The sequence below is a fragment of the Protopterus annectens genome, chromosome 7.part0 (assembly GCF_019279795.1).
Source record: "Protopterus annectens isolate FY-2018-M chromosome 7.part0, PAN1.0, whole genome shotgun sequence".
Classification (NCBI taxonomy): Eukaryota; Metazoa; Chordata; order Ceratodontiformes; family Protopteridae; genus Protopterus; species Protopterus annectens.
The window spans coordinates 540127721-540199809 of NC_056739.1; positions in this window are offsets into that span (position 1 = coordinate 540127721).

The window sequence follows — 72089 nt, forward strand, 5'->3', positions numbered from 1 at the left end:
TCCATTGCCCTACCTTGGCAAGCCTGCTGATTGCATTCACTTTGAAATACAACTTTGTGGAAAGAGTAGCCCGGTAAGCTCCATGGCACGTGCTATAACTGCATAATGCTGTAGTGTGATGTAAGCATTCTAATCCCAGACATGGCAACTGCAAAGCTTTGTGTGTGTGTGTGTTTGTACATCTGCCTATGTGGTACCCTGCCATACATCCATCTGTGTAGGGATGAATGCTTTTGAGGCCATTCACAGTCAGCACAACTTTCATTGCCCTACTTTGGCAGCCTGTTGATGTCATTCACTTTGAAATACACCTTTGGGAAAGTGTAGCCCAGTAAGCTCAGTGGTGCATGCTATAACTGCATAATGCTGTAGTGTGATGTACTAGTTAGGTAGAAGTTCTAATCCCAGACATGGCAACTATGAGACTGTGTGTGTGTGTGTGCTTGTCATTAGTATCCTGACTGGAGGTAGCTGTCAGTGTGTAATAACAGGACTCATTGTGGAGTAGATTTTGCATATTCCTTATATGGTGGGCCTATTATATGTCACAATGTCCACATTACAAGAACAACAGATGTGAAACAGCAGAGAGGCTGGTGTAGACAATCCATAGTCCTACATGTGACATCATGTATTGGGGGACAATACAGGCAACCCTTGTATTACCCAGAGGACACTCTCCACCCATGTCTCATACAGAAACACACTTGGCTAGGCAACAACCACTATGATGGTAGTTCCCTGCATATTGCCCACAGATAGTAACCATGGTGTAATTGCAATAGACTACAGAGAGCATGGCACACTGTCCCATCCCTACAATAGGCAAATCATTGCATACAGTGGTCCTTTGCTATGTTCACCACTGGATGCCTGCAACAACTGTAGAGTCAGCAAATGAAACCCACAAAGGAAATACCATGCCTTATACACATGCCCTGTATGGGCAGATGCCACAGACACCAGTGAATACCTGTATCATGCTGTCGATGTAGGTGCAGGGTCAACCTGGTTTCCATTGCCAAATCTTACCACATGAGGTCAGGAATGGCACATCAGATGATAACAATCTGTCTACACAACATGCCCCAGACACCCCAGGTACACTTCCACATGTCACAGAACATGAATGTGGGATGTGTGCATATCCCAGACACCGTCCATGTTATGGAATATAGAACACATACATGGAAAGTATTGCACAGCACTGGCCAATCACAATAGTAACCCAGATGAGTGGATGGTGAATACAATACCCACCTGTGTGGGCCAATCCAGGGACTACACCCCTGAGCCACACTGTAGACCATTGTCATGTGGCCTAATGCCAATGTATACCTTTTACCTAGCCTTGTACAGCCTTCTAGCACAGTCAACCACTACACACCTGTGAAGCAATGCACTCATGCATGAAAGTACTGGCAAAATTGTGTCTGTGTGTGTGGAGTATAATGATCTGGATGCCATTCACACTCAGTACACCTTCTATTGGCCTACTGAAGCATGCCTCATGATATCAGACACCTTGACATACCCTTTGCCCATGTATCAGGCTGATAACCTCTGTGGCACATGTGATATTTATGTATTACTGTAGTGTGGCAAACTAGTTAGTTAGGAATTCTAATTCTGACCCTGCCAACTGTGATAATGTGTGTGAGTCTCTGAGAGAGTGTGGCTGTGTCGTCCTTGACACCTGTTCTTGTGGACAGGCACATGTACTACAGCTACCTTAGCCCTCCTTTGTCACTGTTGCTGATGTCACTCCATCAAATATACCTTTGGACAGCTCCCCAACATGTAAGCTCTTTGGCGCATGCAATAACTGCATTGAAATGTAATAGCAATACGTAGTCAGGTAGGGGTTTGAAACCCTGTACTGGTAAGTGTGGGACACAAACATCCTTAACTTTTACCCCTCCATGTCTTACTTTGTCTCTGACTGTCTCTCTCACTCCCTCTCTGAGGGATGTGGAGAAGTACACCTGCTTTGCTTAGGCAGCAGCTTGTGTTTTGTAAGTGATGCTCATGATCAGCTGATGGCCTGTGCATGAATTGCAGTCCCCCACTAACTGATTGCATGTGGAACAGTTGTGGTAACATTCCCATAGCCAATTGCATGGAAACACACTATAACTAGGAAGATCATGTGGGTGTTGGCCCTTTTCATTCACTGTGAGCAGAAATTTATGTCGGTGTTTGACAAACAGCATCACAGATGGTAGTGGGATATACCTCTAATAACATACACTGTAGAGACAGGCCAACAAACAGGAGAGGGATGTTCCAGACATGACTACAGAATGTAAGTTTTGCTCTTCTGCATTTGAAGTAGTGTTGGTTGAACAGGGTTTGTGTGGATATGGCTGGTCTACATGATTTAATACCTGTCATGACAGTGTCATGTGGTTGAGGAAACTCCCACCTGTAGGGCTATCTGCAGACTGGTCAGTGTTTGGAGTCTTATGTGTGTTGTGTTACTCACAGATTATCTATCTTTAAAACTGCAGAAGCATAGCCTGAGGATTGCAGTCAGTACATGGTGACAGTCATGAGAGTTACTAACTTCATATCCCTCATAGGACATATGTCACAGCAAATCCTGTTACACCAGTAAATGTATGAGGTTATCGCAGCAACATGTCAATATTGGCCCTGTGTTTGTGCCTCCAGCCACAACACTGTCAACCTTTGTACATATGTTATGCAGTAAGAGGTGCATATGTTTAGTATACCATTATTTATTGACATCATACCTGATAACAAGCCAGTGAGATATCAGACTGCTAGACATGTTATGTATAGTAGGAGTTATATTTGAGGACAAAACCTAGACATTCTGTTGTAGTGTGTACAGTAGTGTGGTCTGTGTACTTATGGTGATTGTCGACTGTGTGTGTATATTACGAATATGTACATTGGCCTGTGTACAGACTGTGGTAGATGCCATTGTTCTTGGTCCTGTTCTATCTGATGTTACATGCTGCTCCAGTGTATGGTTAGGGCCAAACACACACAGATGTCCCATACCACAGTCAGGCATTGGACTACACTGTGTAGTGGCCCAGTATATGTAGGGTTGGTATGTGAGTGGCACATATGATGATGGTGTTGATCAGACAGTCTATATACGGTAATATTAAGCATGCTTACCATATGTGGCTGTGGCTGTGTTTGCATTGGTTGTGGGTATGCACTTTCACACAGGTGTTTGTTACTCTGTGCTGTGACATGCCTGTATAGCCTGCTATATTTGCAGGTACATGTGTATTCCCCCATAAGAAATGTAGGCCAGTGTTGTGACAGTCTGCCTGTAGTTTGCACATTGCTTTGTGACATGCTTAGCAGCTCAGTGTATTTACCCATTGTGATGTTATGTCCAGATATTTGTCAGATGTACTGCTGCCAGGCCACAATAACTGTCGTGTATGTCCGACAAAGCAGTGGGATGCTGTACAGATGTATGTCACTAACTAGTGGGTAGTATGTAAGGATGTGACCTCTGCACCACTTGATATTATGTGTCAGTACAGAGAGGAGTGTGTGAATGCACAAACTGTGTGGGCATATGTATTCCAGTATTTACATGATATATCAGTTTACATAGTTGTTAACATCCACATTGTCAGGCTTGGTCCACATGTCTTGCACTAACGGGTTCTGTGTATACCTCCGGAATGACCAGAGTGTGTCAGACTGTCCACATTTATTGACCATATCTCTGCTTTATTCCACAGGACCATTACTGTGATATCTGCGGTACTGTACTATGATGGCCTTAGGATGTCTGTCAGTAACTGATGGCGTACATGTTAATAGCAGATGTGCCCTCCCACACACAACATGTCTGTTAAGACAACTCCTGTTACAGTAGCAACAGTCTACATTTATACCTGCAATACTTACATGACATCCCCTTGCACTAAGAGGTTGAGACTATTGGTGCTGAGGTATGACTCCACTCCATGTTCAATACATATGTTAAACATATACATATATATATATATATATATATATATATATATATATATATATATGCATATATATATATATATATATGTATGCATGTATATATATATATATATATATATATATATATATATGTATGTATATATCCATATATCTATATAGATATATACACATATACAGATCTACATACATATATGGATATATATCTATATGTACATATATATACATATACACACACACACACACACACACACACACACACACACACACACACACACATATATATATATATATATATATATATATATATATATATGTTTACATATATATATATATATATATATATATATATATATATATATATATATGTGTGCACATATAGTTATACACACACACACACACACACATACACATATATATATATATATATATATATATATATATATATATATGGATTCCTATTACAACAACGAAAGTTCACTACTTCGAACTTGTAATAGGAAGCCTCACTTCTGCGAAAGTTCACTTTAACGAAAGTGAACTTTTGCATAAGTGCACTTCACCAAAAACACCACAGCACAGTGGAGGACATAAAAAACAAGCTATGTCCTCCACTATGGTGCAATAGTCTCGGACCTTAGGGGTAAGGGCACGGGTTAAGGTAAGTGGATAGTTAGTAAAGCTATCCCCTTTCCCTAACCCATGCCCTAACCCTAGGTTTCATGACTATTGCACCATAGTGGAGGACATTGCTATGTCCTTCACTGCGCTGCAGTCATCACAGACCTTAGGGTTAGGGCACGGGTCATGCTAAGGGGATAGCCCTATGAGCTATCCCATTACTATGACCTGTGCCCTAACCCTAAGGTCTGTGAGTACTGCACAGAAGTTCAGTACAACACCCGTTTGTTGTACTCAACTTCACGTAAGTACACTTTCACTGCAGTGAGCATTCCATTCACTATTTCGAATTAATGAAAATTTGATCTAGTGTATGGAAACCATATATATATATATATATATATATATATATATATATATATATATAAATATATATATATATATATGGAGAGAGAGAGAGAGAGATTGAGAGCCATAGATATATATATATATATACATATATAATATACATACACACAGACATATATATATATATATATATATATATATATATATATATATATATATATATATATATACAGAGATCTATATATGGCCATATATATAATGCAATATACAGATGGATATAAATACATGTATATGAATATATGTGTGTATGTACATGTACACATATATCTACATATGTATATATATATATATATATATATATATATATATATATCTATATATCTATATATATATATATATATATATATATATATATATATATATATCCATATCCTTATGTATAAACATTACTGTTGTGTATAACTTTCCAGATGTATCACACCGTATTTATCAGATATGTGTATATTTAGATATAACAACATATGCGAGTCAACAGTAATATCACTAACAAGCACTACACAATTGTAGAAGTCACAGCAATTGCTCAATACTATTTAGTTATGTGTACTGACAGATATATTGGAAAAACAACAGCTGCCTTCACAGCTGTCATGGCTTAGTGGTTAACTGCTGTGACTATTGTGTACATGGTCCTGGGTTTAAGACCTGCAAGGGCTGTTTATTTTGTTGCTGGGCAGAACCAGGGCTGTTGGATACAGAGTGGTTAAAGCAGTTTTGAGCAGCTTTAAGCAGGTTTGCGTGGGTTTGGGCAAAGCTAAGCAGTGCTAATGTAAGATTAAACGTACAGGTGCTTACACTGTATAGGCTTTGCTTACCAGTGCGAAAATCTGCTTAGTTATAATTTTGCAGCAATGCTGACACCTGCTAAGCATGGCTCAACCCTGGTAACCAGTGCTCACATTCCAGTCTGATAACAAAGTAGGATAATGACATATTTAATGTGTATGTAATGCCATGTACATAACATGCATCTATGTGCTGTCATTACAGTAGCAAGGGGTATGAGTCTGCTGTCTGGGACACTTGAATATATATGGCTTGTACAACACTCGTATCCATTTGAATGCGTTACATATATGGGTAGTATCCCAGGTTATATGCAGTCACACTGGCATGTAGTGTATCATTACGTTACTACTGTTAACAGTGCTTTCCCAAGTAAGAGTAGATTGCAAATTGTAGTACTGGAAACAAACACCCCTGCATGCAAAGATGGACTCTGAGTCCTCACTGTCATTTTCCTGGTGTGTGGTGAGCTGTGTATATTTCCTACTGGATAATGAACTGACATGTGGAAAATAACTGTAGACTACTGTGTGTATAGCACATGTCAGTGAGGGCTGCCGTCATGTAGTAATGTCATACCTATTGGTGTCAGATGTCTGTCAACACATTCATCCTAATGCATAGCTAGTTGGCTAGCTGATGTCTGCCTGTCCTCTCTACAGATGTGCAGATGTCAGGTATCCATCTTGGATACTTACAAGCAATCTATGCTTCACTGACACATGTCTGCCCAGCTGTGTTTTGAATGCCACAGATAGGAATTCACACCCTGTATGCACCACATTCCATGAATACCTCAACTAACTACCACAGTCAATGGAACATGCTTGGGTACAGGTCTCCAAGACAGACACTGACCATGTTATGTAATACATGTTGCATACATGTCAACTGGAGCATCCCACTGGCTCTCTGCAAGAGGCACCCAGGTGATTGGCTGATGCATGTCACTGTCACTCTAAGGATCACTCCAGTGGTATCTGTTGATATATGGCCTGCTGGCACGTGGCAGGTGGCATGATACCACTATACTCACATCCCCTACACTTCCCATCTCTCCATGGACAATAGTCTGGTACACACCTATGAACACCTGCACCAATGCACCCCAGTACTGACAAATGTGTACTTGTGCATTACCGAGAATATCAGTGTCTGTGTGTTTGTAGACCTGTAGTTGGGAATACCCTGAGGACCTTCATACCCACCGCACCCACCATTGCCATAGTTAGATATGGCTGCTGCTGTACCAGACATTACGTCTACCTTGTTATGCTCTTCTCCCTAAGGGCTACCTGGGCCTTGCAGTACCAGTACAACACTGTTGTACAAATGGGTTGATAGTCATGGGATACCCAATGAGTTCTGGCAAGTGTGTGTATGTGTGCATGTGTGGATATATATTGGGTACAGCATTCTGAGGCCACATTCTCTTATTACAATAAACATTGCCACACAGTATTAGGGATAGTGATGTTGCTGACCATAGGAGAGGCATGACAATGCATCACCCTACTATGCCTGTGGCATGTGCATTAGATGCATATCCCTGTAGTAGCACTCTTGGGATGGACATGGGGTTGTATTTCAATCCTGGTCAATGTGTGCTGGTGGGTTTCTCAGAGTGTTATCATGGGTTTCAGTGTGTACAATATCCACAGTGGGGTGTGGCTGTTAGGTATACTGTCATTACACCATGGTACCCCCAGTACATGTCCCATGTCCCACTGTATGGGAACCACTATCACCGTCAACCATACAGGTAACTGATAACACTATCCAGCCCAGTTATGCATGTGCTATGTGCAGCCTACCTGTAATACAATGGACACACTAACAAGGTAGTTATCACTGATAGGCCCAGGTCTCTCAGATGTGTGTCTGACTGTTATGTGTTTGTCAGTTTGTATATGATGGTATGTCACACTATGTATTGTCCATAAACAACCAGTACATCCCCCATTATCATACTGTATATGTCTGGGGATGTTCTTCATGTAACATGTAACCTGGAGCACACCTTGTCCTAAAAGCTGTGTGGTGTGTGCAATTAAAGCCATACACATCAGTAGCACCACACACATCAGTATTAGGGGGTCTAGTCCCAGTGTTTCCAAGTAAGACTGTGCGTGTATGTGGAGGAATCTACTGCAGTTTGCAGAATATACATGTCCCAGGAGGTCATCTGTCCGAGAACTGCCTGGCATATGCTAACATTCCACAGGTACCATCCTGTGGGCATACATTCCATCACAACTAGTGTTAGATGTGTAAATAGCCTCTTCCCCACTGTATAGGTGTGCAGTGATAATGGGGTTAGTATATATAGCTGAGTGTGGCTGTTGGGACACAGCCAACATCATTGCAGTTACTGTTGAATGTATCCCCCCGCTTAGCTGGCCATAATACTATACAGTTCATGTTAACAGGTTAGGTAGTTGTCTATCACACTATCTGCAGTTCTACAGCACCTCTCACCCTCCTAAGGGTAGAAGTGTGCCACCCACACCAGCACACATATGTTTACTGAGTTGAGAATTGCACTACATTGGGGAAGGAGACATATACACTGCCAGTACCATTGTCAATTACATTAAACTTGCGGACTGCTTATTCCCCAATGTGTTGTTGTGCATATTCTGGCTTGGTGGAATTACATAGCCTACAATGAGTATTCTCTGTGTAGTGCATCAACACCAAAGCCTCTGTGTGTGTTATACACACATGTGGTGTGTACCACCCAGTACACTTACCATTGTCCCCTGTAGAAGGGCTGCTAAGAGCAGCCACCATGCACTCACCTGTATACACCCCCCCTGTCCTATCAGCTATGTGGCACAGGCAGCAACTGTTATACAGACCTGTGATATGTGTTCACCTGTACCCAGGAGAATACAGACCTGTGATATGTGTTCACCTGTACCCAGGATATGGCGCAGCCAAGGTGTTACCGCAGTGCCATACCCCTTGTAGGATATGACAGCAAACCATCCTCCTGCTGACACATGGACACCTACGACACAAACGGATAACATTATGGAGACCACAATCACTCAGTGTTAATAACAGCTATAATGCATCATGGCTGGACAGCTACACTACCTGACATGTAAGCATTAAACTTTACTGCTGACAACATGTTACACAGCAGTACATTGGTACATCGTATTACAGTCAACGTGTGCATCAGAACCATATTAGCCTGTCCCTGCATTGATGTTATGGATGACAGGGATGTGACACAGTTATCATCATATGCACAGGGTGTGTTGTTGGCTTTCCAGAGACCTAGGCTGAACCATACATTTCACACCATATCTGTGAGTTAGGGGTTTTAATTATTGATATGGCCATGGTGATGTGGTGTGTGTAGGTATGGGGTTGCCCTAGCTGTGTTTGTATTTTATGTGAGTATGCATGCACACAGTTCTGCCATGTGGCTTCCCTATACAGCTGTTTGTTGGACAGCTGCAGACCATACCTGGCAGGGTGTGCAGTTCACTGCCTCCAGCCATGGACAGAAGAACTGTGCTTGCCAGGGGTTTCACAGGCACGTCCAGGTACAAGCCACGATATGGTACTCTCCCCAACGATGACATATGTCCGCTGGAACCAGGTCCCTCCAGGGACTGGCCAGGGCCATGTGCACATGACCTGCTGTGGTGTGATGTGGAGAGCACCCCCTGCAGTGCTGGGGCTGGTACTGCCACTACGGGAGCAGTTTGGTGCCATTGCATGTCCACATCGACCTCCAGCTGTTAGTGTTGCTGGCCTACGTCCACGTGGTCATTGCACCACTCCCACCACATGCTCGAGCACGGGAAACCCACGGTCAAGGAGTCCCACCATCAGTAACAGCTGAAAGAGTAGCCCTGTGCAGCCTCAGACCCTGTCTGGTGTACCGTTCCATATGTGCCTGCACCTCCATGACAGCCTAAAACATGCGTTTTGTTGTACCAGATGTGGCACTTCTGCCAGGGGCACGATGACCAGCAGCCCTCTAATGAGTACCCCTGTACATCTGCCTATGTGGTACCCTGCCGTACATCCAGCTATGGCTGCTGTGTCCAGACACACATGCTATAGATACCACACTGTCGTGTTCAGTGCCACCAACTGCCACCTATCCCTCTGCTATGGCCACTGGTGATGGGGTATGTATAGGCACTGTGACTTTGTGTGGGGATGGGTTGGATAACAATGGGATGTCAAACAATGGCGCAGCTTTGGCCTCTGACAACCCCGCCTGTGCCTCAACACACCTATCATCATTGTCAGTATCTGTATGGACACCAACATCAGATTGCCTACAGGAGGGACCCTGACCCACCTCGTCACCTGTGAAGGGAAACAGGAAATGCACTTTAAGACCTGTACATCATTGCTTAACAGAACACACACACACACACACACACACACACACACACACACACACACACACACACACACCCTAACATTCCACCATAATACTTACCTGTCCCTGAGTTTACAGACTGTCCCTAGTTTATTCTCATAAGTTCCCCATCCTGCATCAGTCTTACACAAAACATGACCTGTTACTCCATTACCTATTTGACTTGATTGGAGTCGTTTTTTTAAAGACTCACTGCTGTCATCCAGTGTTCACCCTGGGTTTGTCCAGACATCTTGAGCATGGCCCCCATATGTTAGGGGCTACTACAGTCACTCAATAATGTCATGCACTGGAGTGTCATACGTAACTATCGTTCAGTAGATGCAAGATATTTTGCTCTATTAACTTTTTATGTGGACTACAGTAATATTTGGCAACACTCTCTGGTGTTGTCTAGTAATTCCCCAATGCATCTGTAGTGCTGCATACGTGGGTATTATTTCACCTTTCCACTGATTGCAATTATAACAGTATCTCTGGTGTCTAGTTTCCTCTCCCAATGCATGTTCCGTGCTACAGACCTTATTATACTATCAGCTGTCCTGAGATTACATGCCAGACAAGTATTCCTGGTGTCTCATGTGTCTGACCATGCCCATGTACTGCACGATTTCAAAGGGAAGTTGAGAGGTATAAACAACCCCACAATCACACATGTGCATACATGGACACACACACAAACACACACCCACACACACATACATCCTACATACATCAACCCCCCTCCACTCCAACAGATTGCACTTACAGACAATATAACCCCCCCCCCCACACACACACACACACACACATACACTTACAGGTGAAGTTGCACAAACATATTACACACAGACCTCCCATTACCCATCTGTCAACATGCATGACATATGGCACTCAACGGCATGCAGTGCAGCTATAGTCAATCCCTGCTAGCAGCATTATACATCTCTGTGATGCATGGATTGTGTTATTAGGTGATGCCCTTTCCCCTGGAACACACTGCACCCATGTACACAGTATTGCTGTGCACTTCTTTGGCATCCTGGTATGTACTGTGCGCCATACCTCACAGGTGTACACACCATTGCTGAATGTGTATTACTGAGTCAGTTATGTCTGCTCTGCTGCTCACAGCCCCTATGTACTTGTCCGACACATACCTGGGATGATATGTGGACAGGTGTCATTTGTGAATGTCTGAGGTCTGATTTACAGATCTCATCATCAGCTGTGCATGTATGGCCAATACAATACAATTACACTGACAACCTTCAAACCTTAACATGGCTATGGGGAGTGTACGCACCCTTATTGATATGATGCCCTCTTCCTTGATATGCCATGGGACCACATTACTGCATATGTTAACATTACATGAACCTGATATGTGACATATGACCTGTGCAATCAAATGCAGTGTCAAACAAAAGTGCTAGTTGTGTGGATACTGATTGAGATGCATACACTCTGTAGGTGCATATGTGCGCATGCTCTTATCATGATGGTTTGTTGCACCTACTGTTATGTGTACTACAGCAGTCACTGTTCCTGGCAGGGGTATACTACCATGTGCCATCTGCATTTGCCAGTATTTGGTCAGTCTGCCCTACAAATGTCCCCCAACTCTGCATGATTGCAAAGTCAACTCATGTGCACATCCCTTGGAGGTCACACACTGCCATCACTATTGCTGTGGAGTCAGGGTTATGTCTACCACAGTTCCTGACCCTGACTGTGTGCAGATACAGCCATTCGTAGCTTCCTTTAGATCTGCTTCAGTGCACTGTTGTGTCATGATGACACCCCCCCCCACTCTCAGCCTTTTTGCAGATGCTTGACAACTATGGCCTACACATGTGTGTCATTTTGCAGTGTCCCAAACACTGAACACCATGTGTACCAGCCTAGTCCCAGCTAATGAATGGCAAACATACAGTTGTACACTGGCACCGGCAAGGTACAGATAGGGATGGTGGGCCTGACGTGGGGTGAGGTGTTGGTTGTGCAGCACATGTATTTTATTTGATACTGTCTGTAGGTTTCCAACGTGGTCTTGGTACACCAGTACACATTGCAAAGCATGCCTTTTGGGGACCTTTTATGTTATACATACACTACATGTAGAGACACCTGGCTGATGTTTCCTGTCATACATCCGTCCCATCTGATTACCCTAACCCATGGGCCAAATTTGAAGGAAATTTTTTTTAAATTTTTTAAAATTTTTTTTTGAAAAGGAAAAGGGTTTGGGGGGCCCTTTTTTTCCCTTCCAGAAAAAAACACCTTTTAAATGGTTTAAAACCCACTTTGGTTTGATTTGCATTTTTTTTGGGAAAAAAGGGGTTTTTTAAAACCCCAGCCAAACCAATAAAAAAAAAATTTTGGGCATGCATTATGGGTAGTTTGTTAAATGTGTGCATGGAATATACCATGGCCATAACATGACCAGTGTATTGGCAAACCTGAAAAACACCATCCACCAGCTACAGGCTGCTCCCCTGGAGGTATACCAGAGGGACCTACATAATTTTTGGGGGATGTGATGTCAGTAGCCACACGTGGCATTTACGGGGGGTGCAGCATTACAGTACATCAACAGTAAAACCCAAAATACTACAGATTATGCACATCTGTTTTTTACAAATACAGGAACAGACTATATTTTCACCCACATATGAAACAACAGTGGTTTTGAGGGCCCTGTGGCCCCTGCACGCCCCTCCATTGTGGGTAGCACCCACCTCCACTATGCTCCCAGGTGTTGTGTTTCGGGGGCAGGTGCCCAGAGGCGGGTGAGCTCCTCAACATGTGTCAGGGGGATGGATGCTCCCCTGTTGCAAGCGGGCCCCCCTAACTGCAGCAGCATGCGGGCCCATGGAGGGATCTGCCGATGTGGACCTGCTCATAACGGGTTTTGCAGGCCGACTTTTTTTGGACAAGATCATTCCACAGGGGGGTTTATTGCAGATCATGGGTTACCAAAAAACATGTGGTAGTGCTCACCGGGTTAGATGATGACATCATTCCTCCACTGTATAAATGTCAAGCTTTCCCCCAAAAATGCCTGAAAGACATAAAGATGGAAACAGGTCTGGGACTAAAGCAAGGTTATCATAGTTGTTAATAAAATCTCTGTCCCCCCCAATATCTGCAACAACAATCTGATCACAAACTCAGGTTTTCTAAAAAGACCTACCATTGGGACATATATATTTGTACAACACTTTCTGCTATGTGTTTGAAATCATTTTCCATGTTGGGACTTTATTTTGGCCTGTTGGACAATGTCACCGCATGCCATTGTAAGGCCACTATGGTTCCATATGTGTGTCTGTTTATATGTGACTGCTGTACATCTTTTGTTTTGTGTTAATGGGGATATCTATGCATGCTGTTAGACATAATCCAGGAATGTGTGGCCCATTATACCCTTTTGTTCTATAAAAAAAAATAGCATGTTTGGGGCAGTTGCCAGCAGAACCACCTCCCCCCCTCATCTGGCCATGTTACCAGGCCACATCACATGTGGACCCGACCTTCATCTACTGGTCCTGCACTACTTCAGGGGGAACCACCTCGGGGATGATGTTCATGGACATACAGACAGGATCCTGTCACCCAAAGTCAGGTCCAGGTCTGGTATAGGAAGCCCCGAGACTTTGGATGTGCTCACCTTGAGGCCCTCATTACCCCTCACGGGGCCCCCTGCTCCTTGCTCACCCCCAGCCCAGGACCTTCATGTGAAGCTGATTTTGTGACTACCATGGGTACCTTGGTCCATTGTTTCCATAGGGGGCTCAGGGGTTTACATCAAAAACCAACCCCATCCAGGGTGTTTCCCATGTGTCAAAATTTGTTTTGCCTTCTCTATCTTAAAACCCCTACCTCCAAATTTTTACCCTCACTCTGATTCCTCCTGTTCATTCCCAACCCCAGGGCTGAAAATTTGGTGACACATTAACCGGGTTTGTTTCCAATGGGGCTCAGGGGTTTAAAAAACACATCTTGTCAACATGTGTCTATACCATGTATGTGTCTTCTTAAAACCCTTTAAAATATATTATTTAAATTAAATATTCACAAACAAGGGCAATGTGTTAAATGGGGTTAATGAAAAACCCATTTTTTCAGACACTTACTGTTTTATATATATTTTATTTTGATGTTCTTTTGCACATGTCATGCACACTATATTAACAGTGGGGGAATTTTTTTATAAAAATGTGTGTGTGTGTTTGTATATTTGTACACAACACACACACACACACACACACACACACACAAAAAAAAATTATATATATATATAAAATTGTTATATATATTATATTTTATATATATATATATATATATATATATATATATGGTGTCTGTATATCTGTAAAATACATTTAATATATATATATATATATATATATATATATATATATATATATATAAAACACACACACACACACACACTATATATGTATATATATATATATATATATATATATATATTAAAAACACAAAAAACCCCACACACACACACACATATATATATATTATATATAATATATATATTTTTATTTTTACATCTTTTTTTTCCTTTTAATCAAAAACAATTTTTCCATTTCTTCCTGTTCTGCATCTTGCTCTGTAAAAATGTGCCCCTTCTAAAAATCCATAAATTTCTTCCTCTTTTGTTCCCCAGCTTTTTTACACCCCAATATTGTTAATGTCAAAACAAATCTTGCCTCTCTTTTTAAATTAACCTTGATCTAAAAAGTTATTCCTAATCCTGTTTTCCCCCCCAATTTTTCATTTTTTTTGCTTTTTTTAATGCCACTGTTCCCCAAAAAATAGGGTTTCATATTTGTAACCTTTTTCCCATTACTTATTCTGTCAAAACCCTGATTTTTTACTATTCCCCCTTTCTTTTTTTTTTTTTTCTTTTTTTTGTTTTTTTTAAATTTCCCCTTTCCCCTTTTCCCCTTTTTTTCCCAAAAAAATTTTTTTTGTTCATTCCCTTTTGTACTTCTCCCCCTTTTTTCCCAAAAAATTTTAAAAAAAAGTCGACTCCTTCTGACACTTCAAGTCCCTAATTCAAAAAAAAGGGCTCCTGACCTTTGTAAACCCCCCCCTTAAAAACCCCTTTATTTGGTCAAATTACATAAATTTTTTTAAACATTTCTGCATTGACTTTAAAAACCCCTTTCGTTTTTTTTATATTTTAAATCCCCCCAACCTTCTTCCTTCCGATTCTAACAAATCGGAAAAATCCCTGATCCTTTCCTGGTGCCCTCTGGACCAACACCTTTTTCTTAACCTGTTTTCTTTTATAACTTCATGTTACTATCTTTAATCCCTTTTACTCACTCTGCCCTCACCCTTTTTTTAAAATTCCAAAAATTTTTTCCTTCCCCATCCCCCATTTAAGTTTCTTAAAAAATTGTTTTTTTCCTTTCCAAAAAATCCATGTTAAGGGTTTATTGGGCCCCCTTTTTTTATTTTATATATTTTTTTAAAATATTATATTATATTAATATAATTTTTTTCCCCCCTTATTATAATAAATATTTTATTCTAAAATTTTTTTTAGTATTTTATTATTTTTTATTTTTTTTAATGTTTATTGCCCCCCCGCTCGGTACATTTTTTTCCCCCCAGTATCCCTTTTTACAATACAATGCCTTTTTTAGCCCATCCTTTTTTATGGTTTTTTTTTAAAAATTTTTAAATTTTTTTAAATTTATTAATTTTTTTAAAAAATTTTTTAATATAATTTAATTAAAAAATATAATTTAAATTTTATATTATTTAAATTAAAATTTTAAATAAATTTTTTATTTATTTTAAATTAAAAAAAATTTAAAAAATAATAATTTCTATCATTTCTGTGTGTATATATATATATATATGTGTTTGTGTTTGTTTATTTGCTGTAATTTGTTTTATTTCTTCTCTCTCTCTGTCTCTCTCTCTCTCTCTCTATCTCTATTTCTATCTCTCTCTCGGTCTCTCTCCACTAAATGGATTGAGCTGCTTTGAATAGCTTGCAGCATGGATTTTGTAGGTGATGCACATGATCAGGTGATGGCCTCTGCACCGATCAGTGTCCACCACTTGCTACCTGAATGCAGCCTGCTGTGTAGTACTTCCAATTACCACTGTCATGGCAACCCACTACTATAAATTCCTACATCATGTGGGCGTGGTCCCTTTACCTTTCCTGAATGGAGGACATCTTCCTGTGTGTGGGCAGCAGTGTTACAGACAGCAGGTAGCAATACCTCTTAAAATAGGACTTCAGATTCAGGCCAGCTACAGATTTCCAGACCTACAGACAGTGTGAGTAGTGTTGTTATATGCATTGTATACCACCAGTGTTACATGGTTTGTGTGTACATACCAGTTTAGCATGGAATGCAGTCTGTCTGCATAGCTCTCAACTGTGGGCCTATCCATATGATGGCCAAAGGATTGCCTGTTATGTTTTGTCTGTCCACCACACAGGTCTTGTGTCAGATATATCACTGGCATTCTGTCTGAGTGCTATCAGTACATGGCTACATCCATTTGTGTTTTTGACCTTATATTCCTGACTAAGGGTATGTTGCAAACTATCCTGTAACATCAGCAACTTTTTCAGTGTATAACAACACTATTGCAAATATGGCCCTGTGTTCCAGCCTCTGTCTCCACCTATATACCAGGCTTTGTCCATATGACATGCATTAAGAGGTTATGTAGTGGCCTATCATTATGTCATGCTGCCATTCCTGACATAATTCCAGTGATGTTGTGGTCCTCACACATATTGTGGGGTAAGGTCCATATATATATGTGGACTACAGCTGGACAAAACATGTGTGCCCTTCTGCAGTCCAGAGGTCAATGTATGTAACACTGTTATATGCCCCTGTAAGTCAGTCTATGGGGGAGGGGTATGCACCATATATAACCTAGGCTGTTACAACATGTGAGGGATATCAGAAGTAAGACGCCTTAAGGTATATGGCTGTACATTCTCATGCATTTCACCTTGGGAACATTGGTGGCCTAGTCTTTACTGTCATACAGACTGTTCTGTCTGTCAGTGTAATAGTGATGTTTTAAGTTAAGCATTGTTACGTAACAGATACATCCTCATTGTGGCAACTTAATTCTTTTCCCCATAGGGGTTGAGTACATAGTGTAATTGGAGGCTGCTGAACTATACATCTACATTACTTACTGTTGATTGATTGTTATCCTCTGGCCCATTCTGTCTTTACTGTTGTACTAGTTGAAAGCCTTGGCCTGGATAGCAACATATGTTATGTTTTCGGATTACTGTATTAAATGATCAGCTTGAGAGTTGCATTAATCACTCCATATGTATTTCAAACACCTAACAGCTATATGACATGGCATATACAACTGTAATAGTGCACAAATAAACACTTCTTATGTATGCAAACCTTTTGTGTGGTGTCATATCCTTTGGCTTCTCTTTGGGTATATGTTTCATGCAATAATTGTCTTTTGTATAAGTGAATCATACACTGTCCATTTTAAAAGGTGGCAACTGTAGGAATACTGGCTGTTCAATATGATGTGCACCCTCTAAATATGTATCTTCCTATACATATCTATATGTAGTTATATATGTATATGTGTATGTATATGTATATACACATATATATATATAATATATATACACACACACACACACACACACACACATATATATATATATATATATATATATATATATATATATGTGTGTATCTGCATATATGTGTGTGTGCATATGTATCATTGGAATGTTTATTGCTTCCACATTGTACATTCCCTATGGTAGCCAGACTGTACTGCATGATATGTTATTGATACTATCCTGACATCGTACAGGTGGGATGGATTACTGTTAATTTCTTGTGGCTATGTTGTGCAGGGTCCTGGGTATGGGACTTGGAAGTGTTGGTATCGTGTTGCAAGGCAGATCTGTTTGGCTGTGGGGGAGGGGATGATATCAATAATTATAAGAGGTACTTAGCTTGGGCCCTTTCACCCCCATTAACGGTGCCTTTGGTCATATATGTATTTGCTGTGTTCTCTTTTATATCTATAGATATATATCTGTATATACATATATTTATATATATATATATATATATATATATATATATATATATATATATATATATATCTGTTTACATATATATATATATATATATATATATATATATATATATATATATATATATCAGGGATCCATACAGATCCTGAATGTACTTTCCACCAAAGCAGAAATCACCGAGCATACTTAACCAAAAGTGCTGTTCACCGAAGCAGCACTTTCGGATAAGTATGCTCTTTGTGCCAGTCGTACTACGGTGCGGATAAGGGAAAATTCCCTTTTCTCCACTGTAGTGCAACCTCAGAGTGAGAATATTAAAATAGGGGGGTGTGTGGGGTGCAGGGGGGCTTACTCCCCTGCATAGAAGTTGGTTTAATGTTTTTTTTTTTTATTTTTTAAACATACTTTACCATAAGCACTTTTTCGGTGAATGCGCTTTCGGTAAATTATGTTCATTGATAATGGATTCGGACTTTTGATCTTTCAATCAAAAGTCCTAGATCTATATATATATATATATATATATATATATATATATATATATATATATATATATATAGACATATATATGTATACGGGTCTACTACTAATTACCGACACGACGATTCCCCGACGGAAAACTCCCCGACGCCAGATGACCGACATCACACAAACCCGACAATGCAAAACACCGAACACCATTACACCGAACACCATTACACCGACACACGGAACGTAAACAACACGCGACACTACATAGCATACGCACTAGCCATGACCCAAACCGTAAGCCTAAGATCCGACACTATCGGACACTGCACCTAGCTGCACCCTAACCTAACTCACTTAACCCACCTAGCCCAAGCTCCGACACTAACGCACACATCACCTACCTGCACCCTAACCCTAACTCACTTAACCCACTAGCCCAAGCTCCGACACTAACGCACACATACCTGCACCCTAACCCTAACTCACTTAACCCACCCCTAGCCCAAGCTCCGACACTAACGCACTTCACCTACCTGCACCTAACCTAACTCACTTAACCCACCCCTAGCCCAAGCTCCGACACTAACACATCACCTACCTGCACCCTAACCCTAACTCACTTAACCCGTCCCTAAACTACAGTCCCTCACTAGCACACACTTACCTTACCCGAACCATACCTCCGACATGAACACACACTCACCTTTCCCACAGCCTAACCTGACATCCCACAATCTCGAGCACTTACCTGACCGCTCCTAACTCCGTCACCATCGCACACTTACTGCGTCGCGATCGCACATTCCCTTGTCGGTCTTTCCGCTGTCAAATCACCATGTCGGTACACTTACCTGTCGGTCATCTGGCGTCGGTGAGTTTTCCGTCGGGGAATCGTCGTTTCGGGCATTAGTAGTAGACCCATGTATACATATATATCTATAGATGTATACATATTTTATATATATATATATATATATATATATATATATATATATATATATATATATATATAAATATATATATATATATATATATATATATATATATATATATATATATATATATATATATATACATATATATACAAACACACACACACACACACACACACACACACACACACACACACACACACACACACACACACACACACACACACACACACACACACACACACAAACACACATACATCTTCATGTATAAATACATTTCCAGTACTGTTGAAGATTGTGCTGGATATGTTTGTGAAAACATCAGGGTTATATATATCTGACATGGATTACTGGTAAATCACTTTGGATATAGTTTGCAGGGTCCTGGGGTCGAAACTTGCAAAGGCTGATTATTTTGTTGCTGGGCAGAACAAGAGCCGTTGGATACAGAGTGATTAAGGCACTTTTAAGCAGTTGTAAGCGGGTTTGTGCGGGTTTGCACAATGGTAAGAAATGCTAACTTCTAGTTAAATATGTTTACAGTCAGCCTCTAGATTGCTTACCTGTGTAGGCATTGCTACCCCCACGCAAACAGGTTTAAACCTGCTTACTGCTGCTTAAAAGTGCTTACTCCCGCTTACCCCTGCACTAATTTCTTTGAAAGAAAAGAAAAAGAGTTGATAGGAAAGTGGTGAAAAAGGAGCACAAAGAGGGAATAACAGTAGGGAAAATAGCTAGGGATGTGCAGGACGGGTGTAGGGAAGATCCATAGTTGCCAATTTCTTCTACAGCAACAGCTGTGCATATACACTGATTTGGAGGTAGATTTGGACACTCATACCCCTGAGAGAGGGGTGAGGACAACAATAATATGTTGCGAAGCCAATTATACCAGATTACCTGTGTCCAGTGGACATGTGTGTGAAATGGACAGCTATATATGGGGCGAGATTTTTTTTTTGGGGGGAACAGATTGCCCTTTTTTTGGGGGGGGGGACAGATTGCCCTTTTTTTTTTTTTTTTTTTTTTTTTTTTTTTAAAGGTGAGAGTGCGATGTTGGGGAGGGATAGTAAGTATATCTAGGGAGGTAGGTTGGGTAGGATAACAAACAAGACAGCATACAGGGGTGGTATATGACACATGTGTGGGGTAAACACCTTGGATGGGGAGGGGTGTTTGGAAGTTGGAAGACTATGAGCCCTCTAGTGGAAACAGTGGGACTGAGGTCCCCACCCATGGGCAGTCACCACTGCACCTTCACAGCCCCAAAGGTGGCTGTGCTAGGGGCTGGGTAGGAGGGGCAGGCTGACCCTCTAGATGCACCACGCAGCCCTTAAGATGGCATAGCAGATCTCCAAACTCCCTGCAGAGCTCGCTGTGCAGCAGACCCTGGACCTGGTGATGGGTGACAATATCCTTTCTGTGCCGACTCCCAGGGAGGTGGGCGAGCCCCATTCCCTGTGGCAGTTCCACCCGAAGGTGGTGCAGGACCAGCAGATGAGGAGGCCCCGGGGTAGGCCCCAGACATGCTGGTGCCCGGTGCCATGGCTAGATGAGGTGGGAGAGGTGGGTCTGCTGGGACCTGCCTTCCCAAACGTGCTATGGTGTTTCAATTTTAAAACATTTGTGGGTTAGTAATAGTTAACACATTCCAGGATTAAGTATAACAGTATGCATAGATATTCCCATTAACCCAGAACACCAGATATGTAACAGTTGCATAGCAAACAGAACACATGCATATATGGAACCACAGCGGGCATTACAACAGCATGCAGGTACATTGATGGCAGCATGCCACCAATGTGGGAGTATTTCAACATGGCACATGCATAGAAACAAATTTCAATATTTATCAAACAATAGGACATATGTCCTAACAGTAGATTTAATTGTACACATACCGATTGAGTTGTGTATTTTGTTTATTGTTGCAGATATGGTGTGTTGGGGGGGGGGATGTCAATTAACAACTTGTATATCCCTGTAGTTCTCATTACTTTCTTAGTCAGTGCTGTGATCTGTACCTTACAGGTATTATTACACTACCCTATGGCCTTAGTTTGGACAGTGGTATGGTTGTAGACAACTATATACATGAACTGTGTTTTACCTGCAGTGTACACCTCTTACCTGGTATACCTGTGGAGGTTAGTTTGTCAACGCTACCTGTTTCTACACATATTCCCAGATTCCAGGTTGATGTTATGCACATACCTCCCCATCTCTTATTGCATACACTCTGGGCATGTCTTGACAACATGGAGGTGAAACTGGGACATATTTTGACTATTGCACTCATAAACCTTTGGCGAGTTGCTACAATGACAGGTTTGTTTTCATATACATTTTCCAAATATTTACAGGCCTGACAGTCAGTTATACGACATTAAATGCTGCCTAAATGTCAGACATCATCATGCTGATATGCCAGGGGGACAGGTTGACATGCAGCAGATATGGGCCAATTATCTGGACATTCTGGACAGATCTGTACAGTTCAGTGGTACGATTCTGCATACAGCTTACTACCACTCCCAGGATTCGAACCATGGCTGTGTCTGCTAAAACTAAAACAGTGTACATCACAGTTGAGTGTGCTATATAGATATTGATGTGTATTTGTTATTTATTTATTCATTTATTTAATTTATTTATTGCATTTGTTGACCAGGAAAGTCCACTGGGCCTATGAAGAGCCCATTTTCAGTGGAAGCCCAGGGAGAAAAGCTCCACAATATTACAAAGCACCACAATATTACATACAAGAGACAATAAAATACAAATGCAGCAATGTTAATACATAGAAAATGTGCTTACAAAGCAAGTGTAAAAAGCATATGTGTAACAGAGATAATGCACATTAACTATAAGCACGTTAACTACAAACAAAGGTCTTAGTCTGTTAGAGAGAAAAGGTAGTACATTGGATGAACGTAATGTGGGAGGTCAATATCATGTGGAAGAAAGTGATAGTAGAAGAGGTAAAGTGTGATGATGTGATAGTAGATATGAGAAAGTAAATAGAAGTCAGTTGTGAGCAGGAAAGAAGGATGCAGAAGTATGTGGGTTATGAGCAAGAGTATAGGTATATAGTAGTGTGGGGCTAGAAGAAAAGGAGTATAGATATGAAGTTTGCTTAAGGTTGGAGTGGTAAATATGATGGTAGTGTTGTCTGCATATTGTACTATAGAAGCAGAGGGACAGGAGACTGCTATCTGATTTGTATATATAGAGAATAGTAGAGGCCCAAGTATTGATGCTTGTGGAACTCCTATAGTTACAGGTAGAAGGGGGGATAGTTGGTCCTGCCAAAGCACTGCTTGTTGATGGGCAGATAGATAGTTATTGAACCATGATATGGTGATGGAGTTTATGTTAAGGGAAGATAAGAGTGTTGAGTAGTATGCTGTGGTTGACCGTATCAAAGGCTTTAGATAAGTCTAAGAATACAGAAGATACAAAAAGGCCTTTGTTACTGTGAGAATTGACTATATTGGTATAAGAGGGTAGGGCTGTTGTGGTACTATGGGAAGACCGAAAACCGTGTTGGGATGTTGATATAAGGCTATTTTTAGGAGGTATTGCATTAGCTGTGAATGTACTACTCTTTCTAAAATTTTTGATAAAGGTGATAAGATTGGCCAGTAGTTGGTTAATTCAAGGGAGTTGCTGCCTTTGTGGAGAAGAATAATATAGCAATAACCCATGCCTGGGTATGGGTAATGCTGGATTTATCCATGGTTGGTGTGGTTTGGTCACGAGGGCTTTGCCCTCGTGACCAAACAAAGCCAACCGTGGGTAAATCCAGCATTACCCACACCCAGAAGTGGGTTATTGCTATTATACAATGACATTATTTAAGAAAAAAAATAATAAATTTTCTTAAATAATGGCATTGTATAATGCCTCCTTGCTGCCCTTCTGCAGCTGTCTGGTATTCTGCGGCAGTTCTGATGTACTGTGCATGCGTATGCCTACGCAGTACATCAGAGCTGTGGGCAAAAGCAACGGAGAAAGCAAGATCTCCGTTGCTTTTTACAAACTGTCTCGCTATGTTAAATGAGTTTAACATAGCGAGACAGTGTGAAGCAATGGAGATCTTGTGTTCTCAGTTGCTGTAAAAAAACAGAGTTATAGTAATGGTAACCGGACCTTTTTCCATTACTATAACTCTGATTTACAACGTGCACACTGACCAATCAGCGTGCACATTTTTGAATATTAATGGGGGGGGTCACTGTATAATATGAGATATTTTCCACAGGTTAGGTATTTTACATTCAGATATGGCTCTGTTTATGAGGATAGACACAGAGTAGGATATGGTTTCATTGTTAGTTGAAGGAAGTCAGCTGGAAGTTTGTCAGCAGATGGTGTGGTAGGTTTTAATTTTTTGAGGAGTTTAGTAATAAGTTGAGTGGGTGCTATAGATAAGGAGAAGCTAGAGGGATACTGTTTTGTAGTAGTGGTAGTGGGAGCTGGAGAAAGGATGGTGCTGGTGGAGCTATTTAGGGTGCCAGAAAGGGCTTGTACTGTTTCAGTAAAGAATTTGTTGAATTGTGTGGGGGTGTCCTCATTGTTGGTTGGTAATATAGGTGTGGGAGTGCCGGTTTTACTTGGGTGCAGTCATTTATTTATTGAGGCCCAGAATTTCTGAGGGTTATTAGTGTGTCTTTCTTGTAAGGTTTTGTAGTATTTGGCTTTATCAAGTTTAATGAGTTGTTTGGTCTTATTACGGAGTGCAGAGTAGTTTTGTTTTGTGGTAGTGGTTCTAAGTTTATGATATTGAGCCCAGGCTCTGTCTCTATCTTTCATTATGGCTTTAGTCTCTTTTGTTAACCAGGGGGCATAGTTTTTTTTAAGTCTGATAGTTTGGGCTGGTGCATGATGGCTCCGGACATTGAGAAAGGTGGAGTTAATGTAATCAACTGCTTCATCAAGGGGTAGTTGTTTTAGGGGAGACCAATTACAGTTTTTTAGTTCATTGTTTAGGTCCTTAGCTTTGAAGTTCTTTTTGTTATGAACTATTTTAAGGGTGGATTGGTTGCAATGGTGGGATTTATTCCTAATAAGATATGTTGGTTGGTGGTCGCTCAACCTGTCTGGTAGGCAGCCTGATTGGCGTGTGAAGGAGGGGTCAGACAGAAGTATCCAGTCTAAGATGGAATGACAATTAGATTTTTTTGTCTATTCTAGTGGGGGTGTCTATGATTTGTGTAAACCCATGAAGATTAATATGGATAGAGGGGATGTAGTTGATACAGTTGGACCAGTCAATTGTTAAAATCTCCTACGATTATGGTTTCATGTGGGTGGGAGATAGCCATCCAGGATAAAAGGTTCTCCATATTGGCAATGTTGTTTCCTGGTGGGATGTAGACACCTGCTATAACTATATGTTTGTTAGAATTTATTTTTAATTTAGCAATAATCAGTTCAGTATCATTAACTTCTTGGGGGTAGTTGTTAACTTCTTCCAATATAAGATGATTTTGATACATTATGGCTACACCTCCTCCTTTTTTTCCTGTCCTATCCTTCCATATGATGTTATAGCCAGGGGGTGTAATTTCATTATCGTGATGTTCTGGTTTAAGCCAGGTTTATGTTAGTATGGCTAAATCAGGTTTATAAAAGTCAAAAAGGGCATGGAGGTCTTGAATTTTGCTAAGTATACTTCTGACATTGATGTTTACGAATAGAAGAGAGGGGTTAGTCCTATTGTTGAAAAGATTTGGTTGGTTAAGGTTTGGATGGGGAGAACAGGTGGGTCTTAGGTTAGGATGTATATCACCGCAGCAAGTGAGTTTTTGGGTTAGAATTAGGTAGAGCTTAAGTAGTTTTTGTAGTATTTTATTTTGTTTTAGGGATGAGTAGGGAGTAACTTTGTTAATTGTTTTATTATTTATGCAGGAATATCGAAGGGTTGGGGCAAGATCGTGTGGAGATAGTGGGAAATGTTGACGTTTTAGTGAATTGGCCATAGTGTTGGTTTGCCACTGAGTTGGGCTGGTGAGACTAAGTTGTGTGTGGTAGGATGTGAGTATGGAAAATAAAAGAAGGACAAGAATAGTTACTATGTAGAGTGCTACTTTTAGATGTAGGAAGGACATTGTGCTTTTTTGTTATTCCTAGTTTATGTTACTTTTACTGATAGGAGGGGAGGGATGTGTTAGACCTAAGACAAAGGTGCAGTTAGAAGGAGCTTGAGATAAGGGTGTGTCGTAGTATATTTGAGTGGGAAATTATCGGTGTGACCTGATTGGTGGGATGGGTGTGTTGGCTTGGGTGGGAGGGGTTTAGCAGGTATAAGTTTAGCAGCAGTGGGGGTGGATAGGAATGGGGGTAAGGTAGGGGAGTGGAGTGAGCCCGCATGGCGAATGGAGCGGGAAGAGCCGGGCTGAGGAGATAGCGAGCAAGGTAAGGAAAAAAACAATCAGTCAATGTGAAGAATGTGAGACAGTGATAGGCATAAGGTAAGGGTAAAGAACTAAATTTACTTAGAGAAAAGTGTAGAAAAAAGTTCTGAAAATGACTTAGAGTAAGGTATGTTGTGAGCCACTGAAGGGTTGACTATGGGATACTATACGTGATGGATAACAGCTAGATAGAATTTTGATTTCGTAATTATGGCAAAAAACTGGGTTAAACTAGGGTGAACAAGGAAGATTTCAGAGAGAAATATATCTTTTGTAATGTATCTAGTCTAGTAGAGCTAAGTGAGGAATACAAGGAAGAAAGGATAGTTAAGTGGGTTTGGTAGATGAAATGTGAAAAGAGGGATAGCATTGTCACCTAGTGGCCAAACCTTACAATGGCACTATGGTGGAACCGGAGAGTAGCATAAAAAAAGAAAGAACAGAAATGACGTGGCAGAGTTGAAGATGTTAAGATTTGCACTGGGTGTGACGAGGATGGACAGGATTAGGAATAAGTATATTAGAGGGTCTGCTCAGGTTGGACAGTTTGGAGACAAAGCCAGAGAGGCAAGATTACATTGGTTTGGACATGAAAAGAGGAAGGCCTAAGATAAGGTTTATGGATGTGGTGAGAGAGGACATGCAGGCAGTTGGTGTGACAGAGCAAGATGCAGAGGACAGGAAGAAATGTAAACAGTTGATCTGCTGTGGCAACCCCTAACGGGAGCAGCCGAAAGAAGAATAAGAAGAAGAAGAAATGGGAGGACAATGTGGAGATGGGGATTCTAGCTGGAACAGGCTGCTTGAGAACACATGGCTGAGCTCTGTACTGGGGCAATACTGCTACAAACAATTACAGTTCAGATACATACACTCAACAGTTCTGAAGGGAGGTTGAGGAGTTTAAGGTTAGATTGTTCACTTTGGTGAATTTTCTTAAAAAGAGGATGTTGCAGGGATCCTTGTAGCTATTTCCAGGGCAGGATATTCAACACAGTGGTGGGAGGCCCAAGTAGCAGGGATCACAGCAGTATTTGGCTGTAAAGAAGAATATGATAAAGAAAATGGTTACTATTTAGTTAGAGGTTTGGAGGGAGATAAGGTACACTGCAGGTAGGTCAGCTATTTAAATGTGTTGCAGTTCCCTTGAATTGCATGTGTGTAGGTGGTGCATGGGTTAGGAGGAAGGTGAGTGAAAGGGGAAGACACTGGAGGTGAAACAAATCAATGTAGCCCTTAAAATATTACATAAATAACCATTAAAATGCAATTGGCAGACAAAATAAAACATACATTGCAGTTGTAACGCCACATCTGGTATCAGACTGCAAGCCCAGAGTGGCAAAATAGTAGAAAGCTGTTTGAATTACATTAGTTTGCAGAGTAAAATACAGTAAAATATTGCTAAGAATACGGTATAACCACAAGGATATTTAGAATCTAGCTCAACAAACGGGAACTGTGAGTGCAAGCTTCCAAGCTCCACTACAGAGGGATTTAATACAAAAAATCAGTAATGGCACTATAGTGTTGAGACTTGTTGGCAATCAGAAGCTACCCAAGAAAAAAACGGAAGCTGTGACTGCTGCAAACTTCAACAATGCCACTGATCTAGGGATTTATTCCAAATCATGTAGCGGTATTCTAGCGTTTAGCTATATTGGCAACACAAAACTACGTTGACAAACGGAAGCTATGCCTAGAAGCTTTCAAACGCTACTTAAGTGGGATATAGTACAGAAAATCAGATAGTGGTATCAAATTATGCTGGGAGTTATTGTACGACGCAAAATGGTTAACAAATACTGTAGAAGTTGAAAATGCTATATCTAGCTTAATTCTAGCCAAACAAACAAGAGCTGGGACTGCTTTATCGCAAATGCTAGTAAAGAGGGATATACTTCAAAAAAACAATAACGTTGCGACCTTTTGACAGTAACCAACCCTTTTCAAACAAACAAATGGAAGCTGCGACTGCAAGCTTCCTTACAGCAATACAGTGCAATAGTGTAAGCTGCTCTTTAACAAAACATACATACACAACCAAGGAGTGGATAATATGCAATTCTGCTTTAGAAATGATGAATATTAAACTTACAATACATACATACACAACCACGAAGTAGATAATATGCAATTGTGTCTTAGAAATGATGAATATTAAACTTAATCAGATTGTATAATATACAATTCTGATTTAAGGATGATAATAAACACTTACTCAGCTCGTTTAACACAGCACTGGACCAGTACGGGTGTTCGCCAATGTGCAGGGCCAGCAGCCTACAGGAGGGCAGGTCAGGAGAGCTTGAGGAGGATTTTAAAAATGGTGCCGCAGAAGCCAGTGTCACTATATGGATTAAGGGGTGGAAATGGGTTTGAAGTATGGGAGGAGTAAGAAACAGGTAGGAAAGTGGGTGGAAAGGTAGTGGAAGGGAAAGGGGAAGGGGTCAAAAAGGAGAGGGAGTTGGTAGAATTATCGGGCTGAGGAGATAGAGGGCAAGGTAAGGAAAAAAACAGTCAACATGAAGAAAGTGAGACAGTGATAGGCATAAGATAAGGGTAAAGAAGTAAATTTAGTTAGAGAAAAGTGTAGAAAAAAGTTCTGAAAATGACTTAGAGTAAGGTATGCTGTGAGCCACTGAAGGGTTGACTATGGGATACTATACGTGATGGATAACAGCTAGATAGAATTTTGATTTTGTAATTATAGCAAAAAACTGGGTTAAACTAGAGTGAACAAGGAAGATTTCAGAGAGAAATATATATTTTGTCATGTATCTAGTCTAGTAGGGCTAAGTAAGGAATACACGGGAGAAAGGGTAGTTAAGTGGGTTTGGTAGCTGAAATGTGAAAAGAGGGATAGCACTGCCACCTGGTGGCCAAATCTTACAATGGCACTATGGTGGAACCAGAGAGTAGCATAAAAAAAGTGAGAACAGAAATGGGAGGACAACGTGGAGATGGGGATTCTAGCTGGAACAGGCTGCTTGAGAACACATGGCTGAGCTCTGTACTGGGGCAATACTGCTACAAACAATTACAGTTCAGATACATACACTCAACAGTTCTGAAGGGAGGTTGAGGAGTTTAAGGTTAGATTGTTCACTTTGGTGAATTTTCTTAAAAAGAGGATGTTGCAGGGATCCTTGCAGTTATTTCCAGGACAGGGTATTCAACACAGTGGTGGGAGGCCCAAGTAGCAGGGATCGCAGCAGTATTTGAATTTCTTATAGAATGGAGTCCTTTCAGCTAATGGAATCTAGAGTGCTCATTGAATACATTATTTGAAAAATGGTCCTTTCTCCGACTCACAACACTTACAACCATACTTTTCAGCCTCTTAGGACAGGACATCTAATGACTGTTTTGTCACCGGTTTGTAGAACATCACCAACTGTACAATAAACGGACCAAACATGAGACAAAAATGTAGATTGTACAAAAGAACACGTACAAGTTAAAACACTATGAGAAGACAATACTCTCATAACACTTTGGTGAGTTGCTAGAGTGACAGGTTTGTTTTATAGATATATTTCTGACTGCTATGATGTCTGACAATCAGTTGTATGTCATTACTTTCTGCCTAAACTTCTGGGATCATCCCACTGATTTGCCAGGGGGACAGGGTGACAGGCAGGGGACTTACACCAATTATCTGGACTTTCTGACAATATCTGTACAGTTGTGGGGTATGATTCTGCCTACAGTGTACTACCACTCCAAGGATTCTAACCAAGGCTGTGTGTGCTAAAAATACACTTCACATCTCAGTTAAATGTGCTATTTGGATTTTGTTGTCTATCTTTTCACTGTTTTCTAAGTCTCTCTCAGTTGTACAATATGACCTTGTGATTACAACAGTCGTATACAGACATTCCTACACATTTTATTTATGTAGCACAGTGTGGGTAACAGTGCTTAATACAACAGTACTATTAAGAGAATGCAACACTACATTACCATATGATACCAGAGTAAACACAAGCAGTCCAGGAGTTCGACCTTTATTGCCAGGCTGTTACCCTTTATTTACTTACAACCTATATGAGATTCGTTCTGCCATATTGTCTGGTTTATTCAGTACATGCCATACACAATACAGGTTTTATACTGGCAATTACCTTTCTACTACTTTTAGATTTATTTCTTATGACAGTACATGCAAGATTATTACTTACCTGCCTCTTGACACAGCCTCTGCAGCCTACAGGCATGGGCTTCCTGATTCACAGCCCATTCTGCTGCCACTGTCAAAGACATAAGAGTAATATTTAGCCATACCTATCCATAATATACATGAGCTGGCAATTATTAAACAGGTAGTAGAATGATATTTACACACAGCTGGAACATCACCCATCTGCCTAGCTTCTTGGATCCACTGATCCAAGACCTCCCTCTTCCTCCATTTCAGGTCAGCATAGTGATTCCTGACCTGCTCACCAGTTTGAGGGATGCCAGTGGCACTGGTGAGGTTATGGGCGAGATGGTCCTAGGCTTCTGCTTTATATTGGGAACCCTGGTACTGGCCCTGCAGCAGTCTCTTGTCATGGTCTTTAACAAGGAGTCCTGCCATGACTTTGGACTCCTGGATGCCCCAGCGCTGCACCTAGAAGTGTGATCCTTCACTCACACTGGCCATAGTGCCTACAGAAGGAAGCTGCAACAAGTTATGAGATGTATTTCTGCCTGTGGGGTGTAAATAGGACCGATTTCCCACACTTTGCCATGATTGGACAGTTTTGAAAATGCTAAGCTATGGGCAGCCCTGCTTACCTAAGGCTGGCATTGCTTAAAAGTGTATACCAATGGGCAAATTGATTTAGCTGGCCTACACATTGCTTACACCTAATAAGCAGGGGTATGCAATGCTTAGCGCTGCTTAATTTTAAATTTGCACTCTATTTGCTGTTTGGCATTGATTTATCATTCATTACGTGTTATATATTTGTTTAGTATCCATGATTCATGTGCATGTACACTGTATGGAGTCCTTGTGTTTATTGGGAGATTTCAACACTTTATTACAATGACACCTCACATCTGGACTTAATGCAGTACTCTAGCTAACATATTTATGTTATGTATTAGGTTATACAAGATAAAACTGTATATAGATTCCTTTCACATGTAAATTGGGATTTTGCTATAGTTAGGATCTGTTTGGGAATACCTCACTCTTATGTACTGCTGTGATGGCTTACTGGTTAACTACTGTGAATATAGTGTACAGAGTCCTGAGTTCAAGACCTGCAAGGTCTGTTTATTTTGTTGCTGGGCAGAACAGCGGCTGTTGGATACAGAGTGATTAAGGCACTTTTAAGCAGTTGTTAGTGGCTTTGCGTGGTGATAAGCAATGTTAACTTCCGGTTAAATATGCTCACAGGGAGTTAGCTTCAATATTGCTTAACCTGTGTGTGCATTAATTACCCCCATGCAAATGGACTTAAACCCACTTACTACTGCATAAAACTGCTTACTCCCACTTACCCCCACACTAATTTAGACAGAAATGAAACATGGGTCTTGGAAAAGTGGTGGATTTGGACACTCTATGGATTTATCATTCATTACACCTTACTTTTGTATCCCTGATTCATGTGTACATATACTGTATGGGGCACTTGTGCTTATCTGTGGATTTTACCACATTATTACAATGACACCTCACATCTGCATTTAATGCAGTACTCCAGTTCACAAATATATATTTAGTATGTTATACAGCAAAATAATTGTTCATAAAGTGATTTCACATGGAAAATGGAATTTACTACAGTGAGAATTGAACCAGAAATGACTGCTCGCAAAGCAAACACTCTGACCACTACACTATTGCAGTGCTGCTTCAATTGCATCTATATTGCTATTTATCTTCTTGTGCCATTTAAGCTAAAGTATGAATAGCTAAGCAATGGTCAAACCAGCACACCTATGGTTAAATGTAATCTGTTTGATAAAACAAAAATTCTCTACTGCTATTTTCTCTTGGAAGAGACATGTTTCACTTATTGCTGTGGATTCCTGTGTGAATCTGCACATTTGGCAGACATCCTAGCAACCCCCCATACCTCTCAACTTCTTCAAGCACACTATCAGTTCAAAGTTTGACAAATTGTGGTACAACTACGGGCATATGTTCATTATTGCTCTTATAAATTTGGGACAGTTACTAGGCTAACATGATTTGTAGTCAGACACTGAAATGTATGCATTATTTACCAGCTTCAATCCTGAGATCATCCCAGTGATTTGTCAGGACAACTGGAGTGCTGTATGCACGACATATGGACATTCTGCAATGATTTGTACAGTTGGGAGGTATGCAGCCTCCTATAACCATCCTCGCTCATTATAATTGCTGGGCAGTGCTTCCTGAGTGCAGGGGCATGTGTATTGTGAGAGCTCTGCTCTCAGACACACCCCCTGCTCTCGTCCATGCTCCATTTCTATTTAGGAGCAGAGGCAGCTTGCCTTCATTACTATGCATGGTGCATTGTCGTGTTGCTCTTAAATGGATGTTTCCATGCAGGAATAAGCTATTCCTGCACGGAACCTTACTATATCATGGGGAATGACTTTTAATAAAGAGAAAGGACAGATGGTATGATCCAGACTCTGACAGAATTGTTGTAATGTAATTAAGTACAAAATGTTAGGGGAAAGAGAGGAAGTTTATAGTATAAAGCTTGGGTCATTCATATGGAACAGGAAAGGTACACTAAATGAGGTACAATATAGTGGACTGCAACCGAGCGCATAATCATATGATAAAAAAATGAAGGGTGGAATTCCTTTTTTAATGAATGGCACCCTGGGAATGCCATGAAACCTGAAGGAGAAAATATGAAAAATATTCCAGTGAGTAGATTTAAAGTACATTTGTGCTGCAAAGTGAAACTGCAGGCCTAAACATCCTAGCCCTTCGTTTAATGAAGAGTATTCGATATAAAAGGAAGATCATAGATGAGAGCAGAGACTCAGATGGATTAAAATATGATTGTCAAATGGCTGTATGATAGTTAAATCTGGATCTCTAGAATGGAATGACTACCCTCCCAAAAAATCCTGAAACATATTGATAATAGCGGTGATGCACAAGATTGGGAATGGTCCACTGTCCATGGCCTCCTATAAACCAATTTCAATTTTAAATCATGATTACAAATGTTTCATGTCAATTATGCAGTTGAGGTTACTATGTCTAATGTAAGAAATAATGCATATGGACCAGACAGGGTTTTGTAAAAGTGGACGACAGCAGATAACCAAATAAAGATATTGATAATAGGGGATGCTCAATGGAAAAGTAAACTGACTATGTTGCTGTTGGATTCAGAAAAAGCCTTTGAGATGGTGAGTTAGAACTATTTATTCTAAACCATGAGAAGACTGGGATTTCCTGAACACTGGGTAATATTGTTAGAAAAGATACATGAAGGAGGGAAAGTAAGAGTGAAGGTGAAAGATAAGATGTCAGAAGAGTTCCATTTACAGACAGCAACAACACACAGGCTGTCCTTTCATGCCATTATTTGCAGTTTAGAGCCACTAGCGTTTTACAGCAGGGGGTTTCAAAAGAATATCAAGGAGGGACGCATAAAGGGAAATTTGACTGAGTGCAGATGTATTACTAATGTTAAATGACCCAGAGACTACAAAGGTGGCTGGATATAAGGTGAATCATGCCAAAATGCAAGTGATAGCAATCGTGAGTGTAAAGAGTCCAGAATAGGTCCCCCAGAAATATGAAAAGATGAGGTCAACTACATGGGTATATGGGTATATGGCTGAGAGACAGTAGAGGAAACATTGGAAACATAAAGAACTTCCAAAACCAATAACAATCATGGCAACCGTAGTTGAAAGCTGCAAACACTTTATTACATTAACATGAAGCGCTTTTCGTTCAAAGCTTGTACTTGAACTTCATCAGATATTGTAAAAGCCAAACTGATAAGATTTAAATAGTGTTACAACTGGATCAGCTGACACCCATATTTAAAGTGACATGCATCCTTTTACATTTAAAATCTTACACCTTAAACTTTCATTAATAAATAATCCTACAAATTAGATTATACTCAAACATTCTGCAATACCAATATTAAAAATGTATAAGTGAGGTCTGTTAAAACAATCAAATAGTAGCAATAAAACCAATGAACAGTGGCAATCAAACTAATTAAATATTTTCAACAGCTTGCATCTATATTAACTTAAAATGAGTTTCTATCCATGTGCAAATGTATGTCTACTTAAATAAACAATTAAATAGACAATTATGAAGATAGTACTTATTTAATATGTGCAAAGTACCTATTATTATGTGTCTAAATAACCAGATGGATTATTGTTATCTGCAGAGGCTTCTGATCTTTAAAATGGATAGAATATATGAACACATATATAGTATTGGCAAACTTAAACAAGATAATGCACTAGCTAAGCACATTTTGGATTACCCTAACCACAAATTCAAATTTTGGATTTTAGATCAGGTGGTAACAAATATGAGAGGGGGACCATTAGAAATAGAACTTGAAAGGGTAGAACTAATATGGCAAATCCAATTATATGCATATAATGCACCAGGATTGAATGACATGTGTTATTTAAAAAGACAAGTCAATGGTTGAGAAATTTTTGGGGGATGGAGAGAAGTCAAGAGTTGCATGGGACATGGTGGCATTAACAAGAGAAAAAGGAGGGCTGAAAGTTCCTGAAATTGGAGATTGCTCTGGAGGCTGGCCAAATAGCTAAGATACTTAAACTAACAGGTGCTTATTGCTAGCTAGATTGGAAGATATCAGAAGTGATGAATTAAGTAAAAGGGGGTGAAGATCTTTGAATGTATTATTACAACATCCTATCATAGGGATGCAGGTGCCAGTACTGAAAGGAATGACTGGTGAAGATGTAAAACTATTTAAGGAAAATACACAGGAAGGCAGCATATTAAATACTGGAAGAAGAATCAAAGCAAACTGGATGCACAATAGAGTGCAGATGGAAGAGAAAAGGGACTCCAGTTAAGGACTCAGGATATAGTGGATACCTAGCTGAAAAATTGGGATAGTATGAGCTACTGTTAGGGAGAATAGGAATATTAGAGGTTGAAAGTGAGGTGGGAAAGAATGAAGAGAAGATGGGGAGTGGTCAGGTGCCAAGCTCCTGAGAGAGGGCAACCAAAAATTGAAAGGCAGGGTGGAAAAAGTCTTGTGTGTAAGGGGAATAGTGATCCTAAAAGGCAAAAAAGCTGTGACACTAAAATTAAAGGGAAGATGAGGAAAGAGATACAGTCCTAAATCCAAGATATAGTGTTGGGAGAAAAGATTCCAAGGTATGCCACCAAGGCAATGAAATTTAAAATATTTGCTTGGTAATGTCTGCAGTGGTACTTTTACACACCTGCAAGGCTTAGTAGGATGTTTTGCAAAGGCAGAACACAATGCTGGAGTGGTACTATGGGAAGTAAGGAGACATGGTTGCGTACTTTCTGGAAGTGCCCAAAGCTAAAACAGTTTAAAGGATTAGAAGCCTTTGTCAGATATATAGTGGGGAGAGAATCTCACATAAAAGGTGCTCCTCCTAACAATAGTTAAGCAAATACCTGAAAATAAGACATCTGCTAACAATAATGTTAGAGGATAGGAGGACCAATCATCAAGAGATGGAAACAACTTTACCCTCTTATGGTGAAAGAGCTAGAAAGTTTAATGATATGGGCAGGTTGAAAAGAAGAGTAAATGGGGAGACGGAAAACGATGCAGAAATGGTCAGAGTGGTGGGACTGGGTGGAAGGCCATTAAATAATGGACCACATAATAGTAACTTGGTAAAGAAACAGGCAGACTGAGAACTGACCCCAGTTAGGATAACTAAAAGTAAGACAGACATAAGGAGCAAGTAGATTGGATAAAGAATAAAGCAGCAGGATAGAATTATAGGAGGCATCAAGCTGGACTAAAAGGAAGCAATATAATGAACAAATAGAGAGACCTACATTACTTTCTGAGGAGAATGTGGGGAATAACAAGTGTTAGCAAAATAATATGGAATGCTTGGTAAAGGGCAGAGGAAACAAAGGAAATTAGTATATTAGACTTACACATATTATGAAACTATTAGTCATTAGTAATGAAATATTTGAGGAAATGGTTGAATTAGATAGTGTCTGAATGGTGTTATTCACACCAATTCATATTTAAAAGATATGAATAAGGACTTGTAAATGTGTTTTATGTAACCAGTGACAGTCTATCATGTACAAGAATTAGTTTACTTTAAGAATTTAACATTCAGAAGACTGACCATCACTGGATTATGTAAGGGGAGCATCACAGCTCGGGCAGGGCAAGATGGCCAACTGCTCCTGGAGCAAAGTGTTGTGGGGAGCTCAATCATCTGATCCAGATCTCTCTTTAATGCAGTACCAGATTTTAGAAGTCAGTATTGCATTTGAGGTTAAAATTGAACATTGTAGCAAGCAGTTTGCTCAGTTTAAAATAAATTATTTTCTTTCTTTCTTTTTTAATAAGAAGGGTTGGGGGCAGGGCACAGAAATGAGACCTGAATGGCTGGGGCAGGTGGGGGGCGTGTCATGCCCACCTGATTGGTGCACCAGTAGAAGGAACAGAGCAGTGAAGTGTTTTTCTTTTTTGTTGGTCTTCAATGGAAGAGGTGGGGGGGGGGGTCCAATTGTAATCATCTAATCTCTACAATGTAGTGATCAGCTTAAAACAAAGTGCTTTTTTGTTCTTCACTTGAGCTAAAGGGGTGGGGCACTGATTCACCCAGCTATGCCTCTGATGTAAGGCACATGCATGAGCACTGCCTTACATATAAGAATATGTGCTAATAAAAAAATGTTGTATAGCAAAGTAATCAAACAATATATCATGTGGTTTGAGTAAGTGCAACATTCCTGAAGTGAGAGATACCACAAGATAAAGCAAAGTGGCATTTCCCCCTTAAAAATATGGCACATGTCCTGTAGAAAATGTGATAAATTTTATTTTGTCTCTTTCAAATCAGTTTTTTTTTTTTTTTGGTATTACAAGATTACTTATGGGCATCACACTTAGGCAGCTTTATTGGGGTCTCTGATAAAATTCCAAGATCCATAACTGTGATCATCTACACTACCAGCGCAAAACTAGGAAATATATAGTACTTCTGGGGTAGCAGTACCTCATTATTCCATCTGACTCTGGGGTACAATGTTACTACATGAAATAAAGTATAGGGGTGCAGATGGGCAAAGCTCACAGAAAAATGCCAAATGGTATTTCTGTGAGTTGACACTTTTTGTGCAACAGCAGTTTATTTTCTGAATTGAGGAGTTGCAATTATGGGTCTTTTGATAGAGAACCTTATTGGGGTATTCTGAAATTCTAAAGTTCTTAATTCAGACCTTCAGAACAGCAAGAGGGGAGCATGTGTCATGTTTAAGACTGCAGACAGTTCTGCAGTGTGTTCTTATTCAGAGGTACAGTAATCTCATAAGTCTTCCCATTTTAACTTCTGTGATGTTAAGTTTGATCCTTGGAACTGAGAATTTAAGTGTAACAAGTGTGAAATACAAAGCAAGTTGAAAAGTGATGTAATATTCCCTTTCCTCAGAAATGTAATTACATTGAAGTGTATTTTGTTTGTATAAATATATAGAGATGATTTTGTTTCTTTAAATTGCCAATAAACTTTGATAGAAATGTGTTGGAAAAGTTCATCAGCGATTACTGTCGAAATTATAGCACATCTAACCCAAGTGATTTCAAATGTAAACAAATGTGTTAAAAGCAAAACTTTTGAGTAGTTTTATAAGTGGATGCTCTACTTAGCTTACACCCCCCAGAAATACCATGGAGAAACAGGAAAAAAAATGTTAATTATATTACAGTTGGCTTTAATATAATTCATTCACTTTTACCATAGACACAAATTACCAAAAATGGCTGCATGAGATAAATGCATGCCGTGACTGAATGAAAGGCACCTGTAGGGAGACAGGTGTATGGATTTATAGTCTGTATAAGCACTGAGTGGATGGGGGGTACAGTGACTGCTTTCCCCCTCATAGCACACTTAGTGTGCAACCGTGATATTTGCAATTAATTTCTCCTTCCAGAGAATATCACTTTAAGTTTTTGTTTCATTTTCACATTCCAGATTCAAACCTTTGACAGGGCACCATATTTGATTTATTATACTGGTAAGTAGCAGAGGAATGTGGAGTTAGGGGGTTAATCCTGCCAAACAAAATGCTTTAGAAGTACATCAGTGAATTTTGACATTTGCTCTATTTCTTTTGCAGTTCATTTTATTAAGTTGAGACTCTCAATGAATCTTGTACTTCTGATTGAAACAAGTAATTTTATTCTGCAGCAAATTGAAGAGGCCAGAAACACTGCACTTTGTCCAGACCAGGAGTCTACATTGGAAAGGGAAAACAATTATCTAACTCTGTGACAAAGGATGGAACCATGATGGTGTGATTAGAGGTCCCAGAAGCAGAGCAACAAGACAGGAGGTGGAGCAATGAAGTGGTGGGTCCCGCCCCCTGGAGACATAGTTGTGCCCAGTTATGAGTACATTGGATGGTGCAATTTTTCAAGATGATACTAGAGAGATCACCAGTCATGCAAGGAAAGGGGCAAGGCTGCTTGGAGGTAATCACACCATGCTGGTGAGGGGACATACTCTGTGGCCAATCCATTGGACATCCTTTACCTGGCACTTCACTGAGGACCATAAAAGCAGCAGGAATCTTGAATTATCTCTGATGGCTGTCAAGTGGATGGCAATACACAGTCAACCCTTGCTCCAGTGATGGTAGATGACTGGACCAAGTGGAGAGAAGATTGGTCAACTGTGGGGGGAAACAGGGCCATAAGAAGTGAAAACCTTATGGTCAGTGGGAAGGTCACAAGTGGTGCCAAGTCATTTAGGATGTTAATGCTCCAATGCAGTCAGAAAAAGCAATAGGCACTTTTTTTCTTTAGATGTCTTAAAAGGTGAAGAGCAATGAATGCTAGACTGCTCTTTCATATTGGTCTTGTGGGCAGCTATAAAATGCAACTAGAGCAATCCAGGAGACAAGAGTAGAAGTGTTTGCCTACAGACAGGTAAGTATAGTCATGGAAACTACCAGGTGACAGTTAAACTGCTGTCCCTGTTAGGCCTTGGAGGGGCATCACAGAGTATATGGAATGCTGTGGTCTGTGTTTATCTAACACTGAATTAGGTAAAGTATTTAATGTAGGTTGATTCTCTGAGACATCTCAGGAGTAAGTACTCAACTCAGGGAGACCAGATGAATCGGTGTTCTAATGCTCACATTGGTAAAGTCTTATGAATCTACAATCCCTTATTTGGAGTTCTTCATATGTTGCTTGAATTCCCAAAGTTGCAGACATTTTATTTTTTTATACTCTGTTCCTATCCCTGTGAACATCAGGCCTCCACTATAGATATGGCCATTTGGTCTGAATTACTAGCTCAAACGATGGTTGCAGAATTCAGTCATCTGGAATGCCATTAGGGAGTCATTTTCTGACCCTAACCACTCCCCAATAATTGATATGAAAGATCCAAGATGCAGTGACCCTTTATGCTTTCTTCTGAGTATGCATGTTACTACAAGTTCCATAAAGGTCAAGCCTCTCAGGTGTCCCACTTGGTCATGGACATTTTGATTTTTAAATTGCAAACTGGCATGCTGTTCTGGCGTCTTAATATGCATACTGCAACTCTCAAATTACCAATCCAATCCTGCCCTCAGCCCAACAACAAACTATGACTGTCAATTTAGAAATTCGGCATTCTGTCAGGCCACACATCAGGAATGCTCCCTCCACCCCCACTTCCTCCAGTTTGTGTTCAGCTTCTCCTTTTTTTAGTTGACTTTGGCAGGTGCTTTTGTTTTTGAAAGAGAGAAGCTGCATCGTGGTCTACCTGAACAACTAATCAAACTGAAATGGTGTCCTGGCATCAAAATGACTGAGGCTGAACAGAATGCACAGTGACTGAACTGCAGCAACTAGATGACTAGCCAAGCATAGTGGAGATGATAGGATGAGAAGTGCATGAATTGACCTAATCCAGTTATGTTTCTGCAGCAGTTAAGACACATAACAAAAAAGACATTTATCAGAAGGTGATTTGGATTGTTTATTATGCTATTAATGTTAATGAAAGTAACCAGGACAAACTTCTGTATGAATTCTGAAAGAACTGCTGCAGTTGGTGAGATTACATATACTTTATTGTAACCTATACTTATAGAAGATGGCAGAAGGACTATTTAACAAAACTAGAGGGCATTTGACATTCATTGGTGATGCCATTGGAGTCTCTGACAAATGGCAATGTTGTATGGACACAGTTATTTTAGAAAGATGAAATGGTTTAGCATGCAGCACTGTCACTGCAGGTCACGTATATATCTCTTGAATTATCCACAGAAATTTAAAGACTTTCTTAGGTCTGGGTACAAAAGGCAACAGGCAGAAATTACCTGAGAAATTATGTGATTTAAGTTGTATGTTTTATCATTAGTAAAAAAAACATCTTTTTTTGTTAGCTGACAAACTCTTTAGAATGAGTAAGTTTTACAGTGCAATGCAAAAACCTAATCAGTTATGGCATCATATTTTTTTTGGGGGGGGGGGGGTTATACTGTTCTTTGACAACTATTTGTGTTAGGTGATCAAATGAGTCAAGACTAACCATAAATGACTGAAACTTCCCAAATGCAAACTGCATTCAAAAGTTAAAAAAAAATAAAAATCACAGGGATTAAGTGTTTTTGTGGGCAGTAAACTCCAGTGCACACCCCATGTGGAGAAGTGGAGAGGTACACTCCTGCTACTTACATATACCAACTCTGAGGTCTCATTAACATGAGGGCAGGCAAAATACCCAGCATAATGTCAAATCATCTTCATTGGGAAAAGATGACCAGATGCACATTACTGATCACAAAAATATCACTAGTGTTTCAAAAACAAGGCTGGCTTCCTTTTTCTGCATGTTATACATTTAGAAACATGTATTAAAATACAGATAAACAACCATTCTAAATGTAAATGTTGAGATACACTGTTCCATTGTTTGGAAACATTTAAATGTACAGGTTAGCTCAAGTAATTGCTCTGGAACAGCTTAACCTGCATTTGCAGTACACGTTTTTTTCATTTTGGTTGGCATATTGGGTCAGTAAAAGTACTGTATGGAACTTATTTTCCCCCTCTTCACCATTCTTTGGCCATGATTGTACTGTTATGCGCAATCTGCTACAGATGTGGTTTGAATCTCATGACTGCCAACCAATGTAATAAAAATCTTTACTTGGCAATTGAAGTTAGACAATATTAGTACAACTTAAACACTTAATAGATAAATGCCCAGCCACACTATCTTGTAAGTGAATAAATAAAAATACTTAGAAAACAAAAATTACAAATGAACCCAAAAAATCCAGGACTCTGACAGCAAATAACTATTTTAATGTAGAGTAGGACAGAAAAAAAAAGTTTCAGCTTACAGACCCTTCAACAGCTTCAAATACAATCAACAACATACCTTTATTGACAAAACCATCATGTGTTTTAGACCCATTTAACCAACAAGGACAAGTAAAAAAAAAAGATAAATACAAGTAATTATATATATATATATATATATATATATATATATATATATATATATATATATATATATATATATATATATATATATATATATATATATATATATATATATACATAAATTTGTATCCATGTGTGTATATATAGATAGATATAGAAAAAAAAAGGGAAAAATGGTTGTACAGGAATGATTACCCTTGCTATTGGCATACAAATTACTTAAGTAACACTGTTGTCATGACTTCTAATACAAGAGCCATATTTAAGATTACTTTCCATTAATAAAATACAAGAGTGTTCAAGCTGGTAGTACTTCACATATAGGATCATAGGAGATTACTAGGCTAATGGCCCTGGGGACCTTCCAAGCCTAGCCAAGAGTTTATCTCCAAAATGAAACCTCAGTCAGCATCTGTCGCCCTTGTCAGTGAGGGACATAGGTGTAACCCCTGGGGCAAATTTGTGGTTTACCATCAATTCATGAAGGTTGCGCTTGGGTCAGCGAGGTGCTCTTTTTGACATGTATGTGAAGTCTATTCCAGAGACGGGGCAGCTTCTGGGAGGCAAACCTGTCTCTCCAGCAGGTTTTGTTGGTGTTGCATATTAGATTCAGGCCTTTGAGTGGATATACATACACAAGCGCAGATTTCAATAATTCTGCAGTAAAAAAAATAGTGGCGATCATTTTAGTAGTGCTGTAAAAATCAGATGCAATCAAATTTTAAAAAATTGATAAAGGGCCTCCTTCAACTAGTCCAAAATAAGAATCATCATTCAATTCAGTCCCAAAATGAATGCATTGCGGATTTTTTTGAAAATGAACTTTTTTCAATATGATGGTTGAAACCTGCCCTTATCTATATGATCATAGGTTCATAGGTAGGTACTAGGCTATCGGCCCGAGGGCATTTATAAGTCTAGCCAGAGTGTGTCGGCTTTCACCACCCCATTGATTAATTAACTGATCCTCTGTCAAGCAGAGCCAATGAAGTGATCCCAGGGGTGTATTTTCTGTTACATATCCACTCGTCAAGGTTTCTCTTGAAGAGTGTTAGTGAGGGGCTCTGCCTGATGTAATTTGGAATTTTGTTCCAAAGCATGGGGAGTCTCTGTGACAGGAATCTGTCCCCCCAGCGTGTTCTATTTATTGTTGTGGCAAGGTTTGGCTCACTAGAGAGCATGGCTCGCAGTGACTTGGATTTCTTTAGGTGGAGCATGTCCATCAATTCTGAGTTGGACATGACTTTGTAAGTCAGGCAGAGATCACCTCTGAATAAGCGATATGCCACTGAGATCAGCCAGAGTTTTTCAGTCAGGCTGCATAGGACATATGTTTGAGGCCAGTAATCCTCTTTGTGAGGTACTTTTGTTGTCTTTCCAGCTGTTGGAAGTGTCTTGTGAGGTACATCCCAAATGGGGCATTGTACTCTATGATGGGTCTAATGAGTGACAAGTAGAGGGGCACTATAACCTCTTTATTTCTAGATGCAAACCCTTTAGTAATTAGATGGGCCACATAGAAGGATTTCCTAACTACTTTGGCAATCTGTCATATGCGAGCTTACTATCTACCTGGGTCCCCAGATCTCTTATTACCTCTTCTGTATTAAGGGGGCTGCCACCTATGTGGTAATTCGTGGGTGTTTTGTTTTTCCCAAATGGGATGACTATGCATTTTTTGGCATTTAGCTTGAGGCCATGACTTTGACACCAGGTGTCCTTCTCAGTAAGGCCCTTTTGGAGGATGTCCGTGTCAGCTGGAGAGTCAATTATGGCTCCCAGTTTGCAGTCATTGGCGAACTTGGTTAGCCATAGTCCTCCTGTGTTTGCCTGTACTTCTGAGAAGTATATGCCAAACAGTAGGGGTCCCAGGACCGAGCCTTGTGGGACACCACTTGTGACTGGTTTAGAGTTGGACCTGGAGCCCGCTATTCTTAGTTTGTGAGTTCTGTCTGTAAGCCAGTTGGCAACCCATCTCATGACTTAGGGGTTTATGTTCAGGCTGGTGAGTTTTTTTGTAATACCCGAGTGGGGAATGGTGTCGAAAGCCTTGGCGAGGTCAAGGTAGGCTGTGTGAACCACGTTTCCCTCATCTATGGCCTTGGTGACTGTCTCGAAGAAGTCAACCAGGTTTAGTAGGCATGATCTGCCCTTAACAAAGCCAAACTGAGTCGGGTCAAGGGTTTGGAGGTTCCCAATGTCTTTGATAATGAGTTCCATGATGATGAGCTCCATAGCCTTGCAGACCAGGCTAGACAAGCTTATGGGGCAATAGTTACCAGGGTCAGTTGTGACCCCTCCTTTGTGAAGAGGAATAACCATTGCTGTGCACTATTCTATGGGCATGTAGCCTGTGGAGAGGCTGAGGTTGAACAGCGTGTTTAGATAGGGGGTTAATTTGTTCTGTAGTTCGTGCGAGATGCAGTCTGGGATACCATCTGGCCCCATTGACGCTGTGTTTTTGGCTTTTGAAAGGGCTGTTTTCACTTGTGTGTCTGTGATTTTTTGGGACACTACACTTTCCCAGTATTGTTGTGGGCCCTTTTGGAGGTGAGAGGGGGGTGGAGTTTGCACTGAATCTATCTGCCAGGATGTTGGCAATATCAGTAGGTTTAGTATATTTTGTGCTATTTTGCACTAGTTCAGTGCATATCTGTGAGTTGCCACTTAGATTCTTAACATAGCTAAAGAAGGCTTTGTGGTTATCTTTTGAATCCTTGGCTATTTTTCTTTCGAAGTTAGCCTTGGATGATTTCATGAGGGGTTTAGTTTCTTACTGATACTGATCAGGGATGTCTTTCCTTCTTGGGATTTGCTTTAATTCTGAACTAGTTTCCTCCTTCTATTGTATAACCTGTTCATTGCAGGGGGTCCACCAAACTGGTTTCCTTCCCTTAGAGGAGTGAGTCTTTGTTTTGCTGGGGATGGCACATTAAATGCATCCTTGTAGGTGCTCATAGAGTGCATTTGTAAAGGTTTCTGAATCTTGGGCAGCGTTATCCTTTAGCGTGGGGGTTGTGAAACTTACCACCTCTGTCTTAAGTAAGGTGAAGTTTGCTTTAGAAAAGTTTTTTACTGTGGTTTCCTTAGTTGGTGGTGGTGGTGGGGTGTGGACATCCAGAGTGATTAGTTTATGGTCTGATCTAACCAGTGACGGGTTGACCTTCGGTGTGGAACACCTGTCACCATGTTGGTGATAACCAGGTCCAATATGTTTTCACCTCTGGTAGGGGAGTTTCCCAGCTGATCCAGGGCGTTTGAGTTGATGAATTCCAGGAAGCGCTGGGCCTGGGAATTTGTGCTTGAGTAGTTTTCCCAGTGAATGGTAGGGTAATTGAAATTGCCCAATATCAGGGTGTTCGGTAGGACCTTCATGTTTTCCAGTGTCTCCAGAAAGGTGGAGTGGTGGTCCTGGGTCATGGATGGTGATCTGTAGCAGGCCACAATTTGCATTGCAGATTTGCCTGACGTTAGTTGCACATGGATGATTTCAGCGGTATCATGCTGCGCCACTAACCTGGAGGTGTAGGTATCCTTGATGAATATGGATACACCCCCTCCTTTTGTGTTTCGGTCCGTGTTCTGTGGCCGAAACGTGTGGTATGAGTTGTAGCCCAGTAGTGTTGGGGTGCTCTCTGGAGCCTTGAACCAGGTTTCAGTTACTGCACAGATGTCGACATTCTCCATACTTAGGAGTGCTTTGAGCATGTGCATTTTGAGATTTAAACTCCTGGCGTTGAGTAGCATAACCATCAGTTTTTTTGTTAATTGTGCTGTTTACAGAGGTGGGATTGACTTTTGAGCCTTGCCTAAAAAAGGCACTATGGGGGCAGCAAGAGCCTTGATCAGTATTCGAAAGCCTAGGGGTGACAGGTGCAAGTCGTCTCTTGCGAAGCAGCGTGGCTTGTCGAGCATGTCGTACCAAGCTGACAGACACTGGATTCCCTTTGAATGACACCAGAAGCTTAGCCAATTGTTGAAATTGATCATTTTTTCTTTATACTGATGTATCATTCTTGGTGACGGCAGGATGCTACTCAGGGTCAGGGTCATACCAGCCTGGGCTACATGATCAGAGAGCTCCATGTCTCTTTTCATGTAGTCCAGGGAGGCACATCTCAGGTCATTCACACCAGCATGAACAATGACAGAGTCATATTTGTACTTGTCTGGAGTGACCTGAGTGCTTGTGTTATATGGCGGATTCTGGCTCCCGACAGGTAGCTAACAGTAACCTTCTGCTTGTCCAGCCTAGTGAGTGGGACGTCAGTGTGCCTGACTATAGAGTCACCTATTACTAGTGCTTTAGGTATGTTATTTCGCCTTAAAGGCTGTGATTGTGCGGCACACTGATTTTGTGTTTTATGTGTTGTCTGGTTTGTGACGGGAAGCGCAGGTTGTTTGGGTGTCTGCTTTGGAGGTCTCTAATACTTTTGCAGGTTTTTATTTAGAACCTCTGAGTATGATTTTGTGTATTTATGTGTATTTTTTGCCAGTGCTGTTTTAGTAGGTCTGTGTGTGGCTGGAGGTGTGGTGCATGTGTTAACCTTCTCCTCTTGACTGTCTGTTCCAGTCTTGGGTGGAGACAGCTTAGCTTCCAGTTTGGCTGTATAATTGCATCTCTCACATATGTTAGTGTTCTTGTTTCATTGTATGCCTAAACGGGTACCTGTCAAATCTTCGAACGCTCAAAATTTCAAACGTTACATAGTCGAGACCAAATGTTTGAAATTTTGAGTGCTCGAAGATAGACATTCAACGGCACCATATGGTGCAGATAGGGAGAATTTCTCTTTTCTGCACTGAAGTGCGGTCTCGGAGTTGGTATATTTAAGTAGGGGGGGTGTGGGGGGTGCAGGGGGGCTTGCCCCCCTGCCTACACTGATAAAGTGTTTTTTTCTGTGTTTTCTTTTTTTTTTATGTTCAAACATCCAAATGTTGAACATTTGGTCTCGACCATGTAATGTTCGACATTTTGGATGTTCGAACATTTAACATAGACCCGCCTAAACAGGGAACTGGTTCTTTTTTTCTGCATTTGACACCACCAGAATGTTAAATCACTCTAAAAAGCCAGGTGGTTTTCTCCACATGTTGTGCTTTGCATTTTCATAATACCAGACTAATTACCCCAAGTATTACAACTAATAAAATGGCGAATGTTATATACATAATAGGTTCATAGATTAGTACTAAGCTAACTGCCCTTGCGAGCCATTTTAAGCCTAGCCAAGTATCCCTTGTGAGACTCAAACCCTGCATCTTGTGCTTGCAAGGCAAACACCTTAACCATTATGCCACCCTTCCCACCCATACTCATTAATGGGTATTAATGTTTGTAAAACTCATTGTCTAACATTTATATTACAGTGGCAGCACTGGCATCAGGCCTGGAGCCCCCCCTCATCCTGTTAACATTTTTTGATACTGATCGGACATTACATCTGTAGGTAAGCTTACATTCTTATACAACAATATAACCAAGAAACTGTTTAAATATGATGGGCCAATATTTCACTTTTTGAATCAAAAGAATTAATATAAAAATAATAAGCCCGTCATCTTGATCTTGAGATGTTTTTGGCCCATGCATATTCCAAATCTAACCTAGAAATAAATTTTCCATAGCCATTCTTCTCTATCAGGTGATGAAAGTTGTGACCTCTGCTTAAGAAATTACTTACAAGATCTGCAGATGACTGCTCATAGGCATCCTCATTTTTAGAAATCCTTTTCAATCTATGTTGTTAGTACTGGAAAAAGTTCAAGATGCAGAATGGGGAACACTTCAAAGGAAAACTCTAGTAGAAGATAAATTACCTGACTGACTCTAGCTCAAAGAATACTATAGCAGTAAGGGAGCTAAGTAGTTACCAGGTAACTGAAGGAGTAGAATGCAGGACAGCAATTTATACAGTTATTAGCAAAGTATGGAGCAGAACTAATTTGATACACTGATTTCAGCTCAAACTATATTAGCATTTTTTTTTCTAACAGGAACCAGAGGTGATTCATCCTGCATGCTGTGCAAGGCTTGCAGAATCCTGGGGTCAGTTCTCATGCCTCGAACAACAACCTAGTAAGTAGCAGAAACAAACTGCAAAATTGACTGTAACTCCTTCCACCTCTTGCAAGTACATGCAAGCGGTTAGTTCTTTCTTCAGTCAAACATCTCTAATTACTGTATTTAGCAGAATGAGGTTATGGGCTATACACTCCTACCTTTCTTCCAAATGGAAATGCAACTGCTCTCTCCCCACATAGCCTTATGCCGCTCTCTCCCCATAAGCTTTTCTTTACCACTGAGCCTAAACTTAACCTGACATAATAGTAAAAGTAAACACTTGTACAACCCTCATTAACATCTACCACCTCTGTTCTCTTTCACTTCTCTTCTCTTTTCCCCTCTTTCCCAGTTGCCTTTTTCTCCCTACACTTCAAATACCTTCTAACCTGGGAACATACTCCTGTTCTTTAGCAGGGAACTTCTAACCTTCTAACTTCTTTAGCTTAAAATATAATCTGCAACAACTTATTCCTGTTCTTTAGCTTAAAATAAAATCTGCACCCACAATTTCTTCTCAATAAATTCCCTTTTCCTACTCTATATCATACCTTCATAAATACTTGACACCTTGAAACCATATAATTTATGTTGTTTTCTGACTCGTAATCATTTTTGAATTGTGTTTTTCTTTACTTTGACTGTAACTGTGAACACACTGTGTAACACAAACTCATTTAATTGTATTCTTACCTCATTTAATTTTGATTTCTATGTGAATAACTGTGTATAATAACTATGTAATGCGGAGCTTTACTTCCCAGGCCTCCACTGAAAATGGGCTCCCTGAGCCCAGTGGACCTCCCTGGTCATCAAACTGAAATAAATAAATACATATATATATATATATATATATATATATATATATATATATATATATATATATATATATATATATATGGATTCACTTCATAACACTGAAAACTCAAAACACTGAAAATGAGAAAACTTCATAATATAAAAGACCAAAACACTGAAACTTCAAAACACTGAAAACACATATCATACATATACTGAGTTTAAACAACATAAATCATAGCACTTTCCACCAAGTGTAAGCAGGGGTGCAAGTCCCCTGCACCCCCCATGTGGGGAACTTCACCCACCACACTCCCTGCTACTTAAATATATCAACTCCAAGATTGCACTTAGTGTAGTGAAGTGCAATCTTGGAGTTGATATATATATATAAGTAGCAGGGGCGTGGGGGGCACAGCCCCCCACATGGTGGGTGCAGGGGGGCTTGCCCCCCTGCTTACACTTGGTGGAAAGTGCTATGATGTATGTTGTTTAAACTCAGTATATGTATAATATGTGTTTTCAGTGTTTTGAGTTTTCAAGATTTTGAAGTTTCAGTGTTTTGGTTTCAGTGTTTTGAGTTTTCAAGATTTTGAAGTTTCAGTGTTTTGGTTTCAGTGTTTTGAAGTTTCAGTGTTTTGGTTTCAGTGTTTTGGTTTCAGTGTTTTGAGTTTTCAAGATTTTGAAGTTTCAGTGTTTTGGTTTCAGTGTTTTGAAGTTTCAGTGTTTTGGTTTCAGTGTTTTGGTTTCAGTGTTTTGAGTTTCAGTGTTTTGGTTTCAGTGTTTTGAAGTTTCAGTGTTTTGGTTTCAGTGTTTTGAAGTTTCAGTGTTTTGGTTTCAGTGTTTTGGTTTCAGTGTTTTGAAGTTTCAGTGTTTTGGTTTCAGTGTTTTGAGTTTTCAAGATTTTGAAGTTTCAGTGTTTTGGTTTCAGTGTTTTGAAGTTTCAGTGTTTTGGTTTCAGTGTTTTGGTTTCAGTGTTTTGAGTTTTAGTGTTTTGGTTTCAGTGTTTTGGTTTCAGTGTTTTGGTTTCAGTGTTTTGATCTTTCAGTGTTTTGGTTTCAGTGTTTTGAGTTTCAGTGTTTTGGTTTCAGTGTTTTGAGTTTCAGTGTTTTGGTTTCAGTGTTATGAAGTGAATCCGTATATATATATATATATATATATATATATATATATATATATATATATATATGTGTGTTTCTCTATATTACATGAAACAAAGGATTCTCCTCACTGTTCACACATCTTATAAATGCAGTTTTGCAGTGCAAGTCGTGTTGTAGATTTCACAAACCTTCAAGCTTACAAATGTGGTTCAGGCTGAACTAAAAGTACAGATATATTTTATGTAAGTTTCTCTCCCGTGGCATTATTATTGCTCTCCTTGAGATCTTAAGGAAAGCTTTCAGAAAGTATTACTTAGAGATGGAGTTGAGTGTACACCTGTAACTGACTCAGCTCCTTCAAATTAGGTAACTAAGTCCAATATTGTATTCCAGTCATCACCAATCAGAAAAAAAATGTGTAGCAACACAATAAAAGCATTAGCAAAAGAAAGGCAGGTTGTATTGTTACAATGATTATGAATGAGACATTTGTGTAATTTGGCAGTTGCAGTGTTGCAATCTTTTTATAAAGGTGCTTGCCTTATGAGTAGTGATAATAACTGCGCCTTTGCATTCTGGTCAGAGTATTTTTTTGGTTTGTAAGTTAACTGGATGCTTATTGCACTCTGATGTTATCAGTTGGTGTCATGTGATTTTATTTTCTGTGTAACAAGGAAAAGGTTTAGTTCCAGCAAGTTTTATATAGAGTGTAAAAATACAGTCAGGATAGGTTATAAATAGATTTCTTCATTATTTTGAGTTGTTACAGTACTGATTTTAAGATTGCCTATCTAAGAACCTGAACCTTTTAACTTTTAAGGGTGGCCTTTTAACATTTATGCTACTGCAAATTTAGGTAATACATTATTACAATAGAAATGTTAATGTTCTGCTTTCTTCTGTACCTTTTACTACCTTGTCCATGAACATGTATAAGCTTTGCTAACATGCAGCCCTGATTTTAGCCACATTTTCCTGATATTTTGTCCTTTCCCTTTTGGTGATTGAGAGGTATGATGTTTATTGCACTGATGTGACTTAAATGGAATACATGCACCTTCTGGCCGGTCCAGACACTATATGTTCACCTCTTTGTCCAGTAGGTGTTGGCATTGTGGTAGAGCAGATTGACTGCCTACTCCAGGATGGGTAAAATGTAGCTGGTTATCCCAAACCTCCCTTGTTAACTCATCCACTACACAGGTCCCTAGTTGAATCTGGGTCATTTGGGACATTGTTCTGGGCCATGGTATCAACCAAGTATTTTACATAATTCTTTCCAATATATGTCTGACTTTAGGGAACATTTTACATATGTAGAGCAACCAAAAAGGGTTTGGCAGGTCAGAAGTGAAGGGAAGAATTTGTTAATGAAAAAAATCAAACCAACCTTTTAACCAGTTTTATGCTTCATAACCATATTGAGTCTGTGACTTGCCATGATGAGAAAATGTGCAGAGAAATTCCTTAGTATAACATTTATGCTATCTCCTCATGTGCGCACATACTCCTATTACTATAGGTCAGTGGTTTGTTCATCTATGTTATTTATATACTCAGTTTGCTTTTCTTGCAAAAGTGCAGTTTCTCTGTTGTGCCGATCAAAATATTCTCTTGTACAACAGCTCTATGGAGTGTTACCGATTACCTTTTCATGATGATTTATGAAATGATTTTAACTACTCAACAAGCTGTTACAAAAAGGAGCATATTTTAATGGCTAAAATGTTTTTTTTTTTTTTTAAACAAGAAACATCTTCATTAAACCATCACGTACTACATAGGCAATCATATATTCATATAAACGAAAACAAAACACACTGACACAATCCTAGTAACAAGCATTTTACATCACAAACCATACTGGCACACTCCCAGTTGCAAACATACAGCACTTATAATCTACCCAATCTTTCTCAAACATTACATAGCTCATTTAAGTCCTGCTGACTTTTAGGCCTCATTCCTCCCTTGTATATATTGTTTCCAAAATTCCCATTTTTTCCTATGTAGTTTGCTCCTACCCTTTTCTAAAGAGCTCAGTTCCAGTTGTTTTATCTCTGTTACTATAGATAATTAATGGCTAAAATGTTGTGCTACATAAAGTTGGAGAACTTGGCTGGAATCCACAAAGCAATTGCGGATTGTATGAGCCAAGACAAATCATTTCATTTGCAAGTACTCCCTGGTTGCACCTGAAAGAGTCTGCTTAGCAATCATTACATTTCTCTGCAAGTTTTATGTAATGAGTACAAAATACAGTTGGGATAGGTTATAAACAATTTTCTTTCATTATTTTGAGCTGTTAGACTACTGTAAGATTTCCTGTTTAAAACTTTAACCTGTTAAGTTAAGTTAATGCATTCAGTTAAAATAACTATTCATTAGTAGCTCTGCACAAAGGGTTAAAGTCTGATGTATAAAACAGAGCCATATCTTTTGCTAAAATGCCCTGCCTATTAATCTGTTGCCATGATTTGCTTTTCCAGACAACTGCCTGGAAGACAAAGAATTTGTTCTTAGCTTAATTGAGGAAGGAAAAAAAGCCAAAGGTAGATGAAAATACTTTTTCAAACTACCACCTACTGAAAAATGTGCATTTTTTCTCAACAGAACTAGTAGTTTACATTTTGCTTGTAGGTTATAAGGTGATATACCCTTTTGTCTGGCTCAGTGAACATGGGCAGAGTTGTCCATCTGTGCCACCAGTAGCATGAGCTCTGGAAGTGTTCTAAGGACATGGAAGGGTTAAGCTGGATAGGATAGGACAGTATATGATTACATGCCTGTACACCACATTGCTTGCACAACTTTTGGAGACCAGAAGTTTTCAAATACAGCCATAGCCAGATCAAGCAGAAGGATCCTTTAGGTAGCTGCTTAGGGCCCTGTGCTATCTGGGCAACCCCATCCACAGTGCAGGGCATTATCAGTATTATGTTTTTTTAGGAGTGCTGTGTGAATTACTGATGCTTAGCCATCTTACCTGATAACTTCTATTTAGTGCACAATTGGGTGCTCTTCACATTTTCAGTGTAGAAACAAGTGTTTTGCTTACTACAGAACAGGATAGAGCTGTCTGAGATGAAGAAAAATATAGATAATGAATACAAATGCGGAATTAAACTAGTATTCCTATTTTTGTGTCATGGATAACATTGCCCTGTATAAGTATTACTGAAGTATCATGAGCAGTGGTACTTCAACATGCAAGTCTTGATATTTATTACCATTATGGCTTATGGAAGCCGCTGTGGTGCAGCAGTAGTATTGTCGCCTCACAGCAAAAGGTTCTCCTGTTCGATTCTCAGCTGGAGTGCCTTCTGTGTGGAGTCTGCATGTCCTCCCTGCGGTTGAGTGGTGTTCAAAAGCCATGCGTAGGGTGTGCCTTCGTTGAAGGTTGGACATTGAGCTGGCACCTCAGCACCATAAAAATCTACTACCAATCATTAGCGGACCGAAGTTCTGCTGTGGCAACCCCTAACCAGGAAAAGCCAAAAGAAGAACAACAGCAACCATTATGGCCTATGGATTGTACAACCTGGCATACATGTGTTATGCTAGAGTACATATCAGCAGCAGCACAAGTAAAATTGACAGACCCAAAAAGAAGTTCACAAGCCTTTTTATATCTCTCCTCCCTTCCCCACCAACAAAATTATTTCTATAGACTTACTCTGAGCTACAACTTCATTATAAATATAGCAACCATATATGTTCCTAACATCTTTTTAGAACCTATGCTGAAAACCTTCTGTTGTATAGTGTAAACCTTTGGCATTTATAATGTCTTTTTGGTGTACATAAACCTAGTTATTTTGTTTACTGTAACCAGATTCCATTGTCCTTTGTGCACAGAGGGGCCTGGATTACCCAAGATCTGTAAGGTTTATTTGCCAGATCCAGGAAGGCTGAAAGTGTTTGATGGCATATACATACCTGCTGTGTCCACCAGTGCAGTAAGCAATCTTGTACTGATGGGACCAGCAGGAAAAAGGTACATGGTATCCCATATCCTATTGGTAAATTAACACATTCCCTCCAACAGACCTCTGGAATTTTGTATACTAACATCCAATGGGCGGAGTCTATGGTTTTTGATAAAATTAAAATACGTCCTCACATTTCAAACAAATGTTTATATCTCTGGAACCTTAGGGGTTACAAAATAAGCGTAAATGGTAAAGTTTTCAGCACAAAATGTTTTATAATGGTAGTATTTAATGTTCCAGCAACCACTCATGTTACACATACTGTCAACTGCATTTTGTTCATCCATAAGAGATCAAGCATTTCTGTCTGTGCTACTTGGTTATCAAGATATTTAAAAAAACATGAAATGTATGACAGCATAAATAATTACATAAACAATCTCTTTACCTGCACTAGACAGAGGTCATGCATCAATCCAGTTGTGTTTGCCATTGTATAAGATTTAAGATTAAATATTTTACTACTTTGCATGCTCATAGGTAAGTACTAGGCTAGCTGCCCTTGCAGCCCATTTTAATCCTAGACAATTTCATTTTGTGCTTGAAATAACCTATCCCATTTGGTTATATTTATTTATTTATTTATTTTATTTTATTTTGCATTTGTTGACCGGGCTAGTCTAACTGGAATAAAATCCATTTTCAGTAGAGGCCCGGGGAGAAAAGCTCCAACACATATAATTTTATACAGTAAAAAATAATCACAAGTTCAAAGAAGTATAACAGTAGTAAAATAGCTCTAAGCAGTTACAGCCATACACAGACACAATATATGACTGTAATAATTGTCTCAAATTCAAAGAATTATAATGGTAGTTAAAAAGGGTCTAAACAGATTACAGACATACAGATTAGGTACAGTTGTCATTGCAAGCATACCTAGCTCATGCTGAGGTGATATGCAATGCAATACATATAAAAACAAATTAGTAGTTTTCAATTGGAAGCAGGATAAAAAAGTATATACAGTTGATAAATTATACAAATGTATCATATGATACAGTGAAATAAAGATATATAGGAAGCAGCAAGAGGATGTAAGTAGGTGGAATATACTCTTGTTAGGAGCAGAGAAGACAGTTAGTCAGGGTTTGTACAAGGACAAAGCCAGTGAGTACTGAGAAATTGTTTTATTTTTAGTTTAAAGAGTCTTATGGAGGTCAGAGACAGGAGTTCAGAGGGAAGCCTGTTCCAGTGTTTGCCTACAGAGTTAGCAAACAGAGAATCTCCAGCTGAGTTGTTGGATTTGTTGATAGTAATAAGTGGCTTATTAGAGAAGCGTAGGTTCTTAAGATTGTTGTAGGGGGTAATGAGGGTAGTCAGTATAGGTGTATAGGTGGGGTAGTACAAGCTCTTATGGATAATAGTGAGTTGTTGAGATAGTATCTGGTTATGAAACTCTAGCCATCCTAGTTGTTTTAGGTTGTTGCAGTGATGTGTTCTAAAAGGAGATCCTGTGGCAAATCTAGCAATGGAGTGATAGGCAGTAGCAAGTTTGTTTAGGTTGTTTTTTGAGAGATTGGTGTATATGGGTGCGGCATAGAGTAAGGTAGTGATTAAATGAGTTCTAGCTATAGCGATTTTGGTTGAAGGAGTAAGGAAGGGTTTGAGTCTGTAAAGGGATCCCAGTTTATTATTTACAGTTTTTATAGTGATGTTAGTATGAGTGTCAAAGTTTAGATTATTATCTATGGTTATTCCAAGAAGTTTGGTGTTTGTGTCAGGAGATATGAGAGTCCCATTGTTGGATGTAAGAGTAATGTGAAGAGGGGCAGACCTACGAGTAGGAGTAAAAAGTAGGAGTTTAGTTTTTTTAGGGTTAAGTAGAAGGCAACGGTTTAAAAACCATTGTTATAGATTGTCTTTACCCATTCCATGGTCTATAATTATATATGAGCCCTAATTAGAATAAACTGGAAACATACCATATATAATTTGAGGAGACCCATGCATGGGATAATACATTTAGGAGTTGCCTCTGTCCATTAGTACAGGGGGCAGTCCAGAGGCAGATTTTCTCTTTCCCATCCACAGATCTAGGTTGCTGTTGAATATGGACAGGGACGACATTTTTTATGTGGATGTTCCACAGCAGTTTATGTGTCTGTTTTTATGTGTCTGTTCCACAGCAGTGTTATCCTCGGTAATATACCTGTCCCTCCAAACCATTCTGATGATGTTGCAGAAAATATTTAGATCCATAGACTTAGTATTTCTGATACCTTTTGACTTGCTGATGTGCAATAAATCCATCAGTAATTGGGCGGAGGATGCCCTGTATGCTAGACACAGGTCACCTCATAGCAGTGTGTAGGATACAGAGTATAGTGACAGGGCTTTGAACTGGCCCATGTAAGACATGTTGTTTAGGCATGTATCCTTTTAGTAAAGTATCTCTGTGGACATTCCAGCTGTTGCATGTGTCTTGACAGATAAATGCCAAAGGGACCAATATATTCAGTGATCGGCCTAATAAGGGCTGAGTAAAGGGGGACAATGACATCCCTAGATCTAGACATAATCCCTTTGTTTACAAGCTGTGTAGTATAGAAGGACTTTAACAATAAATACATGTTGGTCAAAAGTTAGGTCACTGTCCACATAGGTTCCCAAATCCTGAAGTAGGTCAACTTTTAGGGGCATATTGACAATGTGGTAGTTCCTTGGGGTAGATGTCTTCCCAAACGATACAACGTAGTATAGTTTAGGAATTATTAACGGAAATATGACAAGCAATATTTGATGCCTAGAAGCAGTAGTAGGATATAAGTGCAGAAACACCTGGAGGGATCACTAGAATGTAAAGAGTTAAGATTTGGATCTTTTCTTAGAAATATCAAGGCATCTAAACTTTAGCTTGCCTTTGTAATTCTGGGGATTTTAGTGGACACAAGTTGAACATTTGGGCAGTGCATCACAATGCTGGTCTGTGTATACATTAGCTTTTCAAAGAATGCTCTTCAGACTATCACACTCCATGGAACACATACATGAAAGGATTCCTTTGATATTGGATATGTCATTCAGAAAATATCCATACAGAAGCTCAGAAGGCTAGCATCTATCACAGTTTGTAAAGTAGCTCTGTGACATTATGTCTTATATAGTTGTCCTTTAATATCAAACATTTGAAGACAGTTCCCAAGAATCTGTTCCAGATTTGAATTTTTCAATCTCTCTTCATCTCTCTTCATGTTATAGGAAGAACTACAGTAATTTTAATGATCCTTCTTTAGCTAGGAATCATGTAAACACAGCTGATATAAGACAGCCATTCAGAGTTGAAAAGTCTGATGCTTGTAGAAGTCATCTCAAATTAATACACCATCTGGCCATTTATTTTTAGCCAATGAGCATAACATAACAAAATGAGTCTCCTTTTGGCTGAGTGAATATCACTCTGTCATGTATTAATTGGGTGAGGGGCAAGCTGCAAGGCAGTCTAGTACCAGTTTTGTTAATCCAGCACCAAGTAATAAAAGATCTTATGGTAACTTGCATCCATGATTGCAGCTCTGATTATTAGCAAATTAGTAGCCTATGCTAAGTGTAGATCAGAGCTTGTGTATGTACCTTTAAGAAGCATTTCCAGATGTAGCACGTGCATATAAATAATAAGCATGTGCAGTCAGCAGTGCCATTTTAGGAAAACAGCCGGAGTGTTAACATTTATGAATGCAGTAGTCAGTCTGTTTATGTTTATTTAAGTTTCAGTTACAAAGCCTCATTTCTGATGTGTTTGTGTGTAATAAAGCTGCTTGAACTGAACCCATGAATGTTTGTCTGTTTTAGCCTGACCAGACGAGCGACATGGTGTCAGAACTGGGATCAAAAGAACAAGTTCTTCAAGCCATGAGGTGCAGAGCTGAAGGTGAAGGCAGACTAAGCAGGTTGAGTGAAATGGATCTCAGAAAAACAAAAAAAAAGGGCCAGAAACAAGCTAATGGTAAAGAAAACTGCACAAATGATTTATTTGGCAAAGAAAATGAAATGGCACATTTATAAAGTACAAAATGCATTATTAATCAAACGAGTAGCACAAAAATGTATTATTAAGCAAACAAAAGGCACAAACCACATTATCAATTAAACAAAATGTTCAAAACCATGATATTTGATACAACTAGCAGGAATATTCATATGGGGCTTAGAATTACCTTTGGTTTGCATAACGAGCATGTTTAGAGTAAAATGGGCACAAGAAAAGTATATTGAGCATGATAAGAGGTTAAGTGGGCATAAAGAGTACAATAAAAAGGACAAAATAAGCTTAAAGAGCAAGGTGACTGCATGTTTTTAGTAAAAGACCATGTTTGGGCACAGACTACTATTTTGCACTGGTCGAAGCCAATCAAAGCATAACTAGAGTTGTTCGAAGTGTCCCAGAGTGTCTCAGAGTGTGCAAAGTGTTTGCAGAGTGTGTGCTTTGTTACAGTGCAATTATTTCAAAGAGCTTGCTGTGTGCAAAGTACAGTTATGTTGCAAGGTGCAAAGTACAGCCATTTCAAAAAGTTACTTGTGCTGTGTGCATTTATTCCCAGAGTGCCACCATTTCAAAGTGTTTCTTACACTGTGCAGAGTTATTTCATAAAGTACAGCCATTTTGAAAGGTTCTTATGCTTTGTACAGTTTATTTGCAAAATGCATTCATCTCAAAGTGTTTCCTACTCTGAGCTTTTTCCATCGTGTATGGTGTATTCACAAAGTACAGTCATTTTGAAGTATTTCTTACACTGATAAGGAATAGTTTCACAAAGTACAGTGATTTCAGAGTGTTATTTGGCAATGTGCAGTTATTTCAAAGAATTTGTTGTGCTATTGGGCATAATTACAAGTTCTGACATATATTTATGTGTGTATGTCTGTACATGATTTCAAACACCTTCACAATTGTGTGCTGATATGGCACAGGTATTTTACAGATACCAGGTCCGCTTGTGTTTGATCATAATATAGCAGAGAATTGGAGAGTATTTGAGCAGGAATACAATATTTTCATACAAGCAGCTTTTTATGACAAAGCTACATATACAAGGGCATTCATTTTGCTTAACTTAGCTGGGTCAGAAGCCATTGAAAGAGAAAATTAATTTGTGTATGCACCAGTAGTATATGCAAGAGAGAGGGAAAACCACCATATTGTGGTCCTGGCTGAATCAAGGAAGAACTCTGAGTGCTTAAAACACAAATTTAGAGAAATGTGCAACCCCCAGACAAATGTTACATTAGGGAGGCACTGATTTTATACAAGAGATCAAAAGCCAGGTGAAACTTTTGCAGCTTATATCACTGACTTCAGAAATAAAGCCAAAACGTGCAGATTTGGTGACTTGAAAGATGAGTTAAAGGACAGGCTTGCGTGTGGTATTAATAGTGCTGCAGTGAAAAAGATGTTGCTGTGTGACAGTGATTTAACGATAAGCAAAGCCATAGAGATTTATCAAATCCATGAGCTCACATAAAGGCACACAAGTATGCTTACAAGTGAAAAGAGCATGGTTTCAGCAGCTTCTAGAGCAAAGGTAGACTGGCAGGGAAAACCCATAGCTTTCTAGCAAGTTCCAAGACTAGCTCTGTAAAAAGGGCCTGCTTGGTACAGTATAAGAGTGAGTCAGCAAAACCCAAGTCAGGTCATTGTTAACTGTCATAATTGTGGAGCCAGTCATGAGTCTAAAAGAGACAAGTGCTTAGCATTTGGTCATCAATGCCACAAGTGTAAAAAAATGGAACCATTTTCAAAAGTTTTGTAAATCAAGCAAGGTTCATTCAGTTATTAAGAAAGGTGACTCAAAAAAGCAAGTTGATTATATAGAGAGCTGCAACCCTACTTTCTATGTAGTAGGTGTATCAGTGTTCAGTGAAAAGGTTAATGCACTAGATTTATTGGCAAAGAGCAAAGTATTTTGTACTGTCCTGATCAATGGTAAATCCACGGAGCTCAAAGAAGACACTCGTTCAAAGTGTAATTTAACATCAGCAGAAACATTTGCTAGAGTGAGAGCTGGTGAGTAACTTAATTTGGGCAATTGTGTAAAGCTTGTTGCTTATGGAGGTGAAGAGATTCAAACCAAAGGCTCAGTAGTACTTTCATGCTCTTCGGCTGAGAACAGTTGCAGGTTGCAATTTTATGTTGTCTGAAGACCTGTTCAATCATTATTAGGTCTCAGACACAGTTTGAGAATGAAAATGCTTTCTTTTAACAAAGAAGTACATCATGTGAGCATATGTCCCATTTCAAACTTTAGTGATAATTTTTTTCTCAGAGTATGCGGATGTGTTCAGCAACAAGCTAGGCAAACTTCCAGTTGTGTACTCCATGAAAGTAAACCCAGAGGTCGTTCCAGTAGTCAGACCAGCAAGGAGAGTTCCAATAGCTATGCAGGACAATGTCAAGGTAGTGTTATACAAAATGGTGCAGCAAGGAGTGATTTCTCCAGTCACAGAACCAACTGAGTGGGTGTCTTCCATGGCAGCTGCTCATAAGAAAAATTCACATGAAATCAGAATTTGCATTGACCCAAGAGACTTCAAGAAGGCATTAAAGAGACCTCATCTTCCTAAGCGTACAGTCAAGAAGATTGCAGCCCTCATGCCAAATGCCACTGTTCTTTCTGTCTTAGATGCAAAGAGTTCATTTTGGCAAGTGATGCTTGATCGCAAATCTTCCCTGCTGAAGATTTTAGTGAGTTATCAGTGCCTTTGAGAAAGCTGACATGCACAAATGTTGCATGGTCATGGTTTGAACAACACCAGATAGCATTTGATAACCTGAAACAGCAAATTGCTAACCCACCTACATTAAGATACAATGATGTCCACAAACCAGTAATTCTTTCCTGTGATGCTTCAAAGTTTGGTCTTGGTGCAGTTATTTTTCAGGAGGGCAGACCTGTTGCCTATGCATCTAGAACTCTTACCCAAACTGAGATGCAGTATGCTCAAATTGAGAAGGAACTTTTGGCAATTGTGTTTGCATGTTCAAAGTTCCATGATTATATTTACGGCTGAGTTGTCCAGATAGAAACTGACCATCAACCTCTAGTCACTATTTTAAAGAAGCCTATGCATTCCACTCCATCAAGACTGCAAAGAATGATGCTCAAATTTCAAAAGTACAATTTCAAAATGGTCTATACAAGGGGTAAACTTCTTTATTTGGCTGATACCTTTTCCAGATCACCCAGAAATACTATGGAACAGCTTGATGCAGAGAATTTTGACTTTGATGTCATGGCAGTGCATAATTTTTCTACCATGAGACTTGATCAGCTAAGAGATCATACAAAGACTGATCCAGTTTTGCAAAAGCTCAACCACTTCATCAATGTAGGATGGCCGTCAAAGCAATCCTGTGTACCGCAAGAAGTACAACCTTAATTCCCATACATAGATGAGATGCTGATAGAAGATGGTATCATTTTCAAAGTTCCAAAAATTGTTGTTCCTACTTCCTTACAAAATGAATACATTCAGATTTTTCATCATGGCCACCCAGGTTCTGATTCTACCAAAATAAGGGCAAGAGGGCTAGTATTTTGGCCTTCACTAGCAAAAGACATTGATAAAGTGCTTTCTTCTTGTTCAGTGTGCAACAGTACTAATCCACATTTGCAAAAAGAGATACTTCAGCTAAGCCAGATTCCTGATCTACCTTGGTCAACAGTAGCAACTGACATATTTGAGTGGGACAGTCAAAATTACTTAGTGTTGATAGACTCTTATTCGAACTAGTTTGAGATTGATTTGCTACCTAACCTAGCATCCTGTGCTATTATTAAGATGAAACATCATTTCTCAGTCCATGGTAGTCCACACAAAATTATTTCTGACAACGGTTCTCAGTTTACCAGTCAATTATTTCAGAAATTTGCTAAAGAGTGGGACTTTACCCATGTTACTAGCAGTCCTGAATATCCACAGTCAAACAGCCTTCCTGAACATGCAGTACAGAATGCAAAGCAATAACTGGAGAGGTCAAAGCGTGACAATGCCGATATCTTCTTGAATTTACTCAGTCTCAGAAATACACCCCTTATCAACATACTTGGCTTGTCTGCTCAGAGACTTCTATCTAGGCAAACCAGAATAACCTTGCCTATCAGTTCTAGTTTGTTGGTGCTTGATGCTAAGAACAACATAGCAATCAAAGCCCAATTTTTTAAGAAGTGTTCTTCTCAGAAGTCTAGCTATGATAAAACAAGCAGATTTCTTTGTCCATTAAAAGAAGGAGTGACAGTGAGTATGCAAACAGTGAAAGGCTTTGATTGAATTGGTCAAGTGAGAGGTATCTGTACCGAGCCGAGATATTACTTAGTGGAATCTGAAGGTATAGAGTACAGGAGAAACCACAGACATCTTCTTCCTGTATCAGAAATAATATCACAGCATCGTACATGTGATACAGACTCTAGATCTCAGAGCAGCTCAGGCAATGTTCATACCAAAGAACATGTGTCAGTATCCATTCCCATTCCTGATGATGTCCCAGTTATCCGCAAAGTTGAGCATTCCTTTGAGACAGTCCCCATTGCTAAATCCAATTCTGACTTTTACATTCGCAGTCAGGTCATATTTCTAGACTTAGTGTAAAATACACAGCAAACTGTTCACGATTGTTTTATATGTGTCTGATTTTGTATGATTGCATGTCAAAGAATCAGCTTAGTATAATTGCATGTCAAAAGATTATTTCTGTAAATTGCATGTCGTTGAATACTGTCATTTCGTATATGGACTACTTCTCAAAGAGGGAGGATGTAGATCAGAGCATGTGTATGTACCTTTAAGAAGCATATCCAGATGTAGCACATGCATATAAATACTGAGCACGTGCAGGCAGCAGTGCCATTTTGACAGAACAGCCAGGGTTAACATGTATGAATGCGGTAGTCAGTCTGTTTATGTTTATTAAGTTACAAAGCCTAATTTCTAATATGTCTGTGTGTAATAAAGCAGCTTGAACTGAACCCAGAAATGTTTGTCTATTTTATCCTAACCAAACAAGCGACACTAAGTTCTTACAATAGTTTGATTTGTAAGCTGTTAGCTGAATGAAGCTGGAAACAAGACAGAGGATGTATCATGTGTGCCACAGTCTGCGACAGCAGTCTAGATCTGAATTGGAAGCATGATTGCAGGATCAAGTCTTGTTTACAGCAGGAAGCATCCCTTTTTCTATGTAAGTCCTCACTTGCTACTGCAGACGACAGTACTTCTATACTTGTTTTAACTGACCTCACAACAACTGGCTCCTGATGGTGTTCACTGAAGTGTGTTGTATCTGACAGACAGGCTGCAGTTACATTGTTGTAACAAACTTTGTATTCACTAATCATAAATATGTGGCACATAAGCTAGCTACTCTCTGTACCGGTCTTCCAAAACCTGTGGGTACCATCATAAAAGTACTAAGTGATGTGGTGACTGGTCATGGTTAATACTACCCACACATGCAGAGGGTTCCTATTACCAGATCACAGATGCAGTTTGTCAAAAGCATTTTGATTGAACCGAAAAGAGCGAAAAGGCAAAATAGCGAAGTGGCTTTTCAGCGAATTCGTTCCTTGGGAAAGAATTCGCTTGGCTGCTTTCGTTACTTTGCCATTTTCGGCACTGTAGTGCGATCTTGGAGTTGGTATATTTAAGCCCCCCACATTATGTAATGTTTTAAAGTTTTTTGTTTATTTTTTTGGTAGGAAAAAAATTGCTGTTCTGAGGTTTTGACGTTGTAAGCTTTCTCTTATATGGGGATCGATTATTTATTGTTCGCTTTTGTAAGCGTGCGATAATATAATATAGACCCACATGCAGAGGTGTCATTATTCAGTTAGACAGTGCCAGCGTGACTTGAAGTAGTCTCTTCGGTATTGTCAGCCCAATGAAATTCTGCTCTGTGGCTCAATAGCACAAATGCACAAAGTGGCTCAACTAAAGCACATAATTTGAAATCTTAAAATAACATGAAGGCAATTTTATGGAAGTCTACAGGTATTAAATGCTCTAAGCTGGAGGAGCAGTGGACATAGTAATCTGATATGGGTTTGGGTGCAAAGTCAAAGCAGAGATCACTTAACCCAGTAAGGAAAGCTCACCCTTTTTAAAAAAGTGATACTTACATATACAAGATGCTTTGATTTCCTGTCCAGTCATTTTAAGAAATTCCATGGAACCAGTGCTGATGTCATGCCATATCATAACTTAGTTAAAAGGTCATTCATAGTGACATAAATACTAAGATTCTTGTTGTCACTATGCCATTGTGATGTTTTAGTCAGTATTTGAAAAACATAAGCTACTCTATGCTCAGGAGAGACTGTAGTGGACATCAATAACTACACACTTCCAGGGTTTCCTTAACTGTAGAAAAACTTCATCTATCCATCTACCATAATTGTTAGTATCACTATCTGTGGTACCAACAGCTAAGCAACAGTCCCTACAATGACTTCTCTTTGCTGTAGTCTCTGAAATTTCTCTGAGGTGATATCATGGATACTAGATAACTGCTGCAAGGTTTGCTGAGTGGATTTTACATTAAACGTTATGACCTACTGAGTAAATCCTGCGGGTCCACCCAAAACATGCAGGCAGTAGTGTGTGTGTTCTTATAGGGCTGTGGTCCCACCAATAACTGAAACAGAGTCCCACCCATCCACAACCACTTTTCCCATTTTGCACATGGGGTTGGGGTGTCACTTCAGCAGTGGCAATCATCTAGAGACAAGGTTTACACCACCAGGTGGCTAGCCCTGCTGTGGTAGTTCATTCATACCACTCACTGTCACATACAGTCTTACCTACAGCCAATTTAGAGTGTCCAATCCAACTACTGCATGTCTTTGGAATGTGGGAGGAATCTGCAGCATCAGGAGAAAACCCATGTGACCGCAAGGAAGACATGCAGACTCAGCGCAGAAGCGATCCCAGCTGAGAATTGAACTGGAGAACCTCTTGCTGTGAGGTGACAATGCTAACTACTGCACCGCCATGGCCTTCCTCCCAGAGTCCCACCAATGTATTATAAAACCAATCGGTCCATTTTTTGACAAATTTCTGATGTTGCTTTTAGCAAAAATAAGCAACTGGTCTACCAAGTACCCAAATACACAGGGAGCCTAACACTTGTTAACTGTGAATTTAAAAAAATAGCAATTTGCAGGATATTTAAAACAGTAAATAATCATCAAAAATCCTGACCCATCTTAGGATAGGGTATATAACTCAATGTAGAACCTCTTCACGCTACTTTTGAATATCTTTCAAAGACAACTTGTATGCACTTAAATATTTGGTTACTCTGCTTTTTTATTAATTTAAAAATTGTAAGCTCTTTGTAACTTAAGCTTTGAGATTCCTTTGGTAAACTGAATATCATGGAGATTTATGTTAATATAATGAGTGTGTGCATATACCAAATGAATTACACAGTATGAATACCGCCATGATGGTTAAAATGGCAGCAGCAAAGTTACACATCTGTGGTGTGTGCGCTACAATGCCATGCAGAATTGTTATATTTAAGTAGAACAATTATAACATCACTGAACTAGTTTTCACACTAGGATTAATTGCCCACATTTTATATATCTGTCCAAGTCCAACTCCCGTTGCCATGTTACTGTGCATCATTATGGCCACTTTGCTCTTTAGTGGTTCTTGTTTGCAAAAGCCCTCACCCTGCTGTCTGATTTGAGTGACTCTGAGGATGATAATTTACTTAAGTGGTTGAGCTCTGCAAGCTCAGTGTCATTTTTTTGTTACTTGCATGTGCAAGTATTAATGTGACAGGACATAATTAGGCACCGATACTTGGAGGGTATAACTCCAGAAACTTCTTGGGAAAGGCAGGATGCTGAATGCTGCTGGTTGTAGTTAGGTCATTAGTGGCTGTTAGGGTAAACCAACAGTGTTTGGGAATATTTTTTCAGTGGAGGTTGAGGCAGTAGAAGCAATTTTAGGATTATTTTAGAACTTTGAGAAAGCCTAATGATAACAACTAGCAGAAGACCGTTGTTCATGCTGAAAATAGAATCATGGATATTGCCAAGCTTATTCTGTGTACTATCACTGAAAATATATATTACTATTACTGATGTTTTCAGTGTTGTGTTCAACTTATTTAGTATGCAAATATTTTTTAATATGGGAAAAGTGGTATGAAAAAAGATGTGTATTTTGAAATAGCTGTTTATATGGAGTCAATGAGCATAGAAATCACAATGTCACCGTTTCCATCCCTGTTGTAAAATGATGGTAGCCTATTCCCTGTTGTAAAATTAAGGTAGAGTACATGATCCATCAGCCATTACTCTGTTTCAGGACTGAGTTTGCAAAGATTACAAAACACTCTGACCTGTTATGTTGTAATACCCAATGTGACTGACAATACAACATACTTTTGGACTCAGCAGTGGTTTCCTGTTGCAAGTTAAAACCAGTAATCGCATGTCTGTCAACTTCAAAAAATAAACTCCAATTAAAAAAGAAGCAATACAATTTGAAACCTGCTATAACAGTATTATAACATTTTTGCAAGTGAGGGTTCCTGCACCCCCAAGGATGCAAATTATATATACCAGAATAAGGGGAGTAGTAATATTTATTGCAGCCTTTAGATTAAGAATAGGTATGCTTTTCCCATACACATGCTTACAGGCTCATTTTAGAGGCACTGTGGTTCTCAGACTTGCAACAGTCACCATTCAGATGCATGGTATTTACTACAACTTTAGGAAGTCATAGTCCCACTGTCTATTTAAAAAGGAGCACATTACACTAGCTATCTGTTTGACCTTCACTGTTTAGTTTAGTTTCTCCAGGTGTTGTGGGTTTATAATAAGCAATGCTAGAACAGACCTCCTCCTTCAGTCAGGGTACTAGAGTTCAAATTAATAGTTTCTCAGCCTTTGATGTTAGCTAAGAGTGCTCTTATTAGCACCATGAATGTGTCCAAAATTGTCTTCTCCTCTAGATCATATGGGGTTACACATATTAGTAACATATTAAAGTGGGTCCCCTTCGAATGGTCGACATTTTACAATGTCGACATTCATATGGCTGAGACCATACGATCGACATTTGAAATGTCAACCATGGGGAACCAGCATCTCCCTATAGTGCGGAATGGAAAGATTTCCACTTTTGCACTGTAGTGCGATCTCGGAGTTGGTATATTTAAGTTCCGGGGAGTATGGGGGGGTGGAGCCCCCCTGCTAGCAGCATTAAGGTAAGTTTTCTTTTGTTTTTTATGTTCTACTTGTATGGTCGACATTCAAATGTCTATCATATGGTCTCTGCCATATGAATTTTGACATTGTGAAATGTCGACCATATCAAGTCGACCCATTAAAGTATGATTGTAAATTCTTTGTAACACCTGCTGCTCTTACTACTATTGTGAACTGCCTGGGTATCTTTTTCCCACATGGCTCTAGTTTCTACTTGCAAATCCTGGTATTTTATGACTGCCTCTCTCTGCATGCATGACACTGATCACTGGGGTGTAGCAGTTTCAATGTTAAGCACTAGTTCTGCCTTTTTTCATGGCCTACTATAGCTGCTTTTCATACATCTATATTTGAATTGTTAGTAAAGAGTAATTCCTTGCGATAAACCTTAATTATTCTTTGTGGTTCATTTTTCCAATGCTTCTCAGCTACGTATATATTGTAGTATTTGGATATTCTCCCATGCAGTCTTCTGGTCATATTATTGTGCTCTTCAGCATACAACCCCCTGCTATCAGTTTCACACACAAGATGATCCATTTCAGTTTCCAGTTCTGTTTTACACAGACTGCATCTGTCTCTTTCTCCAATATTTTCATTGGGCTTTGTAAACCAACATATATGCAGTGCACTATCCTGGACTGCCATTATCAGCCTTTCCTCTTTTGTTTTCAGTTAACCTCTCATTAACCATTCCTGCGTGAAATGTTAGTCCACGTGAGGTTGTTCCAGAAGATCTCTGTACTTGCCACTATTTGTGGATCCTCCAATTTTTCCTTTTTTTTTGCCACATTCAGTTGCTGTCTGATTTTTGTCTACTTTTGGTTTGATTTCTGTTCCAACTTTAGTCTGAAATGCTTCTGCTAAGGTAAGCAAAGATGTCATATTAGACACCTCTACTCATGTTTTGAAATGTTCACTACATTTAAATCTAATGAGGTCAGCAGATACGCATGCAGTCCCACAACTGCAGATCTAGACATGTAGTCATTTTCAAGGAGGCCCACACTTCCTTCAGATCAAGGAATATATAATCTTGGTATATACCGAATATTTATATATCAGTTGATAATGATGAAGCATTGTTCTTGTTTTTGTGTCCAATTGATTCAATATCTTCTAGGGCAAATCACCCCAAAGCAGTTAGTTAAAACAGGAAGAGCAGATGGATTTATAGCTTTCACTTTATTCCTAGATGTCAAGCCAGTTTTCAGAATTAGTCTTTTGAAGTGTTCCTTGCTGAGCTTTATTCTCATTTGTTAGCGTTTTATTGTTGACCCTTCATTTATTTCCAAATATTTATACACTGTCCTGATCAGGTTACTTTATATCACATTCCTACCTCAGGTTGAAATCTTGGTGCTGCAGCTTTCTTCTTTTAAATGCTGAATTTGCACATTTATGAAGACCAAATGTCCTCCTTATATTTTCTGAGAAAGTTTTAACCATTTCTAATTATACTTATAGCTCATCTGATGAACTATACAATTTTTAGTCATCCACAATGTAGATGAGATGTCTTCAAACAAACGTTGGCTTCTGGAACTTGACCTGTAACCATAGCCTGATCTGTTAAGTAAACAGTTTAATGGGTAAAGGTAAAGACAAAACAGCAGCAATTAAATCATCTCAAATGTTATGCCTGGTATGATAAGGCACCCTTTGTCATGACTTAACTGCAAAGAGTTTTTCCCACTGCTTCACGGTCACTGCAATATAATCACTGTATAGTTATGTTATACATCTATAGGTTCTCCATTATCCATGAATATGAGATGCTGTCAAATCCTTTTTGTAATTTATCCATGCCATACTTAGATTCTTCCCCTTTTTACAACTCTTTTGGCTTTATCAACAAATAATCCTTTGTCCCATACAAATGTTTTATTACCATTTGCTCAGTTGCCATAGTTGAATTTTAAATAATCATAACCTCTATTGAAATCAGTTCTAGTATACATCTGTATTGTCAGGACGTAAGTTGTTTTTCTATAGTTCGTTTTATGACTTGCATGCTCATTTTTAAGGAGGAATATAATATTTCCTGTTAACCAGGCTGGTGTCTGTTGGGGATATAGAAGTATTTCTTGCTCAGGGGTAAATCATTGTGTAAAGATGTTATTACCTTCAACCAGAAGTTAGGTACTGCATCAGGGCCAGTATGCATACGTGTGTGGGTGGGGTGGCGGGTGGGGGTTCAAGTTTTGAGATTTTAATTACATCTTAATTTCTCTGGTTGTTACTTCATTCCAATTTATTATCCTCTACATTAAAGCTCCTTGCCATTTTTAATTCTTCTAGCCATTCAATATCCAGTAGCATAGCTAGATTGAGGCAAAGGGGGGCAACTGCCACACATGCTAAGTGTTGGGGGGACACGATCGTCCAATCCCAAATGCACAGCAGATTTTAAAAGCCAGCATTGTATTTCCAGTCAAACCTGAGTGCTGTAAAGCTCCATGCAACTGCTTGCTACGTTGTTTAAAGTTATTTGCTACAGTTTAAAAGGAAAAAAATAAAACCTGAGTGTTGTAGCACTCTGCACAGGGAACTGCAGCAACAACTTGCAATGTTTATATCAAGCAACTTGTTACAGTTTAAAAGCAAAAAGATTTTTTTAAACTCTAAAAAGGAGAGGAAGGAGTGTCAGTGCATGGTGCAGAAACAGGACCTGATTGGCTGGGTCAGGAGTGGAGGGGGAGTCATGTATCTGGCCACCTGGTTGGTGCCAGTAGGAGTGGACTTTATTCTATTCATTGGAAGAGCAGGAGATGGTGCATGGATTGGGTACTGTCTACAGGAAGCCAGGCAATTGGCATCCTGCAGTTTTGCCTAAGTCTTTTTCACTCTTCAATTGAAGAGATGAGGGGGTGGGCTCCTAGCTCATGTTAGCAACCACAGGGCACTGTGTGAGACAGCTACTCTGTCAACTTCCTTATGTTCATCAATGGCTTCTTAAATACTTCTCTAAAATGTATCTTTTTTTGATGTTTCTATTCCTTTGATATAAAAATTAAAATGGAAAGCATAGCAAAACCTGTAACAGCTAAGAACTATTCTAAAGCAAACTACATCATATTAAGCATCAGTTTGTCAAAATTCAATGGCCCTCCAAACCCAGAGTTCACAGCAACCTATGCAGAACTGTTCACAGAAACACTGTACAACCAGATAGGTTTTTTGCACAGAGCGCTGCTGTAGCTGCCAGAAGCCCAAAACAAACCACACTGGTGGAATCTTAACCTTAAGAGGATATAACAAAAGGAAAAAATAGTTATGGCTAAAGACAAAAAAGCAACTATCATAATGACAAATTAAACAGGAATTTCTACAGCTATGTTTAAAACCATAAAGTGTGCTGAACCTTTGGTAAATGGTACCACCTTCACAAAGCTCCTTAAATCCTTATCATAACCACCCCCCAACTATTAACATAAAACAGGTCATGGTGGCACTCGCTTGGGTCAAATACACAATTTCTTTGGGCCCAACAATATCCCAGGTTGCCTCAAGAATAACTTGAAATATGACCTACCAGGACCATTTGAGTCACTTTTCAAATACAACATCAGAAAGACTACATGCCATGTGAATGGAGGACTGCAATGGTTATCCTTATTCATAAGTGAGGCCTATCAACCAACCCCAGAAACTATAGACCCATTAGTCTGACTAGTCTGATATATGTAAAGCCATAGAAAGAATTATCATGGTAATGATCACAGACATTGGCAACCAACATGCACAGGACCCATCCCATTTTGGCTTTATCAAAGGAAGGTAATACCTAATTAATCTGGTAGACTTTTTTGAGAGAGTCACCAAGGCAATAGATGAAGGGAAAATGGTGTATACTGCTTACCTAGACCTGGCTAAGGCATTCAAAACAGTATCCCACTCATGTATTGACACACTCACCAAAGTAGGTATAAATCCCTACATAACTCACTGGATTGCTAGCTGGCTCACAGCTAAGGACCCAAGAAGTTAGGATTGGTGAGACCACCACCAACAAGTGGCAGGCCACCTGCAGAGTAGCTTAGAGCTCAGTGCTGGGCCTGCTCCTGTTTGACATCTACTTCTCTGAAGTCAGTGCTAATATCAGGGGTCTTTGGCTGACCAAGTTTGCTGATGACTGCAATAGATTCCCCCCATGACACTAACATCCTGCAAGAGGATCTAACACAGATAAATGACTGGTGCCAAAGCCACAGATTAAAACTCAATGCCAAGAAGTGCATTATAGTGCCTTTGGGAGAAAGTTCACCTGGTCTTATCCATTCATAATACACTCTTAAGAGCTGACCCAATACTTATGAATGTGAAAACATATGTAGACAGTCTTGCCTTTGACCAAAACATAGCCAGGGTAGCAGAAAAATCATTTTATGTCACCCAGTTTAAATGTATAGCATCCAAGGCCAAAGAAGTTATAGTACCACTTTACTCAGCCCTTATCAGCCTCATTATAGAGTGCAGTGCCTCCTTTGGCATATACCTGACTAGGGAAATGCAACAGCTGGAATGCCCACAGAGGTTCCTCACCAAGCTAATTCAGGGTATTAACACATTGCCCTATACAGACTACCTTAAAGCCCTTGTGATAAACTGAGAGGCTGGCAGTCCAGCTAGATAGAATTTTGTAAATAATTATATGTCATTGTAAATAATAATATGATCCACAGGTTTGTGTGACAAATGTAAGAAAACTGTATTATGTGCTGAGCTTCAAAAATGTAACCACAGTGCACCCTGCTGGAAAGAAAGCAGAAATGTGTATAAATTGGGCTCCTATCACATGATCGAAAATTGTAAATAGCGAACACGTATTGAGCGAACCCGATTGGTCGAAACATTGAAACGTCGCATACGTAACACGGAAATTGCCGTAGGGAATATTTTCCCTTTACTTCAATGCAGTGCGATCTCAGAGTAAGAGTATTTAAGTATTGGGGGTGCAGCCCCCCACATGGGGGGTGCAGGGGGGCTTGCCCCCCTACCTACAGCATTTAGGTAAGTATACTTTTTTATTTTCATTTTTTTATTATATTTTCTAAATTTCAAACATTGCTCATATGGTGCCGACCATATGGTGTGCGATGTTTGAAGCGTTCAAAAATATAATGTAGACCTGTATAAATTCTATG